Source organism: Ambystoma mexicanum, chromosome 5q, assembly GCF_040938575.1.
Source record: "Ambystoma mexicanum isolate Mex_15411 chromosome 5q, UKY_AmexF1_1, whole genome shotgun sequence".
NCBI lineage: Eukaryota > Metazoa > Chordata > Amphibia > Caudata > Ambystomatidae > Ambystoma > Ambystoma mexicanum.
The window spans coordinates 1,220,633,612-1,220,705,700 of record NC_090933.1 but is presented as its reverse complement, the minus strand read 5'-3'; positions in this window follow the sequence as shown (position 1 = coordinate 1,220,705,700).

The window sequence follows — 72,089 nt, the reverse complement described above, 5'->3', positions numbered from 1 at the left end:
GTTTCCAGTTGGATGCTCAGTGCTCATATGCGTGTAGCCTGACACTCAATGCCGAGCTCTCCCTATCCCATTGCTCGACAGTCACTTGTTTCCAGATAGGTGCTTAGTTCTCATATGCTTCCAGTCCGACACTCAATGCTGAGCTCTTCCTGCCCCAGTGCTGGATAATGAATTGTGTTCAGTTGGGTTCTGAGTGCTGAGATGCTTCCAGCCTGATGCTCAATACTGAGCTGTCTCTAATCCAGTGAGCTGCCTCTTCCTTAGTGCTGAATGGGGAATAATTTCCAGTTGTGCGCTTAGTGCTGAGATGCTTCAAGCCTGTGCTGAGTGCTCAGTGCTGAGCTGTCCCTACACCAGTCCTGAATGGATGGGGAATTGTACATTGTGACTGCTCAGGGCTGAACGTTTCCAACCCAGACTTGATTGCTGAAGTCTTCCCTTCTTGAGTACGGCCCTGCGATGTTCCCACCCTGGTTCTCATGTCTGAGCTGTTCCTTGTTTGTTTTCAGATTGCTGAGTTGTTCAGAGGCACATGCTCATCCCTGATCTGTTCCAGCCAAGCGCCCAGCCTCAAGCTGTTCCCATCTCGGTGCTTATTTCTGAGCTTTCCCCTGCCTCGTTCCACATTGCTGGATTCTTCTGACCCACATGCTGAGCGTTGAGCTGTTCCAGCCAGGTGCTCAGCCCTGAGGCGCCCCCAGCCTGGTTCTTATTTCTGAGATGTTTCCTATGTGGTTTCAGATTGCTGAGTCTTTCCACCTCACATCCTTAGCTTTGATCTGTTTTGGCCAAGCGCCCAGCCTCAAGCTGTTCCCATCTAGGTGCTTTTCTCTGAGCTGTTTCCTGCCTAGTTCCACATTACTGAGTTGCTCAGAGCCACATGCTGAGCTTTGAGCTATTCCAGTCCGAGTCTCAAGCTCGAGCTGTTCCATCTTGGTGCTCAGGGATGAGCTGTAAACCCTTGCCCCCATTCATTATTAATTCTATGCTGCGACCATCCTGATGCCCAGTACACACCATTCATGCAACGGTGCTCAGTGCTGAGTTGTTTCCAGTCTGCTGCTCAGTACTGAGCCATCCCCGGCCAGGTATTCAGCTTCCAAGCAGCTTCTCAGACCCGAGTTACTGGTAGCTTAATTATTTATGATAGGTGCTCAATACTGAGATGTTTTGCATGTTTCTGAACTGGTCACAACAAGAGCTCCACTGAGCAGGTTCGTGACTGGCAGACAGTACTCGTATGCTTTCAGAATGATGCTCAGCACTGTTCCTAGGTCTGGCCCCCAGTGGGGATACCTCCCAAACCTGGAACTCAGTGTGAGCTGTCCACATTGCAGTCCTTGGTGCTGAGCGTCGGCCAGTCCATCACTTGATAGCTGCTTTTTATTAATGCTGAACTGTTCCTTGTCTGAATCTTGCTACTGATTGTTGGTCATCCCACCGCTCAGGCCTGACCTAGTCCCGATCTGGTATTAAATGTTAGAATGCTTCTGGCCTAGTCCCGCCCTGGTATTAAATGTTAGAATGCTTCAAGCCTGATGCTCAGGCCTGACCTAGTCCCGCCCTGGTATTAAATGTTAGAATGCTTCAAGCCTAATGCTCAGGCCTGGCCTAGTCCCGCACTCATATTAAATGTTAGAATGCTTCAAGCCTGATGCTCAGACCTGACCTAGTACTGCCCTGGTATTAAATGTTAGAATGCTTCAAGCCTGATGCTCAGACCTGACTTAGTACTGCCCTGGTATTAAATGTTAGAATGCTTCAAGCCTGATGCTCAGACCTGACCTAGTACTGCCCTGGTATTAAATGTTAGAATGCTTCAAGCCTAATGCTCAGACCTGACCTAGTACTGCCCTGGTATTAAATGTTAGAATGCTTCCATCCCCCTGCTCAGGCCTGACCTAGTCCCACCCTGGTATTAAATGTTAGAATGCTTTTATCCTCCGGCTCAGGCCTGGCCTAGTCCCGCCCTGGTATTAAATGTTAGAATGCTTCTATCCTCCTGCTCAGGCCTGGCATAGTCCCGCCCTGGTATTAAATGTTAGAATGCTTCAAGCATGCTGCTCAGTCCTGACCTAGTCCCCCCCTGGTATTAAATGTTAGAATGCTCCGAGCCTGATGCTCAGGCCTGGCCTAGTCCCGCCCTGGTATTAAATGTTAGAATGCTTCAAGCCTGATGCTCAGACCTGACCTAGTACTGCCCTGGTATTAAATGTTAGAATGCTTCCATCCTCCTGCTCAGGCCTGACCTAGTCCCACCCTGGTATTAAATGTTAGAATGCGTTTATCCTCCTGCTCAGGCCTGGCCTAGTCCCGCCCTGGTATTAAATGTTAGAATGCTTCTATCCTCCTGCTCAGGCCTGGCTTAGTCCCGCCCTGGTATTAAATGGTAGAATGCTTCAAGCCTGCTGCTCAGGCCTGGCCTAGTCCCACCCTGGTATTACATGGTAGAACGCTTCAAGCCTGCTGCTCAGGCCTGACCTAGTACTGCCCTGGTATTAAATGTTAGAATGCTTCCATCCTCCTGGTCAGGCCTGGCCTATTCTCGCCCTGGTATTAAATGTTAGAATGCTTCCATCCTCCTGCTCAGGCCTGGCCTAGTCCCGCCCTGGTATTAAATGTTAGAATGCTTCCATCCTCCTGCTCAGGCCTGGCCTAGTCCCGCCCTGGTATTAAATGTTAGAATGATTCAAGCCTGCTGCTCAGGCCTGACCTAGTCCCACCCTGTTATTAAATGTTAGAATGCTTCAAACCTTCTGCTCAAGCCTGACCTAGTTCCACCTTGGTATTCAGTGTAAGAATGCCTCACGCCTGATGCTAAGGCCTGATCTAGTACCAGCCTGATATTCAGTGTTAGGGTGCTCCCATCCTGCTGCTCAGGACTGACCTAGTCCCACCCTGGTATTAAATGTTAGAATGCTTCAAGCCTTCTGCTCAGGCCTGACCTAGTTCCACCTTGGTATTCAGTGTAAGAATGCCTCATGCCTGATGCTAAGGCCTGATCTAGTACCAGCCTGATATTCAGTGTTAGGGCGCTCCCATCCTGCTGCTCAGGACTGACCTAGTCCCGCCCTGGTATTAAATGTTAGAATGCTTGAAGCCTGCTGCTCCAGCCTGAGCTAATTACACCTTGGTATTCAGTGTAAGAATTTCCCACGCCTGCTGCTCAGGCCTGAACTAGTACCAGCCTGATTTTCAGTGTTAGGGTGCTCCCATCCTGCTGCTCAGGACTCACCTAGTCCTGCCCTGGTATTAAATGTTAGAATGCTTCAAGCCTGCTTCTCAGGCCAGACCTAGTTAAAGCTGGATTTTCAGTGATACTGTGTTCCCGGCTGGCTGCTCAGGCCTGACCTTGTCCCAACCCAGTATTTAATGTCCGAATGTTCCCAACCAGCTGCTCAGGCCTGACCTATTCCCAGCCTGATATCTAGTGTTAGGATGTCCCCAGCCTGCTGCCCAGGCAAGACACAGCCCAGCCTGGTATCTGAGTGTCCCGGGCCTGACGTTTGATATTGACTGTCCCTAACATGGTGCCTGAGGCTGACTGGTCCCTTCAGCTGCTGCTCACCTGGTACTCAGTACTCAGTGCTATCATTTTCTTAACCTGATCCTAAAGGCTGTTCTATGAACAGGTGGGCGCTCAACGCAGTGAATCTTCGGGTGTTCTGCTCTCTGCTGAGCTGCATTCTGCTGCTCTTTTTTTTATTTGTATTTGGTTATTAGACCTTTACAAAGATAATAATTAATATTGACAATTCAAATATCAAATTTCAATTACAAACAAAAAACTTAATATTACTGATTATACAATATTACAATAAAATTCAGTACTCATAAAAAGTAAAATCCAAATATCATTCGTATCACATTTTATCTGAAATAGAGCCAAAAATAATTAATTCCATGTTGAATAACTAAAGAATATTCCGAAAACACTTTCATAAAATTCTTTCAACAAAAATGTACAAAAGATGTACACAGCATAGCACATGTACAATAATTCAGCCCTATTTTACATAAACACTTTTCACAACAAAAATTAAAATAAAATCACATCTACTCTCTGGGCTGACCTCTGTTGAGATAGAATTACATTTGACCTTCTTCAGTTTGATCTAAAACTATACATCCCCCTCAATATACAACTGATTCTTTTGTTTGAGGGCCTCTCCAATGACATCTAGAAATTGAATTAATCTGATAAAAAACCTTTTGGTTGTTTCCCCACATACAAGTTTCCCAAAGATTTTCTCTACTGAACCATGAACCCAGGGATAAGTAAGAACCAAAAATCTTAACTCTGACCAGTTAAAAAAATTTGCAACATATGACCAAATGCTTTAACAATTCTAATACAGTAATTTGAGCACAAAAGTGACATCTTCCAACTAAGTTGCTCGCCACACACTGCTTCCAATGTTGGAGCCTTTCATTGGTCAGCAATTGATTAAATTTATACCGCATGTACTTTGTCCTCGCCTTCTTACACTGAAAGATCTCCAAGTACCGGGCCCTATCGCCCCATTTTCTACAGAAATTAGCATATTCGTAGTATGCCTTACACATGCCAATCTTATCTGATATCATACACCAATAGTAAAGCTGAAATTTTCTTTTACAGGAGGGGAGACCCATGATAAGGTCTTCTTTGTCTATCAAGGTCTCCTCCAAAATCAATTGCATTTTGTTCTTAAATTTCATGATCAACGGCACTGAGCCGTGCCTTAACATTATAGCGAAATCCACATACAGGGATTTTTTTAGAGGCGCCAGCATTTTTGCATAATTATTGAGCATTCGCCATTGCCATTTTACTGACAGAGGCAATAGCCCAAGTTCATAACATAGAATCACGTTTGGTAATGAAAGCGCTATACCCAATACTTGCTTCCATGTTCTACCTTGTACCATATCAAGGAATCCCTCCATCTCAAAAGTGCAGATGTCTAGTGCAAAAATGACAATAGGTTCTACTTTCAATAGATAAAATTGCAAATAGGGCAAGAGTGAAACTTGGCAGTACTTGTTACAAATAATCTTCTTTCGAGAAATTAGTGACTTCAATTTATCACTAAGCAAGTGCTTCCACATCAGTATAGAATATGAACTTGAAAGGCAATAGCCCAAATATCGAATCACTGGCATCTGCGGAATGCATACTTGATTTAAGTGCCAATTAAACCTGGCAATTTTCCTCTTGCCATTGGGAAATGCAATAATACATTATTTGGTTGGATTCATTTGAAGATTGTGTTTTACTGCAAAATCAAGAAACAAATTAAATTTAGTTTGTAGGCCAAAAGGGATATAGTCCAAAAACAACAAATTGTCAGCAAAACCTATCCAGTTTAGCGCCAACCTCCCCAATTTGACAGGATATAAAACGCTAATGCTCCAGTTAGCGTCAAAGCCTGACCAATATAAATTAAACAGGACTGCAGCTAAATTGCAGCCCTGTTTGAGTCCAATCTGAGTTGTAATAGGGTCAGTGACCCCCACCCCTCTTTATTCACTTAGTCAGTCTCATTTGATAATTAGTATTTTGATGGACTAATGCAATAATACCGACCAAATCTAACGGAAAACCTAAGTGGATAATTTTTTCCCATACGACATCTCTAATCACGGTGTCAAAGGCAGCCGTAAGATCTAGGGCTACCATATAGATCGGACCCGTTCTAGAGTGTCTAGTAACTTTGTATAAGTGGGCCATTATTGATGCATTTAAGGGACATTCCATATGCTTTCTAAAACGTGGCAACAACATGAGACGAGTGATGTGTGCCTGAATTTGGTCTAATACCAAAAGGGTAAATATTTTGGACGCAGCATTCATGAAGGCAATGGGCCTATAATTATTAGGATCTTGTGCATTGCCTTTTTTGTAATTGGGTACAATAATCGCCAAGCACCATGAGCAGGGAATTTCTCTCAACAAGTAAATGGAATCAAATTTGATTTTTTAAATATGAGCCCATAACTCAGGATCAGCCTTGATTAAACAAGGTGGAATACCATCGGTCCCTGGAGCTCTAGAGCCTTTTATCCTGGAAATAGCACGTCTAATGTCTTCATAGGCCCATGGCGAACATTCCGAAATCAAGTTCTCATATCTTCTAGACACGATTGGTTCAAAGCCCCAGGGTAAAGGCGACCCATGAAAGCGCAGAAATTGCAGCTTCTTGCAGTAGACTTCCTGCTCCTGTAATTGTTCTCAGCATAGACCACACTTGTCTAGTGTCATAAGTTAGAAGATGATGTATCATTTTTTGAATATCATTTCTATATTGTATGTACTTTAATGCCTTCACCTGATTCCGATATAAGTGGGAAATATTATGTTGAAAATGATTATATTGAGTCCATTCCAAATTGGCTAGGCGGCGGTGTCTAAGTTTCCTTCTACTTTCCTTGTGGAGGTTATCAATGATATCATTAAAAAAATTTCGATGATTAGGGTGTCCTTCAGACTGATTTTGTAGCATCCAATTCAGATGCTCTTGAAGGTTCCCATGATTCTGACATTCTACCATAGTACACCCAGGCCCTAAGAGTCTAGGTACATAGGAAATAAGCGGATCCTCTCAAATTATTTGACTAAACCTTGCACATGTTTTATGGTCCCATCTGACCGGAATCCTGGGAAGGTCAATTTTCATGAAGCCCAAAGACAGAAGGGCTTCGTATCTGACTATGGGAATATTCAACTTCAATTCCAGAGCAAAATGATCGCTCCTATCAGTATTACTAATAACAAGTCGCTCTACTGTCTGGACTAAGCTAGTAGATAAGAATAAGTAGTCATCATTGATCATGCAGTCAAGGGCAGGATAAATTGTAAATCCCAGGTATTAAAATACTCGACCCATTAAGTACCATCCATGACGCATCATGCAGTCAAGGGCAGGATAAATTGTAAATCCCAGGTATTAAAAAACTCGATCCATTTAGTACCATCCATGATGCATCATGCAGTCAAGGGCAGGATAAATTGTAAATCCCAGGTATTAAAATACTCGAGCCATTTAGTACCATCCATGACAGAGCGGCTTTCATGGCCTCGCTGGGAAACACTATTTTCTCGTCGTGGCTTGAGGCAGGTGGAATTGAAATCCCCACCCACGATAATCCTTAAGCGTGGGTTTCTAGTAACTGCTTCTTCAAAAATCTGACACAATAAATCACAAATGTCTGACATGGGGATAGCCAGTCTATGCCAGTATATGCATGCCACTAAAATGCCTTCATTTGAATCAGCTGGGAAGTACAATTCCACCACTAAAAGAGGCTCATGTGCAAAGACCAATTTGGAACCAATCCTACAGGATTTTTCAATCAATATGTCAAGGCCTCCCGAGGGGCGACCCACTCCTCCCCGGTTAGCAGCCTGACAATAAGTCTCATAGCCATCTAGATTAAAGTTAGTTAAATGCATAGTCTGCTGAACCAAAATGAGTTCTGGACGTGCCTCTACATCGAGGTGTGCGGCCCATGACAAAAATGTCTCAGGCCACACGAATTCCACGACATACAAGTCACCCCAAGCAACTCAATTTAATAATTCTGAGCCGAACTGTGGACCTGGTTAGAAGTGGAAGGGATGGATCCAGCCATCCCTGTAAATGCATTTGCGAAGCTCATAAATTGCTTAAGCAGCTCTTCAGTAAACTGAGGATTCATCTGCCCCCCAGATGCTCCAATGATGGCCTCTGTCTTTATTGGCGGCATTTCAACAAATTCTGTTGCTTCTGCTTCAGGATAGAATATAAAAGGGGTAAGTCCAATCAATTCAAAATCATCCCTTTGTTCCCAAATCAGCTTCATGATGATCTATGAGTGCTACCCGCATATCATCCGTTGAAGATTGAGATGGGATAAGCGGACCCAATCTATATCATCCGTTATTATAGTTCATATGGAAGGAATAGCTTGAAATGCCCTAAGCATTGCAGAGCGATTTAAACTGGATTTCCCTTTAGGTCCCAAATTTGTTTCCCCACTCCATGATTTATGGCATTTCCGAGTTAAGGATTCCATGCTCCCCAATAATATCACCCTCTTGTTGGGCATCTTTTGAGTTACTTTGAAGGGGTGCAAAAGAGGGGTTACAGCATGCCGCATACTCCCCCTATGACCCATAGTCCCTCCTTCCCTTTACCAAACCTGGAGAAGCCTTCACTTGCTGGATACTCGCCAACCTAGGTTCACCTGAATTGGGAGTCGGCTCCCCTCTTTTCACTTTAGGGACCTGTATCACCACTTGAATTTTCATTCCATGTCTAGGTTGATCAGGCGGCACTGCTCCACCCAATCTTTTAATCCTATTTGATGGTTTTTTTGTCACAATTGCGGGATAAAATGCTAGTAGGTCAGATTGTTTTTGTTGCCTATAAGTGCCTGGTTCCTACAAAGACATTCCAGTAGCCTTGTTAGTAGTAGCTTCATGAATAGAGATCTGTTCTAAAGATTTTTTATTAGATATATTTTTTGGGTGATTTATGTGGTGGAGATAAGTTCGGGTGATCAATGTTCAGTAAAACTTTAGACTCAGAATTAAGCTGTTGTAAATCAATGGCAACATCTTCAGTGGATAAATTACAAATATCTTTAATGTGTAATGCATGATTATCATTTTTTTTCAAGAACTCATTCTTAGATTTTTTTACATTTAGATTCAGTGGGCCTCATTACGACTCAGGCGGTAAGGGGTTTACGGCGGCGTAAACAGCGCCGACCCTTACCGCCTGATTCCGAGGTCCCTTAGCGCCATGGAGGTTTTAACACCTGCTTTTAGCAGGTGTTAAAATACATGGCGCTAAGGGACCTTGATGTTAATTACGCCACCGTAATTTACGGTGGCGTAATTAACGCCTTCCCCACTCCCATTATGCCCTATGGGGCAAAAATGGGAATGGGGAAGGGTAAATGGGGATTGGGGACTTACCGCCCCGCCAACCTCGGAATGGGGCGGTAAGTCCGCCAACCACCATGGCGTAAACGTAGTTTACGCCATGGTGGTAAAGGTACGACCCAGGCGGTAACTTAGCGCCTGGGTCGTAATGAGGCTCAGTGACTTGATCTGGCGTGTCCTTCGTTTTTGTGCCCTAACGGACAATTGTTTCTGTTTTCGGGACATCCCAGAAACAGGACTCTCCACTTTTTCCACAGGCACTAACGGTATAGAGACCTGTTCTAGAACGCCATAGGGCTTGTCTTCTAAATCTATCAAATTAGTTAGGGCAAAGGGACGATCAATGGGTTCCCTGTAATGGGCCTCCACATGGTTCATCTGATCCTCACCACTTAAGTGGTCTTGATTCCCAAACTTATCCTGTGGAGTTTCCATGATATCCCGCAAAATTTTCTGAATCGCCATTGAGTTTGAAGTAACAACTTGTACAAGTTCCCTCACTACAACTGTCAAGTCTGAGTCTACTTGGGACACATTCGGAGCTGCCAACTCGGGAAAGGACTTAATGGGGTTCCCCATCATCCTAAAATCAGTAGGTGTTGACGCAGCCTTTTCAACAGAAGTCACATTAGATTGATTTTTTGCGACTGTTAAGGCAGCCACCATGTCACAGGCAAATAGAAGCCCTTCAATATGATTTAATTTACATATTTGTACCAGAGAACCTTTCATGACTCCAATTTCACAATGTGTTTGCTCGTGCCCTCGTTCCAATACATTTAAAATCTGTGTCAGCACTGGGAAGTCATTGACAAATTCCAGGATGTCTTGAGAGTGCAGTGCACCCATCGCATGAGGCTCTGAAAGATTCCTCTCAGTACGAATGATGGGAATGCCTAAATCGGGGTGAGAGCGCATTAAAACTGCAATAGATTCTATGTGACCCCCTTACATGAATCGGGTAGCTAGGTTCAACACTGGAGAATTCCTCCATAGAATAATCAATCTTGAGGGGCCCCCCAGGGTTTTCACTCTTTCCCAATGTACCCCTACCTTCTGAAAGCATTAAAGCTGTTATTGGGGTTAAACTATTTTGTGAGTAAGCCGGGGAGCTATTTTTCAGATTGCCAAATTCTTGCATTGAGTGGTCAACACTATGAGTCCCCTCAAGGGTGTCCCCCTTTCCTGAAATATCCCTATCTTCCGGGAACGTACTGAATAACTGTATATTTTCCCTGCCCTGTCCACTTTGATTCACAGGAGTAGAAGGGGCAAGGGAAAACCGCGTGGGCTTTCCTAGCTCCACCTCAATAGATGGGCCAATCATGGATACATCGGTAAGTTTATTCCCAAACACCTCAATACCCATTTTCTTTAGAATGTCTGCATGTTCGCTCATGTCAGCATTAGGTGTTAATCCAGGGTTACATATATCGCCTTAACCTCTATTTGATGGAGTGTTTTCATTTCATTCAATTGAAAACTTTCAATAGGGAACAATCCTGCTCGGGCCTCCTCGACTATCTGAGGGCCTTGGGCTTCAAAATGATCAAGCGTTTCCGTGCGGGCAGAAATATTGGGATTCTGGAAGGATAATGAAGACTGTGGGGGTCATTCTGAGTTGGGCGGTAGCCATGGTGCTATTAGCATGGGGACTTACCGGGTCATTCCGACCCTGGAGGACCCGGTAAGTCCTCATTCAACCAACCATTCCCCATTCCCATTTGAGCCCCAATAGGGCTCAATGGGAATGGGGAAGGCGCTAATAACGGGCCTGCGAATAGCAGGCCTGTTATTTGCGCCCTGGTCCCTTAACGGGACCCGTAAAGGACGTGTGGTCAGACCACACGTCCTTTACGGTTCCCGCTAAGGGACCTCGGAATTGGGCGGTAAGGGATTACCGGCACTGGTCTCCTTACCGGTGCCCGGTATCCCTTACCACCCAACTCGGAATGACCCCCAGTATCTCCTCACATATAGAGACTCCTTTTTCACTGCTTACTTCCAACCCATTCCGGCACGTCAGAAACATAGATTCCACTTCTATAGTCCCCAACTGCGTGCCGGCACACACTTCTAGTGACGGTACATTAAGTTTCCGTCCACTTCGGAGTCCATTTACCATTGTTTAAACTTCCAATAATAAGCCCAGTGGTAATTTCCTAGTAGACCCCCTACCGTGAAGCAAGAGCAACAAGCAAATATAAAAACGGCTACTGTAAACCCCAAGATATACATGAGGCGAATTACCACTAGATGAATACAAAATCAAGCTGATATTATCAAATGCATATAGTGCTCTAAACAGTATTTAAGCCCCACAATGCACAAAACACTCACAATAAAGGACAGTCCAACAGAGGAAACACCCCAACTCCGCCAACCCAGCCAAACAGCCCAACAGCACATTTCCCAGGATGTGCGTGTAGGGTGCGCGTGCGCCTGGGTTATATTATTTGAGCTAGCATTCTACTTAAATTAAGAACTCCCCATTGACACAGCTGTAGAGCCAAAGACAGTAGAAAATCACCTCAACTCCAGAAGTCCAGGCACTTCTTTCTCATCTCTGAAAGTCACGTGTTCTCAGCGACCGTTGCATTTAATGTGACAGGTACAGCCCATCGTAAATGAAGGGCTTTCTGAGAACCTGTGATATGCAAAGCAGAAATAGCAACTCCAGACCAAAACAGCTCAGCTCTACACATTAGCAAGTTGGAACACTCTGGGATATAGACACCTATCTGGGATGGTGTAATATCCTGCTACTGCCAACCAAAACCCTCAAAAAACGAAGACCAATGACAGGCCTGCTAATTGCAACAAAGATAGCTGCCGGACTACAGTTAGAATGATTGCCTGAGCCTAAAATGTACATTCAACTAGCCAAAATAAAATCTCAATCTAAAACCACAGCGCTGATCAACATCTATTAGAATCCTGTTGGCATAAAGACTGAAAAATGTTTTCAAGATACAAGAGACCTCTGAGATCTTGTCACCATGGATTCCTCCATCACACACCCAATATTATCAGGTGACCTGAAAATTCATATAATTCCTAAGCCTACGGCGATGCAAACCTCTTTAGCTCGACATTCGTCCAGTTTAATGGCAGACCGGCACCTGATCAGGATGAATGGCACTCTCCCGGGTGACATACCACCTAATAGCACCTGGCGAAGGCTCCATCAGGAAGCCATAATTGATTAAATTTAGGTTGATAGAGAATTATTCACAATTGCTGAACAGTTTGAAATGAAATCCCAAAAGTACAGCGATCATGAACTCCTTGAACTTACTTGGAACTGGGAATCTGTTAATAATAAAGATCCAAGAAATGAATATCACGGTGAGTTAATCCTTACTGGAGGTAGGAGTCGATTCTGCAGAACCCCCCGGAGCCTAGAAGCCCTCCACAGCTGTGTGATGGCCAACCCAGATGTTCTGTGCCGAAAGGCTATCCAGGAAGATAGTTGCTACGTGGCAGCACTACACATTTTCAAACAGCAACCTAATAAATTGGCCAAACCCAAATATAGACGTAAACACAATTACGATGCAGAATTACAAGAGAGAAAAACTGCCTTTCGTAAATCTAAAAGAATGGCCTGTCGATTATCACCTGACTGCAAATCTTGCATAGCAACAATTCTGAATACACTACATACAAATTGGATAGTAGCTCGGAAAGCACAGTTAATGCAGAAAGATGGAGAACAAATGCTGCGGGCCTTGGCCACGAAACACTCAGCACACATCTGGGGGCCGATTCATAGAATTCAGCGCACAAGTGGCGCACACGGCTGGCGCACAGTGTGCGCGTGCGAATCCCTGCGCCAGCCGCGTGCGCTAAAATCCATTTCTGCGCACAGCGTATTCATGGATACCAGCCACCAAAACCAGCCGTGTCGCACAGTTGCGCAGCGACCCTGCAGCAGCGCCAGTTACGCCTCCAAGAACGCCTCTCGCGCAGGGAAAAGCCATCAAAATCCCCAACCGAGCGCAAAGGGCAACAGCAAACGCAGAGCTGGGAGCGTGTATTCCAGGGGTGTGCGGGTGTTTCCATACGCGACTGGGCTGGGTACGTGTATTTCAGGGGTGCGCGAGAAAGTCTACACGCGATTGGCCTGGATACGTGTATTTCAGGGGTGCGCGAGAAAGTCTACACGCGATTGGCCTGGGTACGTGGATTTCAGGGGTGCGCGAGAAAGTCTACACGCGATTGGCCTGGGTACGTGGATTTCAGGGGTGCGCGAGAAAGTCTACACGCGATTGGCCTGGGTACGTGGATTTCAGGGGTGCGCGAGAAAGACTACACGCGATTGGCCTGGGTACGTGGATTTCAGGGGTGCGCGAGAAAGTCTACACGCGATTGGCCTGGGTACGTGGATTTCAGGGGTGCGCGAGAAAGACTACACGCGATTGGCCTGGGTACGTGGATTTCAGGGGTGCGCGAGAAAGTCTACACGCGATTGGCCTGGGTACGTGGATTTCAGGGGTGCGCGAGAAAGTCTACACGCGATTGGCCTGGGTACGTGTGTTTCGGGGTGCGCGGGTAGTTCCACACGCGATTGGCCTGGGTACGTGTGTTTCGGGGTGCGCGGGTAGTTCCACACGCAATTGGCCGGGGTACGTGTGTTCCGGGGTCCCGTGAACTTTCACACGCGATTGGTTGGGATCCACGTGTGTACTGTCATCACGTGCAATGAGGGATACTCCCTCGCACATCACGTCACAGACGCGCTCACGCGCTGAGGGCCTTTGGTCCAATGAAAATGCGTATGCGTGCAGACGCGCTTACGCGCTAAGGGCCTTTCCTCGAATTACACGCTGACGTGCAGAATTTTCACGTGCCAAATCACTCCGTATCAAGCTGGCCACGCGTAAGCACACGGAAGACCACGCTCCTGCCCAGAAGGCCGAACTACTGCCCCCCAGAGCCCCGAGCACGCTCCCACCTGCCATCTGCTGCTGCCTGACTGCCTGCTGCCCACGTGCCCTGCCATTTGCTGCCTGCACATCAGCCAGGGGTGCTGTTGGTGTGACCACCCCTGCTGGAACCAAAGACTCCCGACTGGGATTCCATCGCTCCACAGCCCAGCCCCAGGACCCAGTTGCCCACCCACTCCTGCCTCTGGGGTTGTCATGTCGGGGCAAACTCCATCTGTGACCACTGACAACCCCCGGCCAGAGAGGCAGAGGGGCACCAGCTTCAGTGCCACCGAAGTTGGTGTCCTGGTGGAGCAAGTCCTGGGGCAGTATGATGCCCTCTTCGGAAGTTGCCGCGCCGACAAGGAAGGACGGACTCGGATCTGGACTGACATCGTGACTGCCATCAACGCGGAGGGGGTGGCAGTCCGCGACTTCCAACATGTCAAGAAGCGCTGGGAGGACTTCAGGTCCAGGACCCTGACCAAGGCCCGGCGCCTCTTGAAGGCAGCGGATGCCAAGGGGCGCCGGGGCCACTTGTCGGAAGAACAGATGAGGGTCCTGGAACACATATCCCCAGCGCTCCACGTCCAGGTCCTTGAGAGGCAGACCCGTCTGGAGTCGAGCGGTGAGTGTACATGCATCCTGATTGTGAGCAGTGCGTGTGGTGATTGTTCAGTAGTGTGCAGGTTGCACATCTGTTTGTATGGGGTCGAGTATGGGTGCGGGTGTACAGGGCCGTGGGGCTGACACATGCGAGGGCTGTAATGTGTGAGACATGGATGGTGCCTGTGTGTGTGGGCTTGCATGCCAAATGCAGTTGTGTGGGCACACAAGTTTGTATGAATGTGTATGTGAGTAGACATGTCCGTGATGTCACGCATGTATGTTGTTTTCAGCTGATTGTATCAGCGCTGTGTACATGTGCATGTGTGTGTATTTGACAAGGGTGCAACAGTGATGCAACATGGATGCATGTGACAGCGGTATGTGGAAGCCTGATTGGCAGATGTGACATGGATGCCCGTCTGATCACTGCGACACTTAGCAGAGGTGTACACATGCATGCAAGTGTGGTGGTTGGTGTGTACATGTGTGGTGCACTTCCTGTGTTGCATGTGATGTCTGGCTCACCTTTGGCTGCTGATGCTGTTGTATGTGTATGGATGGTGTTGGCAGTTGCAACATGGCTGTGGTATGGCGCGTGTGTGCAAGTTGTAATGACATGTGTGTTGGGGATTGTGATGACATGTCTGAGGTTTGCCAATGCCACTCATGTACAACTGTCATGTGTGTATGTGTCCATTGTACAGTGCCCTGATGCCTGTGTTTTTTTTCTCCCTGTCTGCAGCGTCAACTGATGAAGAGGGCGGAGAAGGTGCTGTGGAGCACAGCGGCGGGGATCTCACCGCCAGCCGGAGACGCAAGGCCCGGCTCCCCTCCCAGGTTGTCATCTCGTGCGTCCCAGGCCGCAGCTGCCGGGGGGAGGTCCAAGAGGCGGAGGTTGCAGTTGGACTCCTCGGCAGCAGAAGGGGCAGCTGGGACCCCACAGGGCCCAACGGGGGAAGATGGCACAGAGTCATCCAGGTTGGTGGGGGGTTTGGTGGAGGAGGAGGCCGTGCAAGCACCGGAGACGGGGTCTGGGGGTGGGGATCCCACTGGTGCTAGTGGTGCAGTGCAGGACCAGGGACAGGAGGCAGCACAGGCCGCCGCGGAGGTGCCTGTGTGCAATCCTGTCCCTGATCCTGTCCCTGCATCATCTTGCACCAGCAGGGATGCCCATGTCCAGACCAGTTTTCAGGCAGGGGATGAGCTGACGTCAACTGGCCTTCCTCTGCCTGCGGACGTGGCTATCCAGGCCCGGGTTGAGCCTGTCCTGGCTGGAGTGGCGTTGCGTCAACGGGCCATGCGAGGTGACCTGCAGTCTTTTCATGAAGAGACTGCACATCATCTCGAATGGCTCGTTGACCACGTCAGCCTGCTGGGACAGGTCACCCAGGCCGGATTCCTCCGTCTGATGGGGCTTGCCACGACCCCCTCCTCAGCTGGACCCCCTACGCGCCAGTCGTCCTCTGTGCCATCTTCCCACCCATCAGTCACCTGGGTGCCCTGTGGAGCTGCCTCTGACGGTGCGGCCAGGCTGGTGGAGGAGGCATCCCTGCCGCAGTCGGGAGTCGGACGTCCAGCAGGGGTGGCCACGTCAACGACTGCACCCCAGCCAGCGGAGGATGTGCAGGCAGCAGGAGGCAGTGCAGGGGCAGAGGCACAGCAGCAGCAGCACCATGGTGGGAGCCATGAAGGCTCGGGGCCTTCGACATCGGAGGGGCAGGCATCGGCCGGAGGGCAGGAGGACCCAGGACAAAAAGTGTCTTCCGTGTGGCAGCGGTTGGGCCACGCCATAGATGCGGAGCGGCAGCGGGTGGAAGAGGCACGGCTCTCAATGGTCAGGGCGGAGAACTCCATGCAGAGGGCCCTGAGGCGGGTCGAGTGCCTCGAGGCAATCCGCAGGGCTTTGGAGGTGGACACGTCGACGGCCCTGCGGACCCTCGGGGCCATGGAGGAGGACCGCCTCCGGGACATTGAGGAGGAGTTCGATGATGCCCTGGCCCGGCACATCCAGAAGTGAGCCGTGGAACTAGCCCGCTGCCCTTGTACATAGTTATGTAGGTAGTGTTAAGTTTCATTTTTGTTTTTATTTCATTTGGACCTTTTGGACATTGGCCACATTTTTGTATATAGTTTTTTTTATTAGTTAGTGTAGTTAGTTAGGTTTCCTTTATTTTGTTGGGATGATGGACCCTGGCTTCTTGCATTGTACATAGTTGTGGACTTGTACATACTTTCTTTTTTAACATTATCCATGGATCAATGGCTTATAATTTTTTTTTCACATTGGATTTTGTTTGGTGGACATTGACTTTGTACTACATTACTTTGGATTTCTATATTCTTTAATTTTTTTTTATTTTGAACGGACATGCTTCTTTTCATTTTTTTCCATTCACATTTCTGTTTCTTCATTTTTGTTTCTATTCATCTTTCCTTTAATACATTATTTATTTGTTGCACTTCAATGTGTGGTGTCTCATTGTTTTCATGCATTTCATGTTATGTGTTTAGAGAATCACTGACACCCATTGGGTGTATGTGAGGGACATGTGTTTGTTTTGGAACTTGCAATTGGTGTTCTGTGATGTAATTGCAGAATATGAGTGGGTGGATGCAATACTCGGGTGGGTGTTTTGCATTTGGGGGCTGACCATAGAGACCAGGGATCTGGACTGTGATGACATGTTGGGTGGGGAACATGAGTTGGACATGGGTGGGGGCCTGCTGGAGGCTGCCCCTGGTGGCTGGGGGGTGGGGGTGGTGGGAGACATGGGTGGGGGCCTGGTGGAGGGTTCCCCTGGATGCTGGGGGGTGGGGGTGCAGGGGGACATGTGTGGGGGCCTGGTGGAGGGTGCCCCTGCACTGCTGGGGGGTGGGGGTGGTGGGAGACATGTGTGGGGGCCTGGTGGAGGGTGCCCTGCACTGCTGGTGGGTGGGGGTGATGGGTGACATGAGTGGGGGTCTGGTGGAGGGTGCCCCTGGATGCTGGGGGTGAGGGTGCAGGGGGACATGTGTGGGGGCCTGGTGGAGGGTGCCCCTGCACTGCTGGGGGGTGGGGGTGGTGGGAGACATGTGTGGGTGCCAGGTGGAGGGTGCCCCTGGATGCTAGGGGGTGGGGGTGCAGGGGGACATGAGTGGGGGCCTGGTGGAGGGTGCCCCTGGATGCTGGGGGGTGGGGGTGGTGGGAGACATGAGTGGGGGCCTGGTGGAGGGTGCCCCTGGATGCTAGGGGGTGGGGGTGCAGGGGGACATGAGTGGCGGCCTGTTTGAGGCTGCCCCTGCACTGGTGGGGGGTGGGGGTGGGGGGAGACATGGGTGGGGGCCTGCTGGAGGCTGCCCCTGGTGGCTGGGGGTGCAGGGGGACATGCGTTGGTGGGCAGTAGTGCTAGTTGATATGTGGGTTGGCTGGTGGGCATGGCCATGGTGGATGGGGTGCCTGCAGGACATGTGCTGGGTAGGCCCCTGTGGTGTGAGCCACCTGCAGGGGCCGTGGAGGGTGTAGAGGGTACACCTGGGAGGACCCACACGTGCAATTCACGTGTGCTGCTCCCCGCGCACCCCCGGAATACACGTACCCCGCTCAATCGCGTGTGGAACTTCCCGCGCACCCCTGAAATCCACGTACCCGGCCAACTCGCGTGTGGAACTTCCCGCGCACCCCTGAAATCCACGTACCCGGCCAAATCGCGTGTGGAACTTCCCGCGCACCCCTGGAATCCACGTACCCGGCCAAATCACGTGTGGAACTTCCCGCGCACTCCTGAAATACACGTACCCCGCTCAATCGCGTGTGGAACTTCCCGCGCACCCCTGAAATCCACGTACCCGGCCAACTCGTGTGTGGAACTTCCCGCGCACCCCTGAAATCCACGTACCCGGCCAAATCGCGTGTGGAACTTCCCGCGCACCCCTGGAATCCACGTACCCGGCCAAATCGCGTGTGGAACTTCCCGCGCACTCCTGAAATCCACGTACCCGGCCAAATCGCGTGTGGAACTTCCCGCGCACCCCTGGAATCCACGTACCCGGCCAAATCGCGTGTGTCACTTCCCGCGCACCCCCGAAATACATGTACCCCGCTCAATCGCGTGTGGAACTTCCCGCGCACCCCTGAAATCCACGTACCCGGCCAACTCGCGTGTGGAACTTCCCGCGCACCCCTGAAATCCACGTACCCGGCCAAATCGCGTGAGGAACTTCCCGCGCACCCCTGGAATCCACGTACCCGGCCAAATCGCGTGTGGAACTTCCCGCGCACTCCTGAAATCCACGTACCCGGCCAAATCGCGTGTGGAACTTCCCGCGCACCCCTGGAATCCACGTACCCGGCCAAATCGCGTGTGTCACTTCCCGCGCACCCCCGAAATACACGTACCCCGCTCAATCGCGTGTGGAACTTCCCGCGCACCCCTGAAATCCACGTACCCGGCCAACTCGCGTGTGGAACTTCCCGCGCACCCCTGAAATCCACGTACCCGGCCAAATCGCGTGTGGAACTTCCCGCGCACCCCTGGAATCCACGTACCCGGCCAAATCGCGTGTGGAACTTCCCGCGCACCCCCGAAATACACGTACCCGGCCAAATCGCGTGTGGAACTTCCCGCGCACCCCTGGAATCCACGTACCCGGCCAAATCGCATGTGGAACTTCCCGCGCACCCCTGGAATCCACGTACCCGGCCAAATCGCGTGTGGAACTTCCCGCGCACCCCTGGAATCCACGTACCCGGCCAAATCGCGTGTGGAACTTCCCGCGCACCCCCGTAATACACGTACCCCGCTCATTCGCGTGTGTAACTTCCCGCGCACCCCCGGAATACACGTACCCCGCTCAATCGCGTGTGTCACTTCCCGCACACACCCGGAATACACGTACCCCGCTCAATCGCGTATTTTACTTCCCGCGGCGCCACTTTTTTGATGCGCTGGGACTCTACCGCCTGCCTTCGTGTGGCGGACGTGTTTCAGCTTGTGCGCGGCTTTGGCTGTGCGTGGGTTTGCCCTATTCCATTCCATGAATACGTGTGGTTCGTGTGCGTGTGGGCGTTACCTCTGCTTCCGTGCAGTGCATCCCCAGTTACGCCCTTATTTTCGCGTGTTGTTCCCCATTCCGCGCGTTACGCCCCATGTCCCGCCCACTTTCTGCTGTGTGCGCTGAGGTTGTGCGCTTTCACTGTGCGCGTCGCGCACCGTCGCGCACGCCTTTCGCGATGTTGCAGTGACTTGTGCGCCATGCACGGGTTTGGCGCACATCCCACGGTGAACACGCGCAGGGACTTCCATGAATCGCACGCGTGCGCGTGCGCCTGTTTTTTTCCGCTTGCGCATGCTTGCGCATGCTTGCGCCTAGATTTTCGGCGCACGTTGGTTCCATGAATCGGCCCCCTGGAGGCTATCGAATCAGGCAAATCATATTGCACAAACACCTCTACAAATCAATGCAGTTTCAGAGCAAGAGTGGAGCCAATATTATTCCATTTTATATGCGCTAACCTTTTCTGACAGGCCTCCTGCAAGCTCATTCCCAACTAGGAGCATTACCCTTGTTTTTGACCAAGAAGATATCAAAAATTAGATCTTGAAACTAAGCTCCTCTAGAGCTCCAAGGCCTGATGGCCTTATTAATGTAATGTTTATATCCCATCCTGATCACTGGACAAAAATGATTTACAATATATTCCAACAGATAATGATATCTCGAACCACACCGCCATCCTGGCTCAAATCAATAACTATCCCCATTTTTAAAAAAGGAGACCGCCAGCAACCAAGCATTTATTGACCTATAGTACTCTTGGATGCGCCTAGAAAACTATTTGCCAGTTTGAGTCTAAGAGATTTTAACACTTGGATCACAACCCAGAACTCGCAGGATCCTTTCCAGACCATTACCAAATGAAGAATCCAAGTGGTCCATACCCATATACCCTGAAGCTCTGCTTTTCGACTGCTCAGCATGCATCCTAACTGTTTGAACACCACCCCATCCGTGCCCCCTTGTGACTGTCTTTTTTTAATATAATGGTTTTGTAGCTAATGGTTCAAGACTGGGTTAATTCCCAGATTAGGAACATCAATCAACCTCAGTGCAATAAAGATGCATGGTCTCCAAATGAAATAGCCGATTTACATGGCTTTCGTTCATTTTAAATCTGCTTTCGATTCAATATCCAGAGAATTACTAACTTCCAAACTTTCACAAGCAGCTAGCCTGGGCCCGATTCTCACTCTAATCTGGCAGTTACCTACCAACACAATGGTGCAAATTTGGCTGACATTAGATGGCAAGCTAACCTCCCCCATTCCCTCCTTCCGTGGACTGAAACAAGGATGTATCTTGGCATCCGCCCTATTCAACCTTTTTCATATCAGATATGAAGCACAGCCTCAGTACGGTCATCTCTGATTCCCCGAAGTTAGGTCGATACATTATTCCTTGGCTATTTTATGCAGGCAACTTGGTCCTTCTATCTAAGACCCCAAACGGTCTACAGCATGTATTGACTGCCTTACAGAATTACACCACTGAAAACCTTCTATCAATCAACACAAAAAAAACTAAAGTTATGCAAGGTGGCTTCAAGGCACAAAATCACAAATGTTCCTATAAATGGTCTCTGCATGGAACTCTACTGGAAGTAATGAATGAATATCGGTATTTAGGCATAAATATAAATAATCATAACTCAGATCTTCCTTATTACACAGAAATTAAGAGAAAAATTATGGCTGCAACTTCGCAAGCCAGGATCATTCATAAAAAATATGGAACATTCTCATATTCTCCTTCACTTACTTTCTACAATCAGAAAGTTGTACCAACAGTTCTGTACGGTTCAGAGACCAAACCATATAAATCAAAATCCTTCTGGCTTCATTTAGAAGGCTTGTTCTGGAAACATGTCCTTAGTTTGCCACATCAACAAGGGGGGGGGGTCCTTGAGAGTTACGAAAAACTTACCCAGAGTCTTTAGCTCACTATCTTTCACAGAGAAGAAATATCCCAAACATATCAGTCTTTGTCCTGTCCTGGGGCAGTCCAGCACCGAAATGCTAGACTATTCTCCTCTGAACAAGAGTACCAACAGAAACCCCAGACACGTGTTTCGGTCTGGTTGGACCTCATCAGACAAAGGGCTAATGTCTGGCAGAGGGACTCCCAGGACCCCCCTTGTTAATTTGCTTATTTTGCCACAGTCACAACTAATGTGCATAATTAGACATGAGCTAGGCCTACTTTCTTTGCATGGCTTGTATGCCCCTGGGCTTGTGAGCGCTTTAAAAATCCAAATAAATAAATAGTTTATGTGTGGAAACTATGTTCCCTTTATAGGAAATGTTTATTAGACTCTAAATCAGAATCGCTACTGCGAATATTGTACAGATATCTACAAACCTCAGAACATCGCTTCATAGCAAAATGGAAACGACAAATAACTGAGATCATGGCCGAAGCGGACGTCTTGTCTGACCTGTTATTGATGAATCCAACATGTGCAAAACAAAAACGTTTGCAAAATGACTGGATACACACTTGCAAATCATGCCTGACCTATGCAAGATTTAAAGCCAATCCACTGGGACTGAAGAAATTGCAGGTACCGGAGTCATATCTGATAAAGTTTCCTTCGCCAATATACAGAAGTGCTTTTCTACGATTTCGATTAAAACTATGTCAATCAAAAGACCTATTGGCTAAACGGAAACTCATACCCAAAAGTGAAAATGTGTGAAGATTTTGCAGGTCCTCAGATCAACCTGAAATGTTAAACATTTGTTTACACTATGTCCCAAGTTAGCAGCCAAATGAGCTCTCCCTTTCAAGCTGCACTTTGACGAATTAAGAATTGTAACACCTGATATTATGTGGAAAGAAATATTCCAAGCTAATTGTATTATATTAAGAATTGCAATTGTCAAATTTCTTATTTTTTTTAATCTGACCTGAATTATGCTTAATTGGAATAGACAAAATGTAGAATTGGTATGGATATGGCATTTATCTTGCAAGTATAACTTGATGTAGAACCAATACTATGATTTAAGCAATATGTCGAACTGGTACAGAGACAATGTTTTTATGTAAATTTGAATTGATGCAGAGCCTTTCTTTTACAATCTTCTTTTAAACTTCATTTAGTTGAGTTACACTCTCTATTATAATCTCCCAGTTATCACTTAATGTATGAGGATATCTTCATAATTTTCCTTTTATATTTGTCATTGTAAAAATTGAAAGATTGATATTTCTTGTTTTTATTCAACCAAATAAATAAAACAAAAAGATAATGGATTTACTTTAATCCAATGTGCTAAGGATCTACACAGCTTCCTTCCTCACCACTATTTAATGGAAAGGTTTAAGGATGGCTGCTCCCACGCAATGCAATTTCAACAGAGAGGGTGGTTTTCTATGTGGAATTTTCTTTGAATGGATTTAATAAATTGTACGAAGGGCCTATCCACTTTCAGCCCCTCCTTGGCCCACCAATGGAAAGGGATAAAGGCAGGTGACTCCCCACACAATTGATGGCTGTGAGATATCTACTTACATGGGACACTTTGGTCAGGGAAAACATCAGGGCTCCACTGAGGACAGCACAGGTCTGGTCAAGGGCTTTCAGTCAAGGATTCCCTCCTGCACCCAGACTCCTTCTGCTCCAATGGTTTGGGTCCCAGCTAGCTTCTCTATGTCCCAGCCACTGTCTCCAATCCAAGGATTGAGCCCTCTCTGCTAGTTATTCCTCACAAGAGTCCAGCAGCAGCCCTCTCCCGGAAGAATTCACCAAAAAGCCCAGTTCTGATGCAAACACTGCCTTTTATACCATGGGTGACACTGCAATCTTGCCATAATTCCCACGGTCAGGACTGGCTCGCTTGCTCTATTCACCTTCCACCACAACGCCCATTGGCAGCTGATAGGACCAAAAGTTGGGAGATATGTATGATGTAGGCTGAGGGAGGGGAATAGATACATCATTTCAAATTGCCAAGGATTTGTGCATCTTTTGTTCTGAAAAATCTCATATTGTAATAACCCCCTTGGTCTTTCATGTAACCCTATGATGATGATATATATATATATATATATATATATATATATATATATATATATATATATATATATATATATATATATATATATATATATATATATATATATATACTAAAAAACCTCTGAAACCTGATCCACAATGGGACCAGGCAAAAAAGTTGCTGGGATGCACTCCTTAGAACAGTAGAGGATGTCTGAGTGACTCTCTACAAGAAGGCAGGAACACCAAGGCTCTCCCAGACTGAAAATTCTTTTATTATGTATCAGTCAGCATGGCAAGGAAAACAGCAAAAACAACGCGTTTCGCGGTAGCACACAGCTTGATCACGTTGATAGTACAAACATAGTCAAGGTGACTTAAAAGGTCTCCACAGTTTCTGTCCCCTAGAAAGCAGATAGAGTGTCTCCATTAAAGGCTAGATGCCTCTGTGATTCCAACTCGGCAGACATCTTAACACTAGCAATTAGTGGCGTAACTGTGAAGGTTTAGAATTAAACACACTAAAGTGCAAATTTCATTGCTGAGTGTTTTAGCAATTTACATTGACTCGAACATTTTGTGTAAAATTACAAACGTTAAATATTTGTGCTTAGTGTACAACGTTTAGCATAATCAATGGCCATTTTGCATTTTGCATGCTGTAGCCGTCTATACACATCATGAATGCGTGCGTTGTAATAGAACACCACTTATTGCCGATAAAGTTTGTAATGAAGGAAGGCTGTGTTATATTGTCCATGATTACTAATAATATAAGTAAATAGTACACATAAAAAAATGGCCTTAATCGAAATGTAAATTGCAAAAAGTACTGGCCACACTAATATAGAAGTGTCTAAGGAAGGACTCAAGCAAGCATCAGTAAATGAAGTGCATAGTGCAAGTACAAATTAGCATAGTAAAAATGTGAGCTTTGCAAATGAGAAATAAAGTACTTGGTACAAGTGCAAATTGGCATGGTAAATAATTGAACCATATATGGGTTCTATATTTTATGGCGATGCAGACCATACTAATTTTACTTCGGCACGCCCTTCCTGAGCGGAATTACCATTTTTCACGTTTTTCTGCTGTGCCGAAATAGAACAAATTGGGACAGTTTCCAATGTAGGCCTTATCTTCATGATCTACCCCTGGCCAACTTTCCCATTGCTCAGGTGTATGAAAATGGCAGAATCCTAATTTTCCACATAACTTAAATTATGTACATCACAAAAATGTTGTTTTTACAGAGTCACAATTGTCTTTTTTCTCCTGTTTAATTTGAACCCTTCTGACATACGTACTATAGTCAAAGACCCATGCTCTGCAGTAGTTGCAAAGCCCCATAAATTGCTGCATTTCGCTTACTCTCTCTGGCTTAGCGCTCTTCATGATTGCTTCTGCTCTTTCAGGCATCACTTTTCTGCCTTCTTGAGATTTCAATTGTCCAATGTACAAGATCTCCGCCTGACAATATTGTAACTTTTCCTTGTCCACCTTACATACTTTATCTGCTAGAACTATCATCAATTTTACGGAGTCTTACCTGCATTGTTCGTCAGTCTCACTGCATGCCAAATGCTCATGTACATACTGAACTACTGTGCTGTTAAGATGGAGGTTTCCCAAGTCCATTTGGAGAACTCTGTTGAAAATAGGTGGGGACTCATAATACCCTTGTGGTAAACAAGTGTGTTTCAATTTTTTTTAATTTCTATATGAAAATAAGGTCAGTTCTTGTGATTCTTCATGAAATGGGATCAAAGAGAATGCGTTTTTAGGTGAATTAACATGAAACATTTGGCTTTGGGTGGGATGTTGCACAATATTGTAGATGGGTTTGGGACCAATAAGAACTCTACTTCAACAATATTGTTAAGGGGGTGTAAATCCTGAATAAATCTCCATGACCCCCACATTGATTTCTTCACAGGGTACTCTTCTGAATTACAGGGGGATTCTGATGGTACGAGCATCCCTTGTTGCACTAGTGTGGACATTGTCTCATAAATGTCCTAATCCACTTCTCTTGACATGGGGTACTGTTTTACTCTTGGTAGGATTGCCTCTGGTTTTAGTTTGATATTTACTGTGCCTACTCCTTTCAGCAGGCCAATGACTGTTGGTCCATAGTGTGGTAGTTGCGCCAAATCGTCTTGAAAAAATTGTGGACTCTTTTATATTAGTGCACTTCCCTGTTCTCGATTTTCATCCAATACATGAGGCTTATAGATAGTACCACTGCATCGTCTGATCTTTAGTTTTTGAACAATTCCTCATCTGTCAGGTCTATTAGCCTGTATCCTTCATCCAGAGCAATTACAGCTCACCACGCTTTCCCTTCGTCATCAGTCCCGTGAAAAATCTCCCTTTCTTCCCTCACTATGACTGCTTCTAGCACTAAAGGAAACACAAGCCCGTCCTCCTCATTCATGAGAATCTCTGGACTGAACAAAGTTTCTGTGGGTAGCTATAATACATTGCCCCTGATCCCAGGGTGCCATGATAGTAAGAGGTTCATTCCATATTGAAATACCTTGGGAACCATGGGTACACCCCTGTCTACCATTTGCCATACGAATGTTAATATGAATTCTCATGCGTTCATGTGATGAATCACCGGAGTGGAGCACACTATTCCCTGGGCAATGAATGAAATTGTCATTTTAAGTTTGCTCATCATATCCCTTCCCAGGATATTTACTGCTGTCTGAGGGGAATATAATAATGGCATGTGGAGGTTGTGTTCCCCTATATTGATATGTAGGTTGTCAGTGAATGGAACCAAATTAGGATCCCCATAAAATCCCTGTGCATTCATGGCAATGCCTAACATTGGGTATCTCCCCTCGCTAACACAGGACCTGGTCGCCCCTCTATCTACAAGAAAGGAAAATGTTTTGTCACCTATCGTTACTCTGACTCGTGATTCTTCTTGTGGGTTGGGTGTGACTGATAGGATTGAACAAATCAAGTCAGTCTGTGGGCTGTCCTATTGTCGGAGCAGGTTCATCGCTATCCCTGTGAAAGGATACCCCCCACTACGGTCACGTTTCTAGGTGTAGGGGCCAATGCTCTTGTATTCACATTCCACGTTGCCTTAGTCGTTTTCTGTTGTACTGGTGTTTGCAGCTGCATCTGTGCTTGCTGTGTCTGTGTGGCTACTAGCTGCATTTGTATTGTTGGTGATTGTGCTTGCACTGGTTCTGTGGTTTATGTTGCATTTGTGGCACGTGCGCGTGATACTGCGTGTGATCTTCAGCATAATACACGGGTGACTCTGCACTGTATGGTGGAGAATATGCCATCCCCTCTCTTGGATCCTGCCAATTCTGTTGCATCCTTCCACTGTGTCTTCTTACGCGGGCAATGTGTCCCATTTTCTCACATGTCCAACATTGCTGAGGTGGTTCCCCAAATCTGGGTTGTCCCTCATTAAATCCTCCTCCTGGCATAGCTGGGAACCCCACTCCTCTTCCTCTCAGTGCAATCCTGCTTCCTTGTGGGCAATAATTATATTCCCCCCTTCCTGCAAAATTCCCTACAGCCATTGTCTCTACCTGCTGTGTATCTCGTGTAACCATTCCCTCTCCACTTGTCAACATAGCCCCTTCCATGGAAAACCTTGACACATTTTTGCCCCTTCTAGTCTTCTCTCTTCAAGCTTCTTTCTTGCTTTCTCTTGTAACAGTCGACAATGGTGAACTATTGTCAATTGGATCTCGGGCCAAGGCTTTGCTTTCATTCCCACATATATTTTCAGCATCCTCTGCACTGGCTCTGGTAAACCTTGAAACAGGATATGATAAAGAATAGCTATATTCACGTTCACGCGCGTGTGAACATGCCTACAGAAAGCATCCTACTGCAGAGGCAGAAAAAGCCTACCAAGAAATAAACAAAACCTATAAAACAGCCACTATTACCTACAAATCTAATGCGTATAATAATAGGATCAGTAATGCGACCTCAGATACCAAGGAGCTATTTGCCATTCTAAAAGAATTGGAAAATCCTACCCCAGTCATAAACCCAACCATCCCCAGCAAGGAATGGTGCACCACTATTCAAGACGCACTAACAGCTAAAATTGAACTACTCCAAGTAAAAATCACATCCAAAAAACAATCACTAGCCAACAAACCTGTCCTCCTTAATCTAAATCGACCACCTCAGGAATTCACCAGCTCCCCATTCCACTTCACACCAGTATCCCAAAATGTAGTGTTTGACACCATCGCCAAACTTAAAGCCTCCAACTGCAAAGGAGATTCTGTCCCCGCATCAGTAGTCAAATCCTGCGCCCACACCCTCACCCCCATTATCACCAACTTCGTGAACGCATCCTTCAATACTAACCTAGTACCAGCTAGCATCAAAGAAGCCTGGGTCACCCCTCTCCTGAAAAAACCTACCCTAGACCCTACTGTGCCCACTAATTACAGGCCAATAACAACTGTCCCATTTCTCCTCAAAATATTGGATAAATTAGCATACAACCAAGTCCAAACTCACCTTGAACAAAACCACCTCCTTGGCACGAGGCAATCAGGCTTCCGCCCCAACCATAGCACAGAAACGGCACTCCTTGACTTAAAAATCCAGATGGACACCATCAGAGACTCAGGAAAACTCTGCATCCTTCTCCTACTCGATCTCTCTGCAGCGTTTGATTTAGTAGACCATAATAAACTGTGCGCCACACTAGCGAAAGACTTCAACTTCTCCACCTAAGCTACTACCTGAATCAAATCTTTTCTTGCTGACCGCACCTCCAGGGTCGCCATAGGTAAAGAAGCCGCCAACCCCATCATAGTACCCATTGGTGTCCCCCAAGGCTCCTGTCTCGCACCAACATTATACAATGCATACACTAAACTCCTCTTCTCAGCGCTAGACGACATGGGTGTCATCTACACCAACTTTGCAGACGACACCCAGATCCTCATCCCTTTATCGGGAGACTACACTCAAGACACCGACACTATCAACAAAATATATGCCATAATCCAAAATTGGATGGCACTAAATAGCCTCTGTCTCAATGATGAGAAGACTGAGGTTCTCATTGTGGGCTCCCAATCCAAAATAGAAGCATTACATGCTGATTACTCATCCATCAACATCGATGGCACAAACATATCAGTACTCAAACAAGTAAAAACACTAGGTGTCTACCTAGATGCCAACCTCACCATGACCAAGCACATTAACGCCCTCTCTTCCTCTACCTCCTACACCGCAAAACTTATTGCTCTCAGTCGCCAATTCTTGACACCCACCAACTGTATCACGCTGGCAAGAGCTTTAATCTTATCCAGGCTCGACTACTGCAACGTACTCTACCTGGGTACCTCAAAAGCCAATCTAAACAAACTACAGCTTATTCAAAATAAAGCCCTTCGGGCGGCCCTTGGATTAAGGAAGTCAGATCACATCTCAAATATTAGAAGAAACCATCACTGGCTCCCCATCAAAGCCAGGGTCACATTCAAAGCCCTGTGCGTCACATTCAAATGCATCCATTCTTGTGCCCCCATCTACCTCAACCACGCCATCACCAAAAAAGTATCAAAGAGGCCCCTCAGATCCAACAGTCAACTACTCCTAGCCATCCCCCGCTACAAGACAACCAAGGCAGGAGGCAGTAGTTTCCAATACCTCGCACCCACATATTGGAACACTCTTCCCCTCCCCATCAAAAATGAGCAAACTTTCTCAGGTTTCAAGAAATCCCTGAAAACGTGGCTATTTAACCAAGACTAAGGAAATATCACTGTACTGAAGCCCTGCATTAAATGTCTCCGTGTATGATTATTTTGTATTCACATGCACTGCGCCCGATTGGCAATTTCTAAGAAATGTTTTAACCAAGCTGTCTGTAACATCGCCGTGGTACCCAAGGGTTTGGGCGAGTAATAAATGCAATAAATAAAATAAATAAATAAAATAAAATAGTTTTATCCAAAGGCTCCCTCATCTCAAGACGCCATCGCTCTGATTCTCTTGAAAATAATCAACAGGGTCTTCATCCTCACGCATTTTGAGAGCCATGATCGCACTCATGTTTGATGTGTGGATATTGCCGTCTAAGTGCCCTCCATACGTTTGCTAGTGTCATTCCTGATATCATTCTTTATAGCTCATAGATCCATTTCCCCGCCCCCGATGTCAATGTTGGTAATTTACATCTAAAATTGTTCTTGTCCATTCACGGCCATGGTAAATATTGTGGTTCTTCGACCTTCTTTTCTAACAATGGAAATTGTGTTAACTCTATATTGTATTATTTTTTTGTTCTCATGAATGCCCCTGTCATGTTCACCTTTGTCTGTCCTGATAATGTTCTTAACTGTTTGCATAGGGGGTTATCTCTTCTAGGCCCTGCGATCACTCCCTTGACTACTTGGGATATGTTGCAGGTTGTGGGCCTTTTGCTTCTGCTTCTTCGCAAACTGACCCCACAGACTCCTTCTCTGGCCACTCTTGTATTATCCCTTCCTCTCGCTCATTATCCTGTTCACCTCTTCCCTTGGCGAACCCTTTTGTTCCACAATCATCATCACCTTCTTCATTTTCTGTGCCCTGAAGATCTAACCGTGGCAACAGGTTTGTCCTGTATATTCCGCTCAAGGCTTTCTCCAATAAACTCTGCTTTTCTTTGCAGTGATCTTACCACACTTCTTGTCACCTTAAGCGTGGCACTACCATCTCTCTTACTTCTATATTTCTATACAAGTTACCAATTGTCCTGCGTATCGCTGCTCCCTCATCTTCATCTTGAAGGGTATTATTTTTCATTATCTCCTAGAATTCTCTGAAATGTCTCTCTAAGCTCATTTCCATTTCCTGCTCAGTCCGCTCTTTCCTTTTTAGTACCTACTCCTTAATGAGCTTTTGCACTTTCTTTCTCATCCTCTCTCTGCTCCACTCTAGTTGTCTTTATCGTTCTTCTTCTATTTCCTTCACTCTCCTTTCTTCCACTTGCTGTTGCCTTTCCCTTTCCTCCTTCTGCTTCCTCTTCTTTTCCCAGTCTCCTCTATCTTTCTCCTTCTCTCGTTCTTCTAGTTCTCTGCTCACTTCCTCCTACCATTGTTTTGCTTTCTTTGTTCATTCAATATTTCCTGTCCCCTTCTGCTACTTCTGCCAGTATTCTCTCCCACTGTCTCTCTTCTTCCTCTAAGTTCTTCCTATAGCATTCCTCTGCTTCCTGTATTCCTGTCACCTTGTACCATCCTCTTCCTCGTCTTTAGAATCATCTATATTCCTTCTGTTCAATTTAAGCAATATATGTCCTTCCACCCACTCGTTTGGAGTAATCAAAATTTCTTCCCTGTCCTTTGGCCTCGTTTTCTGTCCTTGTGTACCCTCTTCAAGCTCTATTAGCTTTGACTGTAGTTTGCAATGCTCACTATATTCATTCCACCTGGCCACTGTCTTTTGATTATTTATCCTATCTCCATTTGTACTGTCTTTGCTACAGTAAGTGGGTGGTGCATATGTGAGGTTAGCATATTGTGTCACTGTTTTTAATTCTTTTAGTGGGTAGAACCCTTGTTTTTCGTCTTGCGGGTCAATTCTCTGGGGAGGAGCTGAGGGTGCTGTGCTCGGCCCTTCATTCTGGTTGAGCATCAATTCTTTTGGTGGTGGCACTTCTCCTTGTTCCTGAATATTTTCCATACCTATAGAATAGCCAATCTCTTCTGCAGTTTTTATCCTTATACACAGCTTTTAAATATGTGGTGCAGCACTGATTTAGAAAGAGTGCCCTCTTGTGGCTAGGGCAAAATCATGTATCTGCTGTCGCCCTGATCCACTGGGCATGACATGTTTTATCTTGTCCTGGTACCTCTTCAGGGATTTGCATAAATATATAAGGGGAGTGTCTCCTCCCAAAATACCATGTCACATTCTTCACTGCTGATGCTAAACAACTTTAAAAACACAACCTTCAAATCTATTTCTTTTCTACTCCTCCTTCTCAATGTCTTATGATCAATATTTCCTCCACTTTCTGACATTTCCTATTCCTCTTTCCAAGCTTCTCAGCTTCATCAACACCCATTTGGGCGTGCACCACAAATGCCACACCTTATGTCCAAACACATGTTCCACCTACTACACAACCATTGTTTTCACAACCCTGAACAACTTTTCACTCTCCCGTTTGCTTCTCAAAATCTCCCTAACACCTACTGCTGGCAGACAACCCTACTGCCCCCTCCTCAATCTCCTCACAATCTACTGCTGGCTAGCAATCCTTTATACATATAGGTGCACCTTTGAAACCCTACAATAGATTTTTTTTTTTAAACTCACCATCTTCTTCCCACACAAAAGGAAACCTTCTCTTACTCATGCCCCAAAGGGCTGTTTGAAACAAATTATTAATAACACCTTGGCTAAGGATATCTTTTATCAATCACTACTTCAATACCTCATTCCGACGGTTAATACAGCACCTTCCAAGACCTTGTCCTAGGTAATCTTCTCATAAGACATTGTATCACAATTTCCCACTCCATACAACCACCTCCCTCTCGTCTTCGCTTGTTACTACAATGCCTCTTACATTTCCATCCATGTATCGGCCGAGGCCTCTGGTATCGGCCCTCCCTTATCCGGCTGCTTGCCTTTGCCCTACGGAGAACCTCCACGGGTATCAGGGCAGGACTTTCAGCAAAGGTGCTCCTGAAATTAAAGTTCAAGTGTGATTCTCTGGTCTCCACGGGTTGCTCTGCAGTCCTCAGGCTCGCAACAGGAAAGAGGCGACCTTCCAGGGGGCCTGGTCAACCATCTTCTGCTACCATAAGTAGTAGTCAGGTGGAAAATCCCCGACCTGAGCAGACCAGATAGGCCAAGTAATCGGGGGCCCAAGAAACAGAAGAGTCTCGGAGAATGACAAAGTCCTGTTTTTATTTACAATCACCATACATCAGGGACAGTAACAAACACAATTTTTCTCAGTGCTCTCAAAGGATTTCAGGCACAATATTAGCTTATAATCAAAAATTACATCGTAGGTAACATCGCATTTGCTAAAACTTGCATGAAGTTGGGATTGGTGCAGCGATTTGTCTACATATAGAATACATACTGGTCCATGTTTTCATTGGACGTAGAATTCTAGTGGCCTCACCCCGGACCGCCCCTAAAGGTGATAAGTTAGGAGTATGGATCATAGCAGTAATTCATTGGCGTCTGCAACAGTTGTAATACAACACTTATCAGAGACTAATAGTTGGTTGGTCCCGGTTTCACCGACCTTGGACATTTTGGCAGGTCATCAGAACGTAAGCTAACTATATTGGTTTGAGAAGAGGCACCAGAGAACTGCTTTTCTAATTACTTAAGATACCATCCCCGATTTCCTAGGCCCCAGGTCAGGGTTCTGCCTTTCAACATAGCTGTAACCAGGGTCTACCCTGTGAGAATGTTTACGGAGTCAAGCATTTGTTTTTCCATAGCTGGCGCTAATGAATAGACACTCTTAGTTATTTATGAGTCACGTGGGGTGAGACGACGTTTCAAATTATTCTGCTCAGCCTTTACCATGAATTTTGCTCTAATTAATATGGGTGCTATTGCTTTTTCTGGTCTCTAGAGACTTAGTTGAGTTGCTCTTCATGTTTTTTTAAGCTTTTCATTAACTGACACCTGGCATCTGAAGGTTGTTTGTTCTTGCACCTAATCTAAGAGAAGCATGTCTTGCGCTTGGGAACTGTTAACTGTTATCTTTTGTTTTATTTCATAGCTATCCAGGCCTCCCGTTTGTGTACTAGCCTTGGACGGGGGGACGCGTTGCTCTTGTCTGATCCATGAAAATCTGTGTTACAACTGATTCAGCACACTGACTTTCTCTGCAGTGCCATAGACAGCCATGAATCCTTCTTTCGCTCTAACATTACTGCGCCGTCCATTTTCTCCAAAATGGCCACTTGTTACTGTTACATTTCTGATTTGAGCAAACATTGTGTGTTTTTGTATGTGTCTTGCTCTTCAGTGTGTGTGTGTGTGTATATATATATATATATATTCATATATTCAGTGAAAAAACTTTGTCAAAGGGACGTTATGGTTCCAAGTAAAACCGAAAAACCCTTGAAATTCGCCAGTTATGGTAAGCTAAGCAACCATAACTTGCGCCACCACCGTGCACTGCTAAGACTAACACCCAGGACATCAAAGATGACATCACAAATGTCATTGATGACATCACTGATGACATCACATGTGTATGTACTTTTCGTGAAATATGTGTACAAGGGATTCTTATTATAATGTTGCGAAACATGTGTCAAGGATCATTGCGATAAATATCATACCCTAATTAGTGCATTGAACGATGCATTGATATAAGAAGCATTTTATTATGGGGTTCTATCTAGTATACTAAGCTACTCATACAGAAACATAACATTGTGTGCAGCGTACAAAATGAAGGTATAATATTCGTAATGTTAATATGTTGAATAATAAAATGATAATTGTTTTCTTAATAGATTTTTGTGTACTGTGAAATATGTAATAAGTAGCTAATAAAAAACATTTATTACATAATTGCATTACTATAGACAAAACACAAAGACACAAGAACACATACCAATATGGGTATATACAGGGAAAGTGAAGTTAGCAAAAAAGTACAAGTAGTAGCAGAAACAATTAATAATTTAACTGATTATTTTCATGCAAATAAATGATTGCTCTGTTTCAAAGCTGCTATTTACCCTAGGTATATGTATCACTTGATGTGATTGGACCCTAAGGAAAGTGGTGTGAGTACAATGTATACAAATATCACCATATACAGGGAAGGTACAGCCATAAAAAAAACAACAGAACTATCAGAAAGTGCTCATAAGTCTATTGATTATCTTTATGCACAAAAAGGATTGCTGTCTTTCAAGCTTGTGTCTTCCCGTATGTATATTTTTCATATGATGTGACTGGACTCTAAGGGAATTACTGTAAGAACCTACTTGAAGGAAACGTCTACAAATAAAATAACATTTTTAGTTTCTGACTGTTACTGAAGAAAACCATGTGGCCTAGATATGTCAGCAAAAGAAAAAAGAGTGAGCCAGACATGTGATGTCATCATTGATGTCATCAATGACATTTGTGATGTCATCTTTGATGTCCTGGGTGTTAGTCTTAGCAGTGCACAGTGGTGGCTCGAGTTATGGTTGCTTAGCTTACCATAACTGGCGAATTTCAAGGGTTTTTCGGTTTTACTTGGAACCATAACGTCCCTTTGACAAAGTTTTTTCACTGAATTTCATAGGTTTTTAGTATCGCAACTTAACCATAACGTCCCTTTAACAAAGTTTTTTCATTGAATTTCGTAACAATAATGACTTTCACTTTATATACATATCATATGGAACTGACTGAATCTCTTCTACTGTACTTGATGTCCGCAAACTCATTTAATGTTCGCGGACATGTTCGAAGAACAGTACCACTACCTAAAAACTCTGGGGGGGTATGTTTGATTGTTATATCAGAACATAGGAACATTTAACAAATTCAAAAAAAAGCACAAAAGCACACAAAGACATTATATTTACTAATACATAAGAAATGTAACCCATATATACAACACACTTACCATTCATTTAAATGCACTATGTTCTAAAATGGAATATACCACAAGTAAATAAATTGGCTTCCAACATAATTACCTCACAAACATGACAGAACTGAGAACAAGAGCAGACCCACTGAGTACATAGGACATATTTTACCTGAAATAGTAAGTGTACTTAATTTTATTCATATATTTATAAACTTTCTGTATTAGATAAAAAAAATATATTATCTTTTTTTTTTCTCTCACAGAAATGTCTAGTACTCTGGAATGGCTAGAGGAATATTTCCCACATGAAGAAATGTCACAAGATAGTGAAACTAATGGTAAACACTTTATAATATAAACCATTTAATTATTATTATTTTGTATACATTTAACATATATATATATATATTTGTACAGAGCATACCAAAATAGAAAATACTTCAGAAAAACCTGTTATGGATAACACTTTTCACAATATAGAAGAAAAAATGGATTTATTGTTGACTAATTTTAATAATTTGAAAACTTTTGTGGAAGATCATTTTAAACCAAAAACCTCGTACCATTGCCCCACATGTACTTGTCCCTCCTCACCATATCCCAGTCAATTATCCCCAAACCCTCTCCATAAACCAAAAGGTTTGGATGAGACTTCCATCCCTTCTTCACCTAGTAACAATCATAAGGAGACCCATAGCAGCATATCACATCCATAGTATCTAATACCTTTGTTCCTTATACATTTGTTTTTCACCCAAAGTTATAAGCAAATATGAATGTGATATGCTGCGGTGGTTGTTGCCAGGGCATAGAGTCTTGGGTGCATGGCCAAATGGCCATGAACCCAAGACTCTATGCCCTGGCAACAACCACCGCAGCATATCACATCCATAGAGTCAAACATTTCAACTATGGTCTATGGAAACTTTTAATGTCAGCGGACATGATGAGTGTTCTTAGAACACTTTCAACTTGCCAGCGAACAATACGGACAGCGTTTTCAGGACACCCCCTATGAACATTTCAGAACAACGCGATAGTTCTTAGAACACTTTCAACTTGACAACGAACAATACGGACAGTGTCCTCAGGACACCCCCATTTTGTTTATTTGCGAACATTTCAGGAGGCTGCGAGTGTTCTTAGAACACATTCAACTTGCCAGCGAACAATACAGACTACGCCTTCGGGACACCCCCTCCGTACATTCTAGGACACTGCGAGTGTTCTTAGAAACGTCTTCAGAACACCCCCATTTTGTTTATTTGCAAACATTTCAGGACACCGCGAGTGTTCTTAGAACACATTCAACTTGACAGAGAACAATACGGACAGCGTCCTCAGGACACCCCCTACGAACATTCCCCGGACACCGCGAGTGTTCTTAGAAGCGTCTTCAGAACACCACCATCTTGTTTATTTGCGAACATTTCAGGACACTGCGAGTGTTCTTAGAACACATTCAACTTGACAAAAAACAATACAGACAGTGTCCTCAGAACACCCCCATTTCGTTTATTTGCGAACATTTCAGGACACCATGAGTGTTCTAAGAACACATTCAACTTGACAGAGAACAATACGAACAGCATCTTCAGGACACCCCCTACGAACATTTCAGAACAACGCGAGAGTTCTTAGAACACATTCAACTTGACAGAGAACAATACGGACAGCGTCCTCAGGACACCCCCATTTTGTTTATTTGCGAACATTTCAGGACACTGCGAGTGTTCTTAGAACACATTCAACTTGCCAGCGAACAATACGGACTACGCCTTCAGGACACCCCCTACGAACATTCCAGGACACCGGGAGTGTTCTTAGAAACGTCTACAGAACACCCCCATTTTGTTTATTTGCGAACATTTCACGACACCGCGAGTTGTTCTTAGAACACATTCAACTTGACAGAGAACAATACGGACAGCGTCTTCAGGACACCCCCTACGAACATTCCCCGGACACCGCGAGTGTTTTAGAAGCGTCTTCAGAACACCACCATCTTGCTTATTTGCAAACATTTCAGGACACCGCAAGTGTTCTTAGAACACATTCAACTTAACAGAGAACAATACGGACAGCGTCCTCTGGACACCCCCATTTTGTTTATTTGCGAACATTTCAGGACACCACGAGTGTTCTTAGAACACATTCAACTTGTCAGCCACAACCCCCATTCATATTTGCGAACATTTCAGGACACAGTGAGTGTTCGACAACGTCTTCAGAACACCCCCATTTTGTGTATTTGCGAACATTTCAGGACACCGCGAGTGTTCTTAGAACATATTCAACTTGACAACGAACAATATGGACAGCGTCCTCAGGACACCCCCATTTTGTTTATTTGCGAACATTTCAGGACACTGCGAGTGTTCTTAGAACAGTTTCAGTTTGCTTGCGAACAAAACGGACACATATGGAGTCCTCAGAACACCCCCATTCAGTTTATTTAGAACATTTCAGAACCCCCGTGATGTCCGCAGACAAATCGAACACAAAAAGAACGTCTAACACATAGAAAACACAACTTTCATCCTATCTCATACACTCCCACCCTCCCCAAACACTCCTACACACCAACACACTCTACTAAATACAAATTTTGAACAAAGTTTCACCGCGCTGTCCGCGGACGACCGCGAAACCAAGATGGCGGGCGCTACCAAAAATCTGACGCGCTTCACGCTCCACGCCGTCCAATCAGCAAACACGTTGCATGTCCGCGAACATCACGCAAGCCGATTGGCCAATCAGGACACTGTCCGCGGAGCAAACAGGGAAGTGTGTCGGCGGACCGAACACAGATATCACTAATTTTTTTTACCTACATTTTGGTCATTTTAAATAAAAAACTACTGGAGGGATTTTCACCAAATTTGCAAAAGCACGCTTTCGGGACCAAGCCGCTGCTCCTGGTCCAAATTTGGTGAAAATCCGTCCAGCAGTTTGGGCTGTAGACGCGAGCAAAATTTTATTCCCATTCAGTGTATGGGAAAAAAAAAAGTTTTGGGACCCCCCTATAATTTTGCCCCCCCTGGACGAATCCTCACCAAACTTTGCAAAAAAATTCAGAGTGACCCAAATCCTTTTTTTGCAAGGTTTGGTGAGGATCCGTCCAGGGAGAGCAAAGTTATAAGCCGCCCAAAAAGTGCTCTTCCTATGGAAACAGCAACTTAACCATAACTACATGGCCACTACCGTGGCCATGTAATATATATATATATATATATATATATATATATATATATATATATATATATATATATATATATATATATATATATATATATTCAGTGAAAAAACTTTGTTAAAGGGACGTTATGGTTTCAAGTAAAACCGAAAAACCCTTGAAATTCGCCAGTTATGGTAAGCTAAGCAACCATAACTCGCGCCACCACCATGCACTGCTAAGACTAACACCCAGGACATCAAAGATGACATCACAAATGTCATTGATGACATCACTGATGACATCACATGTCCGGCTCACTATTTTTTCTTTTGCTGACATATCTAGGCCACATGGTTTTCTTCAGTAACAGTCAGAAACTAAGAATTTTATTTTATTTGTAAACGTATCCTTCTAGTAGGTTCTTACAGTAATTCCCTTAAAGTACAGTCACATCATATGAAACATATACATATGGGAAAACACAAGCTTGAAAGACAGCAATCCTCTTTGTGCATAAAGATAATCACTAGACTTATGAGCACTTTCTGATAGTTCTGTTGTTTTGTTTATGGCTGTACTTTCCCTGTATATGGTCATATTTGTATACATTGTACTCACACTACTTTCCTTAGGGTCCAATCACATCAAGTGATACATATACATAGGGTAAATAGCAGCTTTGAAACAGAGCAATCATTTATTTGCATGAAACTAATCAGTTAAGTTATGAATTGTTTCTGCTACTACTTGTGCTTTTTTGCTAACTTCACTTTCCCTGTATATACCCATATTGGTATGTGTTCTTGTGTCTTTGTGTTTTGTCTATATTAATGCAATTATGTAATAGATGGGTTTTATTAGCTACTTATTACATATTTCACAGTACACAAAAATCTATTAAGAAAACAATTATCATTTCATTATTCAACATATTAACATTACGAATATCATACCTTCATCTTGTACGCTGCACACAATGGGCCTCATTCCGAGTATGGCGGTAAGGGATAGCGGCCACCGCTAACGAGAGCGGTGGCGGTAATCCCTTACCGCCATACTCCGAGTTCCCTTAGCGCCATGGTGCTTTTAACACCTGCTTTTAGCAGGCGTTAAATACCATGGCGCTAAGGGACCTTGATGTTAATTACGCCACCGTAATTTACGGTGGCGTAATTGACGCCTTCCCCACTCCCATTATGCCCTATGGGGCAAGAATGGGAATGGGGAAGGGTAAATGGGGATTGGGGAATTACCGCCCCGCCAACCTTGGAATGGGGCGGTAATTCCGCCAACCACCAAGGCGCTGCCGGTCCGGGTACGGCGTCAACCAAGGCGTTAATAGCGCCATTGGTTAGCGCCGTACTCGGAATGAGGCCCAATGTTATATTTCTGTATGAGTAGCTTAGTATACTAGATAGAACCCGATAATAGGATGCTATTTATATCAAGGCATCGTTCAATGCACTTATTAGGGTATATTTCTTGCAATGATTCTTGACACTTTTTTCGCAACATAATAAGAATCCCTTGTACACATATTTCATGAGAAGTACATACACATGTGATGTCATCAGTGATGTCATCAATGACATTTGTGATGTCATCTTTGATGTCCTGGGTGTTAGTCTTAGCAGTGCACGGTGGTGGCGCGAGTTATGGTTGCTTAGCTTACAATAACTAGTGAATTTCAAGGGTTTTTCGGTTTTACTTGGAACCATAACGTGCCTTTAACAAAGTTTTTTCACTGAATTTCATAGGTTTTTAGTAGCGCAACTTAACCATAACGTCCCTTTAACAAAGTTTTTTTCACTGAATTTCATAGGCGTTTAGTAGCGCAACTTAACCATAACGTCCCTTTTACAAAGTTTTTTCACTGAATTTCATAGTTTTTTAGTAGCACAACTTAACAATAATGACTTTGACTTTATATACATGTCATATGGAACTGACTAGATCTCTTCTTATGAACTTGATGTCCGCGAACTTATTTAATGTTCTGGGACATGTTCGGAGAACAGTACCACTACCTAAAAACTGTGGAGGGGTGGGGTATGTTTGATTGTTATATCATAATATAGGAACATTTAACAAATTAAAAAAGCAGCACACAAACACATTATATATAGTAATACATAAGAAATGTAACCCATATATGTAACACACTAACCATTCATTTAAATGCACTATGTTCTGAAATGGAATATACCACAAGAAGATAAATTGGCTTCCAACATAATTACCTCACAGACACAACAGAACTGAGAACAAGACCAGACCCACTGAATACATAGGACTTATCTTACCATAAATAGTAAGTGTACTTCATTGTACTCATATATTTATAAACTTTCTGTATTAGATTAAAAAATATATTATCTTTTTTTTTTTTTCTCACAGAAATGTCTAGTACTCTGGAATGGCTAGAGGACAATTTCCCACATGAAGAAATGTCACAAGATAGTGATACTAATGGTAAACACTTTATAATATAAACCATTTATTTATTATTTTTTTTATATACATTTAACATATATATTATTTTTTTGTACAGAGCATACCAAAATAGAAAAAACTTCTGAAAACCCTGTTATGGATAACAGTCTTCACAATATAGAAGAAAAAATGGATGTATTGTTGGCTAATTTTAATAATTTAAAAACTTTTGTAGAAAATCATTTCAAACCAAAAACCTCGTACCATTGCCCCACATGTACTTGTCCCACCTCACCATATCCCAGTCAATTATCCCCAAACCCTCTCCATAATCCAAAACGTTTTGATGAGACTTCCATCCCTTCTTCACCTAATACCAATCATGTTGAAACCCCAAATTCTCCTGTTTTTGTTTCTGTTTCTGCCTCACTTTCTCTGTCATAAATTATTAATATATGTTAAATAAAGTTTAATTTTTATATTGTATTGTGAATAGTTTCCGTTTATTTTTAAAAAAAACAATAAAAGTGTCTGCGGACAGTGCGAGTGTTCTGAATTGTTCGTACATAAATGAAAATGGAGGTGTCCTGAAGAACACCACACCTGTTCGTACTGTTCGTTAGCAAGTTGAAACTGTTCTAAGAACACACGTGGTGTCCTGAAATGTTCATAAAGAAACAAAAATTAAAGTGTTCTAAAGAACACTATATCTGTCCGTAATGTTCGCTATCAACTTAAAACTGTCCTAAGAATACAATTGGTGTCCTGAAATGTTCGTAAATAAACGAAAATGATGTGTCCTGAACAATAGTACAACTGTTCGTAGTGTTCGCTAGCAACATGAAACTGTACTAAGAACACACGCGGTGTCCTGAATTGTTCGTAAACAAACAAAAATTAAAGTGTCCTAAAGAACATTATACCTGTCTGGTACTGTTCGCTAGCAAGTTCAAACTGTTCTAAGAACGCTATTGGTGTCCTGAAATGTTCGTACGTAAACGAAAATGGAGGTGTCCTGAAGAACACTATACCTGTTCGTAATGTTCGCTACCCAATTGAAACTGTTCTAAGAACACAATTGGTGTCCTGAAATGTTCGTACATAAACGAAATTACACGTGTCCTGAAGAACACTATATCTGTCCTTACTGTTCGCTACCAAGTTTAAACTGTTCTAAGAACACACGCGGTGTCCTGAAATGTTCGTTTCACGTGTGACACACTTTTAATTACTTCAGAACCCGAACAGTGTCCTTAGGATATCAATGCGCATGCGCTAACCAATCTCCGTGCACTTGGTGTACTGCGGACAGGCGCTTCCTTCGCGGACTAGTTCGCGAACGGATCATATGACCGCGCCCACGCTCATCGTGTGTCCTGAAATGCGGACACTGTTCGTGTCCCCGAACAATTTAAAAGTACATTTTCAGTTAATCCATAATATTTTTCAATAAAATCTCACCATGGCACAAGTCCCACATAGCAATATTGAGTTTCTATATACCTTTTGAAACTTTCGATCCTTTTTTTGTGTTCGATCTGTCCGCGGACAGTGCGCATGTCCGCGAACCGCGCACAAGCACCCCTATAAAAGACCACGCCCAAGAGCTTATTCCCATTGTGTTTCTGGCTATTCTTCAGAACACAGTGATTTTTGCTGCCACCTGCAGACTATACCATCATCGAGATGGCATCCTTGGCTGCTGAACTGCCACTTGGTGCTGCACCTGCTTCAGCACCACCCCCACCACCTCCACCACCACCACCTCCCCAAGGGCCTGAAGAGGGGAACAGGAGTGAGGATGCGGAGGAGGAAGAAGAGGATGATGAGAATGAGGTAGAGGAAAACCCTACTACCCGCACTAGGCATGAGTCTTGGGTGTGGCGGTTATTTACCATTCATGGTAATGTTCCTAAGGCTCGTGCGAACCGTGTTACCTGCAATGAGTGCAAAATGATACTCAGTCGCGGGAAGCACGGTAAGTACAGCTTTTGGACCACTACTATGAAGCGTCACCTGAGGTAATTTCACTCTGGGGCTATTTGCAGGGTTGTACCTTGCGAAGAACGTAGCAGGTTGATTTCCTCTACTTCATCCTCTGTTTCTGATCCTGTCACCACAAGGACCACCTCTGTGGGACAGCGTCTTCCTCAAGCAGCCTCACAGGCCATACAGAATGCTGATGACCCTTACCTTTCGAGGGTCACAGTTGTATGTATGTACTGTGGCACAGTACTCTGCAGGGGGGAGCGACTTCGGAGTGCTTTTGAGACTATCGTCTCAGAGCACGAGAAGACCTGCTCACTACCCAAATAAAACCCTCTCTACATCTTCCTCTCTCAGCTCGCCCTTTCTTATCCCTGTGGTTGGTGCCCCCCCACTTTACCCTCCTTTACCCTCCTCTCCTAGTGTGTCGTGTCTGAAAAACCAAAAAAAATACAAAATTACAAAAATCAAAAAAAAAGTAAGGCTCTTTTCAGTGCCGCCTTTCCCAGTTAAAAAATAGAAGTGAAAATAAATGAAGCAGGGCTCTTAGTATTTTTTAGAAGTCCACAGACAGTTCACATACATTAAAAAAATTGGGTTGCTACTCCATCACAAACATTGTAATTTTCTCTGGAAAGAAGTGGTGGCTCTGAAAAGAGCCTTTGGGTGGTGTTTGTAAGTCAAACATTGTAAATGCTTAACATCTACTTCAAAATCGTTGTTGTAATTCCAAAAAAGGTTGCACTGCATTTTGTACATTTCTCAGAAAAATCTGATTGCCAGCATAAGTAAGATGGACTCCATCTCTGTGAAAAATGTATGTACTACAAAACATAATATTTTCATTGTGAAAAGAAGACATGCCAAAATCTCTTAGAAAGGCACAAACAGCCTTATTAACATTGCGCCTTGCTTTTTCCATTTGTGGACCAAATGAAGAAGAACGAAGCCACATTTGTCTCTGCGCAATCCGTGAAAATATCACTTGAGAATTAGGAAACATGTCCATAACCTTCCTAACTCCTTCTTTCATAGCAAATTGCAAAAAGATTCCAGTCACATGTCCTAAACTGTTCCCTCCACAATGAATTACAATTATGTCTGGATGTTGCTCTGTCTCCAAAGTAGCACAGAGAGGTAGCAAGTCCAACCACTTCATTCCACGTACTCCATGCCAGTGTACTTCCACATGTGGGAATCCAAGATCTACAGCTACTCCACAGCTTTCTGCATGCACCTTCAACCAATGTATTCACGAATCTCCTAAAATCCAAACAATCTGTTTTCTGAAACATAGCCATAGCTATCTTTTGTTCTCTCAGCAAAAAGAGTATTTGAGAAAATCTCTCCTGGCACAACACACCCACCAAACTTTCCTGACCAATCCCTTTCAGTGCTTATTCTCATTTGCATGACTTCTGAACCCAAAAATCCCCGGATCTAACTCCCGATGTCCGCGAACTACTGCCATGTCCGCGGACATATCGTAACATGAACAGCCCTTCTACCATTTCCACTACACTCTCTCTGCCATTCCCTCATTGGATGTACCTCAAAAATCACATGACCATGCACCAATCACATTCAAGACCTCTACATCTAACTGCATCATCATAGATCAGCACTGCAAATGTACTCTGAATCTCTCTGTCATATCATTGGCAAGCAGCATCTACCAGAAATACTGTACAAGTCTTCAAGATTTCTACTTGCAGCTCCATGCATATCCATATTCATGAACACAAACTTCAGGTATGCATATTTTCTGTATAGTAGATGAACACATTTTCAAACAGACTTTTACCTTGTAAAATCTGTAAAATGAATTTACTGTACTTTTTTCAATTTCCTAAAATCAACTATCACTTATAAACCTTTATACTATTTACTTTCTTTATACACGCACACTCAAATCATGTTAAACTAACATTTTTTAAATGAAATATATAGACTACATATATTCAAACAAAATTGCATGCAAACACAATCTATGTTTAAACCTTTATAAAAATACTTATACAATTTCATATTTTTTGTTTTTATTTATTTATTTACTTAATTACTTTAAATTAGACATGACATTGAGGCGCTATTACCTAGAACAGTTTACTTACAGAAATAGTGGTATTCATTAATATATTATAAATTTCACAAGACATAGTAAAGATATTTTTTTTGCTACAGTTAGTCATTCAATACAATTTGTTCATTAAGAACATATCATATGTACTGAACTGATGCAATGTATCTTATGTAAATAAATTAGTTTAATGGTTTTACAGAAGGCACTGAGGATTTCAATTAAAAAAATCAATATCTAAATTAAAAACAGTGCTATATACAAACAAAGTTACTAATTTGAAGCTTTTACTATTGCAGTGAAGACCAGTTTCCTGAAAAGAAGCAACCGAATTTGAAGAAGAAAGAAAAACTAAGAAGTTACCTGCTAATTTAAAAAAAAGTAAGTAAAATATCACCATAATATTTGTATTATTAATCAAATATACTATAACGTTAATACGAGCTATTTCGGTTTCTAAAATTAGAGATTTTGTACCATTTTGTCCAAAAATTTCCATGTCTTAAACAGCGATTTACAGCCAGAATGGCCCACAAATTTCTATTTTTGGACACACAAATTACCCAACTGAACCACTACAATTTTCATATTATAGAACAAACAACTGTTTTAATTGTATACATTAGATTTACTATTTGTACTTTTCCACACCACTAGCTTACTTTTTTATTGTCATCTGAACCCCAGTTTAGTAACACATAAATTCAAGAATACCTATCCCAACTAGTTTTAGTTCCCAATGCACAATCACACACCATTACATACATCTTTATCATCTTACTCAAACACTCATGCACACAGCACACATACATTCCAGAACACCCCAACCCATATCTTCTTTATTTTTTTCAACATACCCTAAAGAATGCCTACCAAAAGTCAAGTCCGTAGAAAGCAACGCAAAAGTAGAGCAAACGAAAATAAAGGTGTCCAACATAAGCATCCATCTCTAGCAGAATTTGTAAAAAAAGTTGAAACAAAACAGCTAATACAATCATTTAGTGAAACACAAGAAGTTTCAAGTACAGCAACTTCGCTTCCTCTATCAAAATGTAAAACAAACCAAAAAACAATTAACAGAAAATCAGCTATCAGTACAGATAAAACTACTTCTTCAAATTTTAATATAGTGCAAAGTAAGCATACCAAGAAAAGTATTTTAGCCAAAATATACCGTCACAAAGTCCTTCAAAATCTTATAAAAACATGAGAGAAATCAGGTTCAAAGCTTAAAACCTATCGTAGGAAATTAATCTTAGAAGCATTGATGGACAGTGCAATTCATCTCAAAAGAAATTTATTTATTTTACTGTTAAACAAAATGAAACCACTAACAAAACTAATAACTAAATTACAAAAAAGACTTCTCAATAAGCAAAATATCAACAGAAAGAACTTCTTAAGTATCAGCGGAGGTGAATGGAATCACACTACAAGCACAGAACCATATTTTAATGAAGAAGCGTACAAACAAAAGCAAACAAATACAATTGCCATACATAGCAGTGGTCGAGGTTATGAAAAAGTGAATAATACCATAATGGAACAAGAAGTACTTCTTACAAAAATATGCCCTGAAAACTTAGAATTACCCCTCCATTCAACTGAATCAGAACGCCTAGTGTACAAATGGCCATGCACGTCAATGTGTAACATTCCCAAACAATGTTTCAAATCTTTACGCCAATTCCTCAATAAATATGTAAAAAGCAAAGACAAAATCAAAGTTAAATTACTGCAAAATATAGATACCTGTCCAGTGCGCAGGTACACAGGACTACAAGGACATTCATTGGCCTGCATTACAGGACCTACTTGTAAAACCACTTTCCATGATATCAAAAGGATATCAACACATCATTCAACTATAAGAAATCTAGTCTATAAACTGTACTATGCTAAAAGTCCTGCTTTAGCATTAGCAAAGTTAAATAACATCCTTCTACATGGTACAGCAAAAGACCTACTTGAAAAAATTCACTATATCCAGAAAAAATATTTTGGAAGTGAAAGCCATTTACAGAATGAAATAGCTTTAAACAAATTAAGCAACAATTCTACACATGGCAACCTTTTGCTAAACACATACAAAAAAGAAATACTAAAATTTAAAAGTACATCAGCTGAAGTACCAAACCATGTATGTGTATGTTGCCGTAGAATTCTTTTATAAAAGTAACACAAAAACTGTGGACCTATCATACAAAATAGAAGACAATGAAGATTCTAAATGGTTTGAATTATCTCTCTACCTTGTAGCAGAAAACAAATATGAAATAACTGAGCCCTTAATACTTTGCAGTTATTGCACTACAAAACTTGACAACAACCAAACTCATTCACGTTCTATCACAAATAATTTGGAATTATACCCAGTACCAAAACCTCTACAACAACTTAATTTATATGAGAGCATCATAATTCAAACAGTACACCCATTTCAAGCAATAATACGCCTTCAACCAAAAACAGCAAAATTACCTCCCTCTGAATTGGTAAAAGGCATTCGTGGAAAAGTAGTTTATTTACCATTAAATCTAAAAGAAAATGTGCATACTCTAGGAGTGCAACGTCCAATGCAGCAATCTTTAATTATATTAGTAAATGGAGTACCTACAAAAGACAAAAAATTATGGCAACAGCTGGTACATTTATATAAAGTTAGACAAGCCTTCCAATATCTTAAAGAGAATAATGAATATTACAAAGAAATTAATATTGAAGAAAACTTGAAAGATACAACTGAAATAATTCAAGAAACACAAGAAGCTGGTCAATTTGAGCTACTAGATCCTGCTACAATATCAAATACTTTAGACCATTATACAATTCATCCTTTGCACTGTAATGACACCGTATAAGATGTACTGGAAACTTACCAAATGCGTCAAACAAAAGGATCGCCAATCAGTATAATGGAAAAAAGTATAGAAGCACGTGCTTTTCCTCTACTCTTTCCTACTGACAAAGGAGGAAGGTATGATGATAGACCTATTCAAATATCAGCTTCAGAATACCGCTCATTACGGATGTATTCTGAAGATCCCAGATTTAGACAAAATGTGGAATACATATTCCACCTACTCTTTGAAAGTGAACTAGCAACTTTATGTTACGGAGTTGCACACATATTAAAATCAGGATCACACTTTCAAAATATGACAGCTACACAATTATTAGAGAAAGTGCAACAAAAGGATGAGGTTTTACAATCAAATATTACAAATCTATTAGCAAATATGCGTGGTACTAAAGAGTACTGGTTTCGACGTCATGGAGATGTACGTTGTATGATCAGAAACCTTGGCCCACCCACTTGGTTTGTTACATTAAGTTGTGCAGAATATGCATGGGAAGATTTACATGATTTCCTACGCATATCAAATAAAAACAAAACAAACATAGATATTCTAACACCTGGAGAACTTTGTTCTTTGGATCCTGTTAATGTTTCAAGATATTTTCACCATTGCTTCATTGCTATGCTACATTTTATTTGTAATAAAACTGTTCCTCCCCTTGGAGAAGTGCAACACTTCTTTTGGAGAAAAGAATACCAAGCCAGAGGAGCACCACATATCCACATTTTTTATGGATTAAAGATGCTCCTAAATTTGGTCAAGACAGTGATGCCACTGTTTTACAGTTTATTGAAAAATATGTCACTTGTGAAATTCCATCAGAAGCCACAAATAGTGATCTTCATGCACAAATTTTACAATTTCAAAGACAAAAATGTGGAAAATATTGTCGTCGCAAATACAAAAACAAAGGCAAATACTACACCAAATGCCGATTTGGTTTCCCTAGAACATTTACAAATACAGGTCAAGTAAACAACCTCATGTCTTCAGTTAGACATAGTGTTAAAGGTAAGTCACCTAAAAATACATATTACATAAAATGAAAAGAAGAAGAAAAATATATCAATGATTATAATGCAATCATTGCCCACTTATGGAATGCAAACATAGATGTGCAGTACATTGCAGACAATTCTACTGCAGTTGCACGATACGTCACAGCATACTTAACTAAAGCAGAAAAGACAGAGCTCCAAGACCTCTGGAATGACCTGTCATCAGACAAACAGTATCTCAGAAATTATACAGCTTGGGCATAAAAATGCTCACCCATAGAGAATGTGGATATTATGAAGCAGCTGATCGTTTAACTGGTACTTCATTGTATGGTAAATCTGAAAATATAGTATGGCTAAGTCTTGGTCCAGCTAAATCTAGAAAAAGAGTTCTAAAATCATATGAAGATATAGAAACAATAGCCAAACATGATCCCAACAGCCAAGACATTTAAAAAAAACAATTTATTGGACACATACTACCCAAACAGAAGTAATACTTTGGAAAACATGTGTCTATACCAAATAGCCCAAAACTACACATACAAAAATAATATGAAACCTGATGAAAAAAAAGGTAAATATAGAGTGACAGACTGGGAAGGCAGCTTAGTTAAACTCACTAAACCAAATTTAATTAATCATATCAAATTGTCATTGAAGACTCCTCAACATAAAGAAGTATATTACATGTCCCTGCTACAACTCTTCAAACCATGGAGAAAAGAAGAACAATTACTAGATAACTATGACTCATATGAGGATGCTTTCAAAGCAAATGAAAGCACTATAACTGATGTAAACTTTACACAGTACAAAACAATGTTGCACAATGAACAGCAACATGAAGAAGAACTCCAAGCCCAACTAGATAAGGATACTCCTGACAGTAGTCAATCTTCTGTAACAGGAAGCCAAGAACCACTGGGAGAACCACTAATAACAAATGAGGCAGAATTAGCTATGATAGAAGTAGAAAACACCATGTGTCAGTATGCAGATAAGGAAGACTTAACTATACTACAATCAAAACTAAACAATGAGCAAAGTAGCATTTTTCAAGAAGTAACAAAACAAATTGCACATGGTGTAAAACATGAAAATAAAGAATGTTCCTGCCATAATTATAAACCTATACTACTGTACGTCAATGGTGAAGCTGGTTCTGGCAAAACATTCCTAATCAAAATCATTAGTAAGTTCCTTCAACAATTGACAAACAACAAACTGTCAGCTGTTGTCACTGCCCCCACAGGTTTAGCTGCCTACAACATAGGTGGTGTTACATTACACTGATTACTACTATTACCAGTAGAACACCAGAACAAATTAGACTATTACAAACTTTCTGCAGAAGCTGCAATGGAATTACGCAGAGTATTGAAATAAATGAAAATGCTACTAATAGATGAAGTGAGCATGGTCTCCAACCTGATGTTAGCTTTGATTCACCTCAGATTACAAGAAGTACTCAAAACAGACTATGAAGAGCTCTTTGCAGGAAAACACATTATTGTTTTTGGAGATCTGCTTCAATTAACACCAGTAAAAGGTGAACCTATTTTTAAAACATTAGGGCACAAACTCTGCCGTAAAACTGTTGGCAGCATTGGAAATGTCAACCTTTGGCAACATTTCCAATACAGAGAATTAACAGAAAACATGCGCCAATCTGCAGATCTAACTTATGCCAACATTTTAAAAAGTTTGAGAGTTGGTATATTTTCTAAAGAAGCAGAAGCAACATTGAAAACCCGGCACATTAATGCACTTTATGGCAATAATGCATGTGCTACAGATGTTATGGAACAATTAGCCCACAAAAATGTCAATTGTATGGCCTTAATGCCAACTCTTGCAAGCTGTCTCAAATTCAATGAAATAATGTTAAGTAAAGAAATGCAGCCAATAATGGAAATTAGCGCCACAGACAAACTAGATGTACATGGTATGACACTACCCATGTATGACCAAGCCACAACAAGACTAAATAATTTAGAAAAATCAATCTCAAACACAGCAGGCTTAGAAAAGATGTTAAAATTATCCTTAAATTGCAGAGTAATGCTTAAACGTAACCTTGACGTGGGCTAAGGACTAGTTAATGTAGCACTGGGTACAGTGGTTGTCTTTCAAACATACCCACGTGACAACAAAATCCAGTTTGTCAATATACTCTTTGACAAACTTTCAGAAGTAAAACGGATAGGACGCTCAACAGCTAGATTCCTTCTCTTCAAAGATATGTATGTACGCAGAGAACAATTTTCTGTAACTCTTGCATGCACAGTCACGATTCATAAATCACAAGGTCTTACCCTAGACAAAGAAATGATAGATATTGGTAACACAGTCTTTAAAGAAGGCATGGGCTACGTAGCACTATCACGCTTACGTACACTTGACGGTCTATTTCTAATCAACTTTCATGCAAGTAAAGTAAACGCTGATATTCCTTGCATTTTAGAATATAATAGAATTCGCTCACTATACACTCCCCATCTAAACACATATTCTGTTCCACAAAAACTAAAACGTTGTAAAGAAAACTAAATCAAACAGAAATGCAACAGGACGTCACTGTAAATCCTCCAAAGAGAGTAAAATAAACTAATACTTCATCAAGTACCACAAACAAAAAAGAATCAATTAGAGAAAGTAAACCAGGTACTTCTTTAAAGAAGGAAGACAAACTCCAAAAAAGCAGTTAGATACAGAACTACCTGGACCATTTAAATTCTCAAATATAGTTGGTGTAAGTTGCTATGTAAATGTAGCAATGAATATTCTATTTCAATTACCACCAATTGTTGACAACATTTACTTACACAGTACAGACCCTTTGTGTTTGCAAATGTTAGTACTTCACAGAAATTCAGCAAACAATCCTGACAACACATATAGTGTTTTTGGAATAAGACGACAATTGGACTACTGTGCTGGAATGGTGAAATTCACTATAAACTCACAGGAAGATCCACAAGAATTTCTAATGTACTTACTATTAGTACTGGAAAACAAAAACATACCTATAAATGAAATCTTCCAGATTTCATGCATGTGGAAACATACATGCACTCTGTGCAACAATGTGACACAAGAAGAAATTCCCAATGAATGCTTCATATATATATCAATACCAAATTGTGAATCCATTCCATTTCAGAAACTTGTACAAAATGCAAACCATGGTAGATTATTCTCTACCTGCAATTCAGATAATCGCTCCACGTTAGTAATACAAACACATAGTAAATACGTAATACTAATGCTTCTACGTTACAATGCAGATGGTACCAAAAACAACTGCAAGCTGACTGGATTCACACATAGTCAAATATCACTTGGTAAGAAAACCTTCACAACAATAGGTATAATCTACCACGCAGGAGCCACAACCAATTCAGGGCACTACACGGCATATATAAAAAAGAAATGTGGATGGTTTGAATGTAATGATAGTAGCATTACTCTAAAGCAGAGATTACCAGCAAATCTTACAAACGCTTATTTGATGTTCTTAAAACCAAAATTTGATAAATAAACTGTATTTAAACCTTTAAGTAAATTTGTGTTAAAAAAGTATAAACTGTTAGAATACTCCAAAAGCTATCTAACTGCTCAAAGATTCCACAACAACTAATCAGATAAATGAATACCACTAAATTAGGCCAAAAAATACACAGTTAGAATACGCCAATTGGTATCTAACTGTCCCAAAATTATAAATTTGTGTTAAAATAATATAAACTGTTAGAATACTCCAAAAGCTATCTAACAGCTCAAAGATTCTACAACAACTAATCAGATAAATGAATACCACTAAATTAGGCCAAAAAATACACAGTTAGAATACGCCAATTGGTATCTAACTGACCCAAAATTTAACAATATCCAAATAGATAAATCAAAACCACTAAAATATATTAAAAAAATAGACAGTTAGAATACACCAATTGGTATCTAACTGCTCTAAAATTTTATAATATCAAAACAAATGAAGAATCTGTTACTGCTCCAAAAAACAATACAACAAAGCAAAGTATAAAGCATTAGCCAGAAACAACAAGTGAACACTGAAAACAAACAAACAAATAAACTGTAGCATAACAGAAATTTTTTTTTTTTTTAATCCAACATGGATTTTTTTTTCTCCCACAGACCCAATGATTTTAGCAACAAATACAGAAACTGAGCAAATTGCACAGTACTCTGATTTGTACTCTACTAAAAATGAGGGACGAAAAAAAATAAAAGTATATTGCTTATACAATGTAATAAGTCATTACAAAATACTAATACTAACATGCTATTTTCTTTTACCACAGAAATGAAGAAGAAAAACATGGACTTCCATTAATAGACCAAACAGTAATTATACAATAATAAGGACAACCATAGCAGCATATCACATCCATAGTATCTAATACCTTTGTTCCTTATACATTTGTTTTTCACCCAAAGTTATAAGCAAATATGAATGTGATATGCTGCGGTGGTTGTTGCCAGGGCATAGAGTCTTGGGTGCTCGAACTGAGGACTGGAGGAACTGCGGCACCCGAGAGCGGCGACAAAAGAGCATCGGCCCTGCAGAGTGAGCGAAGCGCTCGGCCCCCCGAGGCACTCACTAATTGAGGGCCCGGAGGCCTTGCTCTAAACTCGGCCCAACGGGGGTGAATCACCTGAGTCCCTGATAATTACCTGAACTCCGGCTTCCCCTCCCCCAACACCATTCCAGCTATGACAGAGGAACCCGGACACGCGGCCATAGAAGCCTGTACCTCGATCCTCCGCTGGCCCAGCCACCTGGCGAATTCCTGGGGCACCCCTGCCCACCGTCACCCTGATACCCCGGATCTCAGCCCGGTGTAGAGCCTGAAACAGCAGCTCCCCGGCGGGCAGTCCCCTACCCTTTGCGACCCATCCGGAAAAGAAACCCCAGGGTCATTGGATTGGCAAGATGTCGAAGCCCGCTAAAACACCCAAGTCCTCGGACATTTCCACCATGCTCCTAGCGCCGGATAAAGCAAAGAAGCCAGACCTTCCCCAAAGGCTCACCCCACAGAAGGCCCCGGAAGAACAAGCTAAGCTGGCCACCAAAGATGACATTGCGGCCTTCATGCGGGACATCAAAGCTGAATTTAGGTCCTGCATGACCGAGCTCACCACATGTCTAAAACAGACAGACTAATGACTCACAGAAGCCGAACAGAGGCTAGCAGAAGTCGAGGACTTAACCCAGAGCCATGACACAACGCTAATAGAAATGCGACGTGAGATTCAAGCGCTCCAGACTAGAAGCGAAGTGCTCGAATTTAAGCAGGAGGACCTGGAGAATAGGGCATGACGGAATAACCTGCGCATCCGAGGGGTCCCGTCGTCTGTCCAAGACAGAGAACTACCAGAATATATAAGCAATTTTTTCCAGGCCCTTCTCCCGCTTACGGACAAAGCTCAACTCGTCCTGGACCGAACCTACAGATTGCGCCGAGGCGAGGAATAGACTCAGATGGCCCCCCGGATGTAATTATTAGAGTCCATTTCTACGCCACCAAAGAGGCCATCTCGGCGATAAGCCGCACCAAGGACGAGCTCTCATTCATGGGTACCCCACTTCAGATATTCCAGGATCTCTCCATGATGACCCTTCAGAAAAGAAGAGCCCTCAAGCCCTTGACCCTGTTCCTCCAGAGCCAGCAGATCCGCTATCAATGGCTGTTCCCTTCCACTCTCCAATTCACATACCAGGGAACCCTGCGCAAAATCAGCCATCTTGAGGACGCGAAATCCATCTTGCATCCAAACTCCCTGGAGGCCTCGTTCTTCTCCACCAGTCCTCAACTCCCGCCAGAAGAACCGGACCAATCACCCCAAAGACAGCAACAACAATCCTGGTCTAAAGCACAGGGGGATACGATGATCCAGTCATACCCCTCTATCGTGATCCAGCCGATCCCAAAACTAAAGCGGACATAACTATGCTGCGGGCCCCGAGCGGCCCACACCCCACTCCGAGGAGTATGTCACCAACTCACCCTTGGAGGCGAACAAAGTGCAATGGTTCTACCCCGGCCCTGTTGGCGGGGAAAACAGTTTTGGCCCTGTTGGCTGTGGAGAAGGCCGCACAGAAAACCCCGGCCCCCACACACATCCATGTTCACCCTCCCGTTTCAGTTTGCCCTCCTGTTGCAGAGGTTATAAAACAAGACCACCAGAGAACCGCATTGTCACCAAGCTCCTGGATGATGCCTGAAACTCATGACTCTCCCCCACAGCGCCCACCCCAGCCGTCGAGGAAAGCCCACGATGGCCCTCAACCACACCTGAAAGTGAAGTTCCTAACCCTCAACGTCAGAGGTTTAAACGGGCCCCAGAAGAGGAAATCTATGCTACGGCGTCTACAGAACGAAGAGGCCTCAGTCGTATTCCTTCAAGAAACTGACCTGATTCCAGCAGATTTCACTATGCTCCGCGACACACAATTCCCGTTACAATTCCTGGCATCGAACGGCACCAAAAAAGGAGGAGCAGCTTTACTCTTCGCTAAGACACTTAGACCACAAATTTTAGACACTTTGCTTTGCCCAGATGGCCGCTTCGTAGCAATTAAATGCCGGATCTACGGCCAGCTATGCTCCCTTATCTCGATCTACGCCCCGAATGATAAACAGGAAGAGTTTTACTCAGCTCTGGAAGATGCCCTCCGACCATTCGTGGAGGGTCAAACGATAATAGTGGGAGACTTCAACAGAGCCCCTGACCCAATCAAAGATAAATCTCACCCCACCCTGCTCGTAAAGACTTCAGTGTGGCAACAGCTCTGCTTAAACTTTTCCACACCTTGGATGTGGTCGACACATGGAGAGCCTTACACCCAGAGGTCCGCGACTACTCATTCTATTCTTATGTACACAGAACTTACTCGTGCATTGACCTGCTGCTGGCTTCCCACCAAGTCCTGGGCTACACCGACGAGGTGACCATAGGTCCCAGAATCTTATTGGATCATGCCCCGGTCATGCTAACATTGAGAGCCCATGACCCTGATCCACTCCCTAAACGCAAGTGGTCCCTATACGACCCGATCTTGAATGACATGTCATTAAGGGATGTGGTAGCGAAAGCCATCAAAGACTACTTCAAAGAAAATAAGAGCGAGGACACCTCACTGGCCAACACGGTGGACGCAATGAAAGCGGTTATGAGAGGGGTCCTAATCTCCCAAGGAGCGGCCTATCACAAAAAGAAGCGCCAGACTCACCAGATCTTACAGGAGGATGTAGAGAGAGCAGAAGCTATATGTGAAGCGAAAAACTGGATGCCCAGAACCCATCGAGCCCTGCAGATAGCTCGAAAGAAGCTAGAAGCACATTACGCTGAGGACACGGCTCAGATTCTTGCCAGAACCAAGCAGAGCTACTACGCTAAAGGGAACAAGGCCAACAAATTTCTGGTGGAAAAACTGGTGAAGACTAGAAAGAGAAATTCCATCCTAGGCCTCCGCGATTCCCAGGGCAGAGTCCAGTTCGCAGAGGGAGACAAGCAACACATCGCAGTCACTCATCTCACATACACGATGACATCCTCCCCGAGATCACCCAAAGAGCAGCTCTCGTACCTGCGAGACGCAGCGCTTCCCCGGATCGCTCCTATGGTGCGAGACGAGCTGGAGACCCCGATCACGAGCAAAGAGGTCGACAACGTCATCAAAAGTCTCAAACCAAGGGCCCCGGGTCCAGATGGATTCTCGACCCGCTTTTACAAAGTCTTTCGCTCACAGCTGGTGACCCCCCTCACATCGCTCTTTAACTCCTTCGCTACCTCTGGGTCCATATCCTCATCCATGCAGGAATCGATCACGGTTCTCGCCCTGAAACCAGGAAAAGACCCCAGAGACGTCACAGCGTATAGACCTATCTCTCTACTAAACCTGGACGCTAACATTTACTCAAAGGTCTTGGCCAACTGATTAGCCAGAGTGCTCCCGGACATCATCGACCCAGACCAGACAGGATTCGTACTGAATAGATCCGCTGCAGACAACGTCCGCAGGGTCCTAAACCTGGTCGAAGTCACTCAACGAGATGCACGTAAATTGGCTGTGCTAGCTTTAGATGCGACTAAAGCATTTGACAAAATAGATTGGTCATTCCTCCGATTCACCCTAGAGTCCTTTCACTTTGGACCCACATTTCAGAAACTCGTTTTAGCAAACTACCAATCACCGAAGACCTTGCTCCGCGTTAACAGCTTCCTATCTAACCCGATCCCCTTATCATGCGGTACCAGACAAGGATGCCCCCTGTCTCCCCTGCTCTTCGCCCTGGTTATGGAGCCACTGGCCCAAAGGATCTGACTGAACCCCAGAATCAAAGGCCTCCAAGTAGGCCCCACTCAACGTAAAATAGCACTATATTCGGATGATGTGTTATTAACCATATCGGACACCACCCAATCGCTGAGGTCCTCCCTGGCAGGAATTCAGCGCTTTGGTAAAGTTTCAGGATTCGCGATAAACTTCGCGAAATCATCAGCCCTGGGGGTGAGACTGGAGCAGGAAGATCACAGCCCGACCGGAGGATACCTACCAAGCAAACTTTCAACCACTGTTCAAGACATTGGAGGAGGACCTCACTCGCTGGCTCTCGCAGGAGATCTCACTACTGGGCCGCATAGCGGCATGTAAAATGAACCTCCTTCCATGCCTACTTTACACCTATTCGGCCATTCCAGTTTTGATCCCCTGGTCCCCACTATTGCGCCTCCAAAGGAAGGTACTACGCTTCATCTGGGAAGGTAAAAAGTCAAGGATCCCACTCAAGACAATGCTGAGCAATCTAACTTGTGAGGCCTAGGAGTCCCAGACCTCCAGAAATACCAGATCGCAGCCCAGCTGGCTCACACTGTGGGCTGGACAATAACCTCGAACAGTCCTAGATGGGTCGAGATTGAACAATCCCGCTTACCCCTCCCTCTCCGCTTCCTCCTGCACCTTTCCCCCGTCCTCCGAAGAACATGGCCGAACATCCTCTCTTCCACTAGGCAGACTGTAAAAGCTTTGGAATGGACTCGTAAACAGAGAGGAATCCCTAGAGGCCTAGGCCCAGCTTCCCCGGTATTTCATAACCCAGCGTTCTCCCCAGGAACCCACCTAGTGAACTTTAAGAACTGGATCGCCGGCGGCCTCAGCTCCCTAAGCCAGCTCTTTGAGAGGAATCAACCTCTCACCATTGAACAATGCAAAAACACCTTTGACCTAGCGGAAACAGACAGATTCACATACGTGCAACTGAGGCATTGGTGTTCCCATCCAACAACGCGCGAGGCAGCGACCCGAGATCTAGACCCTACAGAGCTGACAATCGCAGATCCCCCACACCGAGGGCGCATCTGAGCGATGTACAAGCTGTTGCAGACAAATCTCCTGGTCGCTAGAGCAACCTACATGAACCAATGGGAAACAGACCTAGGACACCCAATAGAAGACCAGGTCTGGTTAGACATTTGGTTTCGCACGTGGGCCTCCTCCTTCTGCATCACTAATCGGGAGTGTGCCCATAAACTACTTCTAAGATGGTACTACCCGCCACTTAGACTATACCAAATCAACCCAGCCTTGGACCCTCGATGCTGGCGTCGATGTGGCCTACAGGGATCGTTCATCCATATGTGGTGGTCCTGCCCAGTAGTTGCAAACTTCTCGGCCCAATGCATCGCCACCATAGCAGACATAACTGGGATAAAGCTGCCCTTGGAGCCAGAATCAATCCTACTAGGAGCCCCGCTTCCAGGCATATACCCAAGGTCAGGTAGAAGTGCCACCCTCCTCACTCACCTCCTCCTGCTGCTAAAATCACAGTGGCACGAACCTGGAAATCGTCGCAGGGACCCCTGATGATCCTATGGTGGCTGAAACTTTGGGACATCTTTGTCGCAGAAAAGATCACGGCGGCAAACAGAGGCCTCCTTCACCGCTTCACGAACATCTGGTCCCTCGGAATAGACTATGACCAGAGCTATCCAGCACTAACTTTCAATCCACGAGCGGTAGCAAATGCTCTAGCGGCAAGGAACACGGAGATGATACAATGGACAGAAGAACAAGATTTGGACGTTAACTAAGGGGGGACGGGAATGGGGTTGATGGGGGAGGAGATGATCAATGAACTGCACAGAGTGTCATGAAAGAATAGGTTGTAATGTACTTTTCTCTGGTGTGTCGATCAAAAATAAACATGTTTAAAAAAAATAACTCCCCAACTGTTTAATTTCTCTCTACAGCCCCCCAATTCTCTCCTAAACCACCAACTTGTTTGAAAATGTAACCACAACCCACAATCTTCTCCAAACACTTAGGACCTGATTCATGGAAAGTTTTCCTATGCAATTGCGCCATTATAAAACACTTCCATGAATCAGGCCCTTAGGCTACCACCTGTTTGTATTGGTCTTATATATGCCAATGTCTTCTAGCTGCCACTTTGCTTTCACTTCCTCTTTTTTCCTAGCCTTTTCCAAATATTCAACTCCTTCCACCTATGGATGTTACTCTCCTGCCAGCTATCATAATTTTCCTTCCTCCCCCTCCTGATGTTCAGCTCCATCAACCTCCAAATATTCTCCTCTTGCCACCTCCTGATGTTCGCCTCATGGCACCTCTTGATATTCACCTCTATTCACCTTCAAATACTCTCCTCTTGCCACCTCCTGATGTTCGCCTCATGCCACCTCCTAATATTCACCTCTATTCACCTCCAAATACTCTCCTCCTGCAACCTCCCAATGTTCGCCTCAAGCCATCTCCTGCTATTCTGCTTCAAATACTCTCCTCTTGCCACCTTCTGATGTTTGCCTCATGCCACCTCTTGATATTCACCTCCATCCACCTCCAAATACTCTCCTCTTGCCACCTCCTGATGTTTGCCTCATGCCACCTCTTGATACTTACCCCATTCACCTCCAGATACTCTCCTCTTGCCACCTTCCGATGTTTGCCTCATGCCACCTCTTGATATTCACCTCCATCCACCTCCAAACACTCTCCTCTTGCCACCTTCTGATGCTTGCCTCATGCCACCTCTTGATATTCACCTCCGTCCACCTCCAAATACTCTTCTCTTGCCACCTCCTGATGTTTGCCTCATGCCACCTCTTGATATTCATCTCAAAATACTCTCCTCTTGCCACCTCCTGATGTTTGCCTCATGCCACCCCTTGATATTCACCTCAAAATACTCTCCTATTGCCACCTCCTGATGTTTGCCTCATGCCACCTCTTGGTAGTTACCCCATTCACCTCCAGATAGTCTCCTCTTGCCACCTTCCAATGTTTGCCTCTTGTCACCTCTTGATATTCACCTCAAAATACTCTCCTATTGCCACCTCCTGATGTGTGCCTCATACCACCTATTGATATTCATCTCCATCCACCTCCAAATATTCTCCTCTTGCCACCTCCTGATGTTTGCCTCATGCCACCCCTTGATATTCACCTCAAAATACTCTCCTATTGCCACCTCCTGATGTTTGCCTCATGCCACCTCTTGGTAGTTACCCCATTCACCTCCAGATAGTCTCCTCTTGCCACCTTCCAATGTTTGCCTCTTGTCACCTCTTGATATTCACCTCAAAATACTCTCCTATTGCCACCTCCTGATGTGTGCCTCATACCACCTATTGATATTCATCTCCATCCACCTCCAAATATTCTCCTCTTGCCATCTCCCGATGTTCACCTACTGCCATCTCTTGATATTCACCTCAAAATACTCTCCTATTGCCACCTCCTGATGTGTGCCTCATACCACCTATTGATATTCATCTCCATCCACCTCCAAATATTCTCCTCTTGCCACCTCCGGATGTTCGTCTCATGCCACCTCCTGATATTGAGCTAATGCCACCTCTTTCTGCAATTTCTTCTCCTTCCCTTGTCTTCAACCTACCCAACTATTTAATTTTTCTCTACAGCCCTCAATTCTCTCCTAAACCACCAACTTGTTCGAAAATGTAACCACAACCCACAATCTTCTCCAAACACTTAGGACCTGATTTATGGAAAGTTTTCCTATGCGATTGCGCCATTATAAAACACTTCCATGAATCAGGCCTTTAGGCTACCACCTGTTTGTATTGGTCTTATATGTGCCAATGTCCCCTCCTCTTGGGCTGGGATTTGGGAACAATCCTAAGCATGTGCGGGAAAATTAATGACGGTTTGTGAAGGGGCCCTTTTAATTTGTGATTCACTTTCCGGTGTTGGGCAGCATTGGACAGGATTTTCAGTGGCTACGCGGACTGGGGCATAAAGCCTGGTCCACCATCTTGGAATTCAATGTTCCCTTTTGTTACCTTCTCTCACATTCTCGGGACTCTGGCAGTGGCACTATGGCTCCCCTCGGCAATGTAAATAGAAGGACACATACCACTGAGCTCAGACACAGATTTGCTAGCCATGACGGGCTCATTAGGGATACTGCGCGGTGACATTGCGTTTACAGAAGTATTCCCTCTCGTCTACTTCTGTTCTTTCTCTTTTTTGTAGCTCTTTCTTTTTCCTAATAATCTACTCTCAATCTGTAACTTCCTTGCAATTCTTTGCCCATTCTCTTTTTCAGTTTGGGGTACGAGGTGACACTTTAGCGGCTCCTATAAGCCAAACTATTGCATTCGAGTACAGATAGGGAAAAATGGCATATGAGGAGTGACACACAGTTTGAAGATGTCTTTTGGTTATTTTCCCACACATTGGGAACTGGGAGGGAATGGCCATAGGGATGTGCATGGCCATGGGCAGTCAATGGATAGGCAAATAGCCTAGCAACGCCTACAAGCTTTGTGTCCCTCCTCATATGCCACTTCTCCCTAGCTATACTATAATGCAATAGTTTTGTCTTATAGGTGGCGCTCAAGTGCCACCTAATAGCCCAAACTAAAAACAACACTATTAAAACGGACTCCCCCTCAAACTCAGTCAGACTTTCGCAGTGGCAGCAGCTGGACCTGCATTCACAATCAGCCAGAAAAGTGCCTGATAAGGATCTCTGTTAAAACCGTTTGCAGAACTAGGAACATGTTATTTTGACCAAAACCTTTTAAGATGACTGAACATTTGTGAACCACTGAGACTGTCCTCTCAAAACAAAGGACGTCTGGTGATCTTAAAGTAGGCATGGATCTGGTAAGGTATGTGCTGTGACGCTGGGGTGCCAATCATGCCAGCCCATGTCACCCGGCCTTTCGGAGGCACCAGAATGCTTCTGGAAGACGTTTGTTTGCCTTTTTTTTAAAAATGTATTTCAAGTTTAGGGTGTCCCAGTGGGTTTCTCTAGTAACCTCTTGACACACCACTTTTTTTCAACCAAAAATTGAAATGGGAGAGTTAGTGGTAGATGCCCACAGACACAGCAGTGAGTGTGCCCTTGGGGGTGACTGTTGTCATTTGAGATAAGCAACAGGTGTGCAATTAAAACTGGATGAGGTACACAACTTGGAATGCTGTGTGAAATAATGACAACACGCTCATTACCTTTCATGTGTTCTCTTTCACCTGAGTCTTGCCAGTACAGTTTTAAAACTGAAAGGCGATTTGTTTAGTCACACATAACTTTTATTTGCACTATTATAATATTCTATTGAGGATAGAGAAAAATAAGGCTAAAATTATTCTCTTTGTTCAACATATTTATATACCAATTTATATATGTTCATGTTAATTTATGCAATGTATTGACTTTTCAAGTAATCTCTATAAAACTGAAGATTAGCTTAGCTCTTGAAACCCAGACCTTGAATATTTACAAAAAGTAAAGCTGGCAAGATATGGGATGAGGAGCCGAAATTGCAAACTTGGCTCAACCCTAGGTTTCACCACTGAACCAAAGGGTGTGATCCTGGGCAAATCATTTAATCCAACGGTGTCTTGTTTGCAAAATTCAATGAGCGATTCACTTTGCAGTTTGTGCTACTAAGACAAGCCTAAATTATGGTTTGCTATGCTGTTGCTCAATGTGTAATAGTAAACATCCATATGCATTCACACGCCTTTACTTTTCAGCGTGTTTGTCCTAGTGGACTTGCCGTCCAGCTTGTCCCCGGAAGTGAAGCTGAGCGGCCACACACATCTGAGCATTAATCGTCTTCCATTTGCAAGCATGGCTCTGGCACCTAGCTGTGATAGGAATATCCTACGGTTGGAGCAGCTGCCCGTACCCAATCATATGCCAGATCCATATTCTCTATCAAGTTTGAACAGACCACCCCACCGCCATTTTGTTGTACTGAAGCTGCAAATCCTCCAGCAGTGCCTTAGCTATTTAGGCGGCATAGCTAAGTGTGCACTGACCAAGTCTTGCTCAAGAGATGAAACCCTCCCATAATGCGCATCCTCAGGAGCCAACGCAGGTCTCCCAGTGAGATGAGAGTCTGCTTCCACCGTTGTGGGGAGCTTGTCTTCTTCTGCCCCTAGATGCTGTTGTTTTTTCAGAAATGGAGCACCAACCGGGGTGTTGCTAGGTCTGGAAAAGTTCTGGGGCTATGCTCATTTTGGGACTGTCGGGACTGGGGGCTAGCTAGCCTTTTTGGTTGTAACCCCTGAGCTTCTATGCGAGTCTACAATCAAAAGACCCAGGCCTATAGCCTCCTAAAACCCCCCTAGCAACGCCTCTTGGCACCAAGGTCACACCGCATCTTTCCACTCTTTAATCCGCTTTTTCTCGAGGGAATCAGTGGTCGGTCACACTCTACTTCCTTTACAAACGTTTGCTCTGTCACATCTTCCTCTGTAGCTTATGCAGACTCTTTAAACTTAATGCAGGCTCGTGCATGGGCCTGTACTTTAGCCAAAGTCTTGGAATCCCGGATGTTACCCTTGGACTTGCTCAATTCTTCTTCTGAAGACAGAGAGGAGGATGGGGAGGAGGGTGAAGCATGGCACCTCTTGTGATTTTGGCCCTCCACATTGCAGCAGCGCTTCCATGATGGTTTCTCTAATGGAGTCCTTCAAGCGTTCTATAGTCTTAGACCACTTCTTTAGGATCTTCTTGGTGCTAGGAGGGTTGAAGGACTCAGAGGAAGAAGGCAAAGGGTCCAGATGCTTTTCGTTGGCAGCACGGTTTCAAATATTTCTCTGCTCATCTGCTAAAACGATTATTATGGAACAACTGAAAAACCTAAATTCTTAAAAAGAGGATCTCTTTGGGTACTGGCTCTTTAAAGAAGATGTGCCCAGACTTCTTACTGCAAGCACAGAGTGGGACCAAACCAACTTTGAAACAATTTGGGTTACGAAAAAGAGGCCTGAAGAGGTTCTTCCGGCTCCCAGCACCTGGAAAGTCCCCTGCCCCCTGCAGCAGCCTACAGGAGGAGTACCCACTGCCACTATCACCCTGACCCCCGCAATGAGACTGGGGAAGATGGACTTGCCTGTACATGGTGGGCGAGTTTGCTTGAGTTCAGTGCAACCTGGTAGCTCCAGCAGAGCACCTCCCACCTCTTGCCATTGTCTTTGGTGGGCACCATCACATGATGGACTATGTACTGTATCAAAAGGAGCTGATAAGAGAGGACACTGGCACACTACAGGTCCACCACCATAATTAATGGAGGAGCTGGGCCACCTCCCTACAACTCACCTGGCCAGTTTCAAGAGGGCGAAAGGGCCCCACCTACCGGATGTTCGCCTCTTCCTCCCAGAATTCCACTACCTCTGCTACTGCTAAAGATATAGGGGAGGTAGGAGATTGAACTTTGTGCCACTCACAGCTCAGCAGGATTCCAATGCTAGCTTTGCCACATCAACACTTTTGGGCTCATTGCAGGTCCGGCAGTAACTGTGCCAGTGATGACAGCGGGTTTCCGCCGGAGTCGTAAAAGTTTACTGGCGCCTGACTTCCCGATGCCACCGGGGGATTACAGCCCCGGCAGCCCGGAAAGTCAGGTGCCGGTAAATTGTAAGTCCCCTTTCCCATAGAGTCTTGGCAGGCTTGTAATGAGCCCCATTGTGTGATTGTGACAATATCACTTTGCCTATCTTTTTTCCCGGTCCACTTTTCTTGGAATATTGAGGAATGCATCAAAGAGGGACCTCTTTGAAAAATAACTGCCATGTCAAAACAAACAAAAAATTGGCCATCCTGTTCTCACCCAAAGTGCTTGGGAGTGAGGGTCTTCTTGCAGTGTTGCGCTGACTCCTCATTTTGAGGATAGCTGTAAAACTGGGGAGACTGAGCAAATATGTCTGAAAGGGGTCAAGTTTCATGGTGGTTGTGTCCTGAAGCTGAGCAAAACAATGCATGCTTATAATTATGCAATCCACTTCACACGTCATCACCCTTTTTGATGCACCCCCAACTCCACATGTGATGTTGTAAGGCCCTCCACGCCCCAGTGTTTGAATCCCACTTAAAGCAATATCTGGGTCAGGGTGAGATTTTCCTCTGACCTCTTCATTGGGATGTCCAGGTCACTCCCCATGTACAATCCCACGCTCCTGAATAAGCTGTGAGTCTACCCTGCTCCTGTGGGCCTGGGTGGGCTCTCCCTCGCGGACTTCATGGCGCCCTACCCCGGGGCTCCAAAACAAGAAACGTTCCCAGCATGTTCAGGATTGAAGTTAGAAAAGTAAATAACCTCATCCAAGATCATTTATGCTCAAAGGAGTAACATATCTGAAGCGCTTGTAATGCCTTCTATCTTCAAATAAATTCCGCACCCTTGTGCTCCCAGGGCACAGAGTCTCTGTGGGGTGTTATGGAAGCACCCTTGGATGACTCTCGCTCCTGGGTCAATGCAGAGGTGGACCGGACTCATCTAATATGGTAATTTATCCAGGTAGGGTGATAAACAGGCTCGGACTGGCCTATAGGGCAATAGGCCCATGACAAACCAAAAACGCAAAATGCTTGTGTGGGCCAGTTTTTTGGGTCAAAGTGGGACCATTTTTTGGCCAATATGGGCCAGTTTGATGAGTTGCTGGACTTTGCGGCTAATAGTTTTGACCAGTGCTGCTGAATAAATATTGTTTGAAATGTACAATTTGCATCACATTGTATCAAAAACCTCCTTCTTGGGTACTATTCAAACAGCCTCAAAAATGGAATGAATTCCCATTTGCAACTGTGGGCCATTTTTTTCGTTGGTGCCCGAGACAATTTTATGCCCCAGTCTGACCCTGGTGATAAATGGAGCGGGTTGGGGATGAGGAGGGTGTAACCCACCAGAAGAAATAAACAAGCACAGCCTTCACCTTGACCATGCATGTGATACACTGTGGGTTGTGCGGCAGCTCTTGTTATTTTGGTGATTGGAAGGAAGGGCAGTGTAATATGGGGCTGGTTTGCTTTTATGATCCCAGTCAGGGCCTAGATCTGTCAGTCCTTTTCGCTGTGTGTCCCCGCCCTGGTGCAATATGGGGAAAATGCAGATGCTTGGGTTGGCGCTATGAACTCCAGGGATGTATTCCCCTGACGGTGCCACGTGGCATCTGAGGAACAACGAGAGCCCATCTCGAGAGGTCTCTGATGCCATTTGAAGCTCTGAGGCGGAATACAACCCATATCTGAAAGCAGCCCAGCTATATTTCCATCCAGCTTCCACAATGTGCACTGGTGCAACTACATACATCATAAAATAGCCATTGCCAACGCCAACAGTGTTGGCTTTTGTATAGACATGAGAGTGGCATTTTTGGTGCAATGTTTTAATCGTACTACCATGCCATAAAAGGCAACAGCTGCCAAATTATGTAATTACTGGTCAAATTGTGGCAGTGGCTATCTAATATTTATAAAGGAGCAAAACATGCTGGCGTTGCCAATGCTGTTTTTAACAGGAATTCAGTGCAAGGAACAGAAGAAATGACACACACATAACTTATAAATCAAGTGGTTGTTAGCACGCATAAGACGTTTATATTACACCAGGAGCTGGTTTACAGATGCAAAGAATTACCTGTCAGAAGACTGCTTAGAAATAAGACTGGCATCCCTTCAAAAGCACCAAAATAATGTAAATGTTGTCTTTTGGTGCGGGGCGCAGTTAGTGGATGGGAATGGCCATAGGGACTAGCATGGCCATATGCATTCAATGATCGGATAAAAACCCCAAACAACTCCCAAATGCTGTGTGTCCTTCCTCACAGCCTGTCTCTTCTCTATCTTCGCTTTCCATGGCAACAGTTTTGGAAAAAGAGCTTACAGAGCCAACTTACAGCCAAAACTAAAAGAAAATAGAAACAAACACTAGGTTTCCTCTCCACCACCTCATTGCTGGGCAGGGAAAATTCTGTATCTCCATGCAGTGGCGTCACAGCAGTTGTTTACGAATAGAGAAAGGGAACTAGGTGCTAATGAAGCCATTCCCAACAATACAGAACACGCTTGCAAGATGTGGACTTAAAACCACACTCCACTTGTGCCGTCCCATCAGTAGTCTGGTTTTGCATATTTTTGGCTTGTCTCATGTCCACGAGGATTGGCCCCAACCCCAGGTCATTTGGACTCATTGAGTGGGATACATTAATTCACATTAATTCTGGTCCGAGGGAGTTTACTCCCTCAGACTGAAAAGCCCCATTTATTGCCACGAGAGTGGGTCCTTTCACATTGTAATGAGGGGCTGTGCACTGACGAGCCACTGCACCCACACAAGGGTCCTGGCTGTAGAGGCGCCTTCGCTGCGCCGTGGAGCGTCGTTTATCACCCCAGGGCAGGCGGCACTCTGCAGAGCGCTCGGACCATGCTGGAAGATGCTCGGGCAAGGATGCCTACACAAGGAAGGGCAGCACAACTTAAGCAGAAGCTCAGATGCGTTGTCCATGAATAACAAAAGACCCAGGACCTCATTTACAGGCCGATTCATGGAAATAATGTGCGCGGAAAAACCGGCGCACGCGTGCGAAAACGTGCGCTTCGCAGTGCCACAGAAAAAATCGCAGAATATCGCACAGAAAGCAGCGCACATCCATTCATGGAAGCACGGGCACGAGCAAAATGTTGGATGTGCGCTGAAAAAGTGCACGCCGCATGCTAGCGCACAGGTCATCTAACGCTGTGCGATAAAGCCACAGCGAATTCGCACATAGCGCGGCGCACATCCCAAAAGTAGGCGGAAAACGGGGCGTGACACGCGGAATGGGGAACAACTTGTGAAAATGTGGGCGTCACAGGGGAGGACCAGGAGGCAAGTGCGCGGAACGCCCAGACGCTCGCCTACAACAGGCATTCATGGAATCGAATCGGGTAAAACAGCGCACGGCCAAAGACGCGCCCAGGCCCATACCCGTACGCCACAGAAAGCAGGTGGTAGCGTCCCAATACATGTGCGCCAGAATGTGCGCTTAAAAAATACCGTATACACAGCTCAGCGATTGTGCCTGGGGGAGCGTGTGCGTGCATTTCAGGTGTGCGCGCGAAGTCATACACGCATTTTGGCTGGGTGCGTGTACATCATGGGTGCGCGAGATGTTTCACACGCGTTTTGGCTGGGTGCGTGTATTCCAGGGGTGCGCGAGAAGTTTTACATGCGTTTTGGCTGGGTGCGTGTATTCCAGGCGTGCGCGGGAAGTTCCACACGCGATTCCATCAGGGTACGTGTATTTCAGGGTGCGCGGGAATTTCCACACGCGATTGGGCCCGTGCGAGCAGGGTACGCGTATCTCAGGGGTGCGCGGGAAGTACCACACGCAATTCCATCAGGGTACGTGTATTTCGGGGTGCGCGTGAAGTTCCACACGCGATATCAGCAGGGTACGTGTATTTCGGGGTGCGGGGGAAGTTTCACACGCGAAATCAGCAGGGTACGTGTATTCCAGGGGTGCGCGGGAAGTTCCACACGCGATTCCATCAGGGTACGTGTATTTCAGGGTGCAGGGGAAGTTCCACACGCGATTTCAGCAGGGTACGTGTATTTCAGGGGTGCGCGTTAAGTTCCACACGCGATATCAGCAGGGTACGTGTATTACAGGGGTGCGCGGGAAGTTCCACACGCGATTCCATCAGGGTACGTGTATTCCAGGGTGCAGGGGAAGTTACACACGCGATTCCACCAGGGTACGTGTATTACAGGGGTGCGCGGGGAGCACCACACTTGAATTGCACGTGTGGGCCCTCAGCCAACCCACATGTCAACTTGCACTACTGGCCACCAACGCATGTCCCCCTGCACCCCCAGCCACCAGGGGCACCCTCCACCAGGCCCCCACCCATGTCTCCCACCACCCCCACCCCCCCCAGTCACCAGGGGCAGCCTCCACCAGGCCCCCACCCATGTCTCCCACCACCCCCACCCCCCCAGTCACCAGGGGCAGCCTCCACCAGGCCCACACCCATGTCTCCCACCACCCCCACCCCCCACACCCCAGGGGCAGCCTCCAGCAGGCCCCCACCCATGTCTCCCACCACCCCCACCCCCCACTCCCCAGGGGCAACCTCCACCAGGCCCCCACCCATGTCTCCCAACACCCCCACCCCCCACTCCCCAGGGTCATACATTTTTGTTTTCATACTTCACTGTGTGGTATCATCTCATTGGTTTCATGCATGTCATGTTGGGTGTTTTCCCATTCAATTGCAACCATTGTGTGTGACGGACATGGGTTCATTTGCTTTATGGACATTGGGGGTGTAACATGTAATTTCAATTTCCATGTGGGTGAATGGGTTACTTGGTAGGGCTTTTTGGCTGTGGAAGCTGACCATAACGCACATGATTGGGGATTGTGAGGACCTGGTGGAGGCTGCCCATGGTGGCTGGGGGGTGGGGGTGATGGGGGACATGAGTGGGGGCCTGGTGGGGGCTGGCCATGGTGGCTGGGGGGTGGGGGTGGTGGGAGACATGAGTGGGGGCCTGGTGGGGGCTGACCCTGCACTGCTGGGGGGGTGGGGGTGGTGGGAGACATGAGTGGGGGCCTGGTGGAGGGTGCCCCACAGTGCTGGGGGGTGGGGGTGCAGGGGTACATGAGTTGGACATGAGTGGGGGCCTGCTGGCAGGTGCCCCACAGTGCTGGGGGGTGGGGGTGGTGGGGAACATGAGTTGGACATGGGTGGGGGCCTGCTGGCAGGTGCCCCACAGTGCTGGGGGGTGGGGGTGGTGGGGAACATGAGTTGGACATGGGTGGGGGCCTGCTGGCAGGTGCCCCACAGTGCTGGGGGGTGGGGGTGCAGGGGTACATGAGTTGGACATGAGTGGGGGCCTGCTGGCAGGTGCCCCACAGTGCTGGGGGGTGGGGGTGGTGGGGAACATGAGTTGGACATGGGTGGGGGCCTGCTGACGGGTGCCCCACACTGCTGGGGGGTGGGGGTTGTGGGAGACATGAGTGGGGGCCTGGTGGAGGCTGCCCCTGCACTGCTGGGGGGTGGGGGTGGTGGGAGACATGGGTGGGGGCCTGGTGGAGGCTGCCCCTGGTGACTGGGGGGGTGGGGGTGGTGGGAGACATGGGTGTGGGCCTGATGGAGGCTGCCCCTGGGGAGTGGGGGGTGGGGGTGGTGGGAGACATGGGTGGGGGCCTGGTGGAGGCTGCCCCTGGTGGCTGGGGGGTGGGGGTGCTTGGAGACATGGGTGGGGGCCTGGTGGAGGCTGCCCCTGCACTGCTGGGGGGTGGGGGGGTGGGAGACATGGGTGGGGGCCTGGTGGAGGATGCCCCTGGGGAGTGGGGGGTGAGGGTGTTGGGAGACATGGGTGGGGGCCTGGTAGAGGATGCCCCTGGGGAGTGGGGGGTGGGGGTGGTGGGAGACATGGGTGGGGGCCTGCTGGAGGCTGCCCCTGGGGAGTGGGGGGTGGGGGTGGTGGGAGACATGGGTGTGGGCCTGGTGGAGGCTGCCCCTGGTGACTGGGGGGGTGGGGGTGGTGGGAGACATGGGTGGGGGCCTGGTGGAGGCTGCCCCTGGTGACTGGGGGGTGGGGGTGGTGGGAGACATGGGTGGGGGCCTGGTGGAGGGTGCCCCTGGTGGCTGGGGGTGCAGGGGGACATGCGTTGGTGGCCAGTAGTGCAAGTTGACATGTGGGTTGGCTGGGGGGCATGGCCATGGTGGATGGGGTGCCTGCAGGACATGTGCAGGGTAGGCCCCTGTGGTGTGAGCCACCTGCAGGGGCCATGGAGGGTGTAGAGGGAACACCTGGGAGGGCCCACACGTGCAATTCACGTGTGGTGCTCCCCGCGCACCCCTGTAATACCCTGCTGGAATCGCGTGTGTAACTTCCCCTGCACCCTGAAATACACGTACCCTGATGGAATCGCGTGTGGAACTTCCCCTGCACCCTGAAATACACGTACCCTGCTGAAATCGCGTGTGGAACTTCACGCGCGCCCCTGAAATACACGTACCCTGCGGAAATCGCGTGTGGAACTTCACGCGCACCCCTGAAATACACGTACCCTGCTGAAATCGCGTGTGGAAATTCCCGCGCACCCCTGAAATACACGTACCCTGCTGGAATCGCGTGTGTAACTTCCCCTGCACCCTGAAATACACGTACCCTGCTGATATCGCGTGTGGAACTTCACGCGCACCCCTGAAATACACGTACCCTGCGGAAATCGCGTGTGTAACTTCCCCTGCACCCTGAAATACACGTAACCTGCTGATATAGTGTGTGGAACTTCACGCGCACCCCGAAATACACGTACCCTGATGGAATCGAGTGTGGAACTTCCCGCGCACCCCTGAGATATGCGTACCCTGCTCGCACGGGCCCAATCGCGTGTGGAAATTCCCGCGCACCCTGAAATACACGTACCCTGATGGAATCGCGTGTGGAACTTCCCCCGCACCCCTGGAATACACGTACCCTGCTGATTTTGCGTGTGAAACTTCCCCCGCGCCCCGAAATACACGTACCCTGCTGAAATCGCGTGTGGAACTTCACGCGCACCCCGGAATACACGTACCCTGATGGAATCGCGTGTGGAAATTCCCGCGCACCCCTGAAATACACGTACTCTGCTGAAATCGCGTGTGGAAATTCCCGCGCACCCCTGAGATACGCGTACCCTGCTCGCACTGGCCCAATCGCGTGTGGAAATTCCCGCGCACCCCTGTAATACACGTACCCTGCTGAAATCGCGTGTGGAACTTCACGCGCACCCCTGAAATACACGTACCCTGCTGAAATCGCGTGTGGAAATTCCCGTGCACCCCTGAAATACACGTACCCTGCTGGAATCGCGTGTGTAACTTCCCCTGCACCCTGAAATACACGTACCCTGCTGATATCGTGTGTGGAACTTCACGCGCGCCCCTGAAATACACGTACCCTGCGGAATTCGCGTGTGGAACTTCACGCGCACCCCTGAAATACACGTACCCTGCTGAAATCGCGTGTGGAAATTCCCGCGCACCCCTGAAATACACGTACCCTGCTGGAATCGCGTGTGTAACTTCCCCTGCACCCTGAAATACAAGTACCCTGCTGATATCGCCATGGAACTTCACGCGCACCCCTGAAATACACGTACCCTGCGGAAATCGCGGGTTTAACTTCCCCTGCACC